Source organism: Alexandromys fortis, unplaced genomic scaffold, assembly GCF_014885135.2.
Source record: "Alexandromys fortis isolate MF-2015 unplaced genomic scaffold, M_Fortis_MF-2015_v1.1 scaffold_8_1_9099942, whole genome shotgun sequence".
In the NCBI taxonomy this organism is placed as follows: Eukaryota; Metazoa; Chordata; class Mammalia; order Rodentia; family Cricetidae; genus Alexandromys; species Alexandromys fortis.
The window spans coordinates 4473396-4545484 of NW_026067898.1; the positions used below are offsets into that span (position 1 = coordinate 4473396).

A 72089-nucleotide genomic window follows, 5' to 3' on the forward strand; every position below is an offset into this window, starting at 1 on the left:
CGCTTAACACTGGGAGCAAGATAGACCTAAATATGATATTAGTTCCCCTTTCTTTTCCCATGGGCCTGTGCGCAGCAAATTTGCTTTTGACTTTGAAACATGAAACTTTCCCCCTCCCCCAGCAGCACACATGTCTCGAGTTGCTGCAAATCTAAATAAAGACATAAAAAATGAGGGCCGGAGACAGGCCTGCTTCACAGGGGAATCTGAGGGGAGGAAATTTAGTAACTATATGTTAGACCTCCTATATTAATGATTTTAACACAGTAGACGCGCCATTTTCCCCTCCCTTTCTTTTATGGTATATATTCTACCGGGGAAAAAATATGGTATCCGTTTCTTTTTCAAAGGAAGAGAAAGAAAAGCCCTTGGGCTAGATGATGGGATGTAGGATCAACCTAACTTTTCATTCCCGATGTGCCCTTTATCCTATATATCAAAGATGAAAAGTCCAAGATCAAGTACAATCCTCAGCAATCCTCCCCTGGGCTGGATCCTCTGGCTTTGAGGCAGGTTTTACTCATGGTGGGTGATAAGAGGTGGCTGGCCAGAAGGCATCCTACAAACCTTTCCCTGAAAGAGCTATGCCAGCTACTGAGATCAACTAAACTACAGCCGCAAGCAAGAGAAAGGCAAATATCACCAGAAGCAAGCTGCCACGGGGTTAAAGCTGAAAAGCATGCACTTTAAACTAGAAGAAACTGGCTGGCACAGTGACGTCTTCCAGAATTTGCCCAGCAATGGGCCCATGGGGGAAAGTTCATTATCTCTTGGTCCAGGACCCAACTCACCCAGCTGGAGCTGCTCGCAGGTCTGGCCTGGATTCTTTCCGATCCTGCATCTGTAAATCGCCCCAGGATTGACCACCGAGGCATTGGAGGGCCAGCTGGCAGTGGGTGCCCCTGCGATGAGCCTAAAGCGAGAACCATGCAAGTTCGCTCAGATGTGAGCCAGCCTGCCCACCCACCCTGCCCCAAGTTGCCACAGCTGTGGAAGGGGCGCCCACGTCCCCTGCCCATCACCATCTCCCAGGACTCAGGACTCCCGGGACCAGGTACCTGGAGCACCCTGAGGGCTGCTATCCTAAGATAAGTTAGTTCCAAGGCTCTCCAGTGAGCCAACTGGCTGGAGCCAGGCTTTCCTCTGATCTCCCAGGAGGGCGGAAAGTTTGATTCTAACAAGGAATCCCAGAGGCGGAGACGCTGCCACATGCCTCTTGGGGAGGGCGCACTCACCAGCGCTTTTCCCCGTGGCTGTGTAGCACCACCGAGTAGCCAAACAGAGAGCCGGAGGGGCCCTGGTACAGCAGCGCGCTCTCTGGGTCCAGGTTGTAGGGGTACCCCGCAGGCACTCCCAGGTACAACAGCATCACGGCTTCCCAGAGGGCGACCCCTCGGGGCCCGGGTCTGCGCCTCGGTTCCGCAGCCATGCACTCTTGGTGGGGAACATTCAACACCAAACGGCCACTGACCAGAGTTGCACAGGATGCGACGGTTGGCCAAGGCGAAGAGCGCCCCAAGAGATGAAGTGCAGCAGCGTGTCCGGTACTGGCAGGCGACAGGGGCGGAGAGAGGGACGCCAGGGGAGGGGAATTGGTGGCCACAGGCGGAGCAATTGTGGTGGCCAGGGATGCCTCAGGCCCTGGCCCACGCCCCGTTTCTGTGGCCTGGGGGCTCCTGTGATCTGGGTGGGGTCTTGGGTGTGGTGCTGTGGCTCACAGCCTCAGCTCGCTCTCCCCAACCCGATCCCCACCCCCACCCCGCCGCAGCTGTAGGGGGCGCTAGGGGACCTAGGTTACCGGGACTCACATCCTGGCCAGGTTCTGGCAACCCTCAGAGCATTCGGATGGCTTTAGGTTTCTGGGGCTTAGCAAGAATGGCCCTGAGAAGGACAGAAACGGGGCAGGACTTTCCCTTTTCAAAGTTGACCGGGGCTCGATGGCCAGCCTTGAGGTACTTTATGCAGTGACTGACCTCCATGGCTAGCCTCTGTGACCAATAGCGGTCCCCCAATTTGGGGACTAGGACTGTGGCGAAACCTCCAGAACTTCCTTTGTCAATGGAGTGCCCTGTAAGCGAGAAATTACACAGTTGTCATGAACTAAAAACTACCCCTACATATACCCCGAGGAGCCTAGGGAGCATTTTGGTGACAAACGCATATTATGGCTAGTCTCTTCAAAGCTCCCAGGCCTGCACCCTCTTATGCTGGCTTCCTTCCTCTCCACACTTCCTCTTAAGTAGGGTCTGTATGCATGAGCAAGCCAGGCAATAGCCTGTCCCCAAACTCAGGCTGGCTAAGGAAATTCTGTGACTTGCCTCACTAAGCAATCTCCTCCCCCTCACCCCCTCTTCACTTCTTCATAAGCTGTCCCTATGTACAGGGAGCTGTTCCGTTGCCCCAGGACACACCCACCACCAGAAATGTAAACAGAGCAGGAAACAAGCTCAAACCGAGCCTCCAAAGCTCTACTGGAGGCCAAAGATACAGCACACCTGAGCCAGGTGATGGTCCTCGGCTGAGCACACGCCACGTGAGCCCGGTTTCGTGCTGGAGGAAGCAGCAAGTGCCAACAGCTGTTGGGAAGAGAGATGCGGGCCTCCTTGCCACTGCTGCGTGAAAAGACGATTGAAAAAAAAGAAGAGCGTGCCTGCCACTTAAACCAACGCACAGCCCGCGTTGTCGCTGTTCACTGAGTTGGATCCTTTTAGGCAGCAGACAGTATCCGGTCCCCGCAACACCACCACCAACCTGCAAGACTGAAGAAGCATCCAGTAAAAGATGGGCCAGGTGGTAGAAAACAAACGTTCTACAGAGTCTGTATATTTGGGGACACTTGACACGGGTTAAAAGACAAGGATAGTTGAGTCAGGCTACACACACTCATGAGACTGGCCCCTCAGCCAGGTGGAGAACTGAGGGAAAAAAAAAAGAGCAGGTACCTCCTGACACCCACAGGCACTGATGGAGGGGTTAAACTCTGGTCTGAGCTGATAGCTGCCTAGTGGGCAGAACCTGGCTTCTACCATTCTGATTATAATTTACTACGTTTCCAGAGGTATTATGCAACCCACTATGACACCCGTCCTTCCTTTCCTAAGCTTTGAAAACAGACCTCTTGCCAAAAATCCCTCCCGGTGGGAGACATAAGCAATGTTTACCCCTTCTTCTAATGTCCCAGTGACAAAGCCAGGTACGGTTCCAAAGGTTACCCTGGAGAACTGCCTTGGTTAGGACGCCCACTGCTGCGACAGAACACCGTGATCAAAAGCAACCTGGGGAGGGAAGGATTTATTTAGCTTACATATTCTGAATCATAGTCCATTGCAGGAAACCAAAACAGGAACTCAAACTGGGCAGGAACCTGGAGAAGACCACGTTACAGGGTTGCTCCTGACGGCGCGCAGACTGCTTTCCTACAGCACCCAAGAATACAGCCTGGAGTGGTACCCACCAAGACCTGGACCGCAGCAGAAATGAGGGGTTCCCCCTAGGCCTAGATGCAGTTCCATCCCTAGCGGAGACCCATCCGCAGTCTTCCCAGGCTCCTCTCACCCAGCCCCTCCTCCAGACCAAGTGCAATTAAAGCAAGCAGAGTTTCTTATAGCAGGTGGTAAGGAGCCCCTGCTTACCCAGGTGAGCATCTAGGACATGCCCCCTCCCCGTGCCTGTTTAAAGAGTCAACAAGTCCAGCTGGGATAATTGTTTTGCAAGCTGGCCAATCTGAATTTCCCAAGATGGTGGTTGCTGCGCTCAGAGGGTAGTCACATCGAAGCCTGTCCCCTAAGCAATAAAAGGTGCTTGACGTCGCTTTACAAAGTCCAAAATCAGTGCTCTCTCTCCTTAGTGTCACAATCCTTTGCTGGCTCCTTTTCTTCCAAGACAAAGACTGAAAGTCCCAGGGTTTATTTTAACTCGGGAGCATTTATCCCCCCCCCCATCCTTGTCCTGCCTTTAAAAGAAACCTAATATCACCAGTATTCAGTTCAAGTCTCCAGCCTGGACCTTAAGCCCGGTCTTGGTCTACAAACAGCTGTCCGACGCCTCAGCATGCTTCTCCAGCGTGCTTGCAACTAAACTGGAGCTCAGTCTCATCCTAACAGAACTGTTCCTCCAGCCAACCTCCCCCACGACAACAACAACAAAAAGCCAGTTTGATCAGAAATCATGGATTCCTTATCATCCCTAATGTGAATCCATTAATAACCAAATCCTATTAATTTGACGAATAACATGAATGTCTTCCCCATCTTTTTTCATTCTTCCCTCTTTTCCCCTACCTTCTCCCTCTTCCCCTCCCTGTTTCCCTAGTCTCCTCCTCCTTCCTTCCCTTCCCTGCTTTTCCCCCCCCCCCTCCAATTCCTCCTCTTGCTCTGGAGGCAGAGTGGATGCAGACTCAGTTGCCATGACACCTCTGCTGTATATTCATTACCCTTTCCTACAATGGCATAATCTTACCTGGGCTATTGTTTAATAATCTGCTACTTGGTCTCCTTTTAAAGTCCCCCAAGTCATCAGTTTTCTACAAAGAAGCTAAGATGAACTTGTAAAATTTTAAATCCATTTCCAACCATTTCTCTAGCTCCTTCAGCTTCCCATTGATCTATAGTTCCAACCCTTTGATCCTTGTGACACAGCCCCACACTATGCCAAGCCTGGCCCTGGACCCCTTTGCTTAGGCCATCTCAGCTTTACTTAATCCATTAAATCTCCCAAGGTTTTCCCACTATTCTCCAGGTCTTCAGTTGTCTTGTCCTTCTGCCTGGGTCATGGATCCTCTCTGAGTTTAGGTTATGTGGTTTTCCTTCCCTTTCTTCCCCCTTCCCTCCCGTCTTTCTTCTTACCCTTCTACTCCTTCTATGGAGATGTTTCCCCTTCTCTGTTGCCATCGGACAGATAACCCTGTTCATTTTCTACAGGAATCCCACATTTAATTTCCCTTGCATCTTTGCTAAAATGAGAACACACTGGAGCTATTGCTGCTGTCCTGGCCACCTAGATGTGGTTGGCAAACAGTACTCACCCAATGGGTATTTTTGAATGTCCCTTTCGGGAGCTTTGCTAACGTCCGGAGGGGGAGGGGTTGCAAACTGTGCAAAAGGCAGATCCTAATCTCAAACACTTACAGCTGAAAAAGAATATCTGTGCTTTAGGGAACGATGTCTGTGGCCAACTGTGACTGTCATTCATGGTGGGGAGGGAAGAGGCAGTAACCACAGGCAAGGAATGCAGACCTGAAGATCAGTTCTCAGCCCTACGGGCAGGGTGGGGGGACATGAATGAGCACGTGGAGCACGTGGGGAGGGGCGCAGAGAATACCACCACGGTGAGACACAGAAAAGCAGAGCAGGACTGGGATCCTTTAGTCTCAGGAGCTGAGCTAATGGTGGAACTGTGGAAATCAGGAACACGGCTAGCGGAGAAGAAGCGGGAAAGATCAGACTAGGGAGAAACCTGTACTTGGATGATGCTGGCCGGGGTCCACAGTTAATATACCCAGGTATTGTTGGAGCACCCAGCAAGATACAGCTGAGGAGTGGTGGTTTAAACTGCTTCTTATTATATGCTTAATATTACGTAAAATAAAAATTATATGCATGAAGGAAAATGTTTATCATCTCTCTGCCCTCTTTTAATCTTCCCTGTGAATGTGCCCCTCCCTGTAATGAACTGTGTGTCCAAGTATTGGTTCAAGGGCCGCTCTCATGGATTCATACTGTGAGACTTTGTTTCTCGTCATAGTGAAGGTCTCAACCGGAAACAAGAAGTGCTGTCCTTTTATCCTAACAGCACTGCTAGGCATTGTATCTGTGTGTACCTGTTTTTTTTTATTTTTTATTTTTCGGTTGTTCAGCTAATGTGTTGAGCGTTGGCTGTGTGTTACTGAGACATAGCAATGTAGTGTACCACGTCTGTCTGGGCTCTATGCGTTACCATACAGTCTGTGAACCGGGCAAGGGGCTGGAGATTGAAACTCACAAAGATTCACAGACAGAGACACAGGTCATCCTTGATGCCAGAATGCCCCCTTTATTATTTCCAGGGGCAGCTTCTATAGGGATCCTTAACTGATAGCCACGCCCCAGCCAAAGGCACCAGAAACCACTCCCCTGCCATCAGGAACTCCTGAGGGTCTCGTGAGCAGAGCAGCTGCAAGCATTACAAGTTGTTTACCAGAAATTCAGGATCTGGGGGTTCACAGCTCCCAACATAGCAAGCAATATGTAAAGCTAAAGGGCATATGTCCATATTTCATTGAGTGATGGATTTCAATAGGGCAGCCATAAATGATTAACAAATATATCCCATTTTTAACTTTTCACTTTTTGGTACACGGATATATATGTCAGTACATAGTTTCTCCTACACCACACTCTTCACCTCTGATGCTTCTAGTAGTTTCTCTCAACTCAACTCAAATCCTCATTAGGTTCTTGCCTGGAACTTAACACCCTCCAAGGGGTTCTCAAACTAGCTTTCTATGTACCTCAAACATAGCCATTTCCCCCTCTTGTATTGTTTTAGTTTGGTAGAGACCAAGTAATGACCCCAAACGAGGAGCTGTTGGATGCCAGGCGAGGAGGTGCAGACAAGTCACTCAAGAGTAGGAGAGTTTTCTACTCTGGGTGGTATATTCAGGGCAACTCGTCTATAGTAGATGGGTGACTTTAACAAATCGCATTTTTTATCACATTTTTTTTGAAACTTACACTCAAGAAATTGCTTGATACTCAATAACGTCTTAAACCAAGTCTATTTCATGCTTCAATTCAGACACAGAAACAATTGCTTCTCTTGTTACCGTGTCTAAAAGACCTTGTGGAAGGCCATTCTTGTCCCGGAGCACATGGCTATTATGTGACAGCCCTTTATCTCATAAGTAATCTGACCTGGAAAATTGGTTATATGCACTGGAATGATTTAACAACTGGTTCAAGTATGATGCCAACAGTTCATGAGACAGAGCTCATGACACCACCCTCTCCTGCTGTCAGAGGGTAGAGGCCATGCAAATGTGCTTCCTGAAACACTGTCTTTATCCCGAGCCTCTGCACATATGACCCCGGATGAAAGCAGAGTTTTATAGTCATTTCCAAGAGAGTGGTGGAAACGTGGAAGGAGAATAGTTTGCAGGAAAAAAAAAAAATGATATCATAGAAATTTATTTCCATGTATCCAAAAGACTTAGAGAACACGAAAGAAATTAAAGGCATAGTCAAACATTTGAGGGCCTAGAAAAACAAGATGTATAACCTTGAAACCATACTAGAATTTCAAAGCTTCCAACACAGCAGTTACGTGTGTAGCACCAGATATGATATAGTAATGTTGTCAGAAAGCATTCAGTTAAACCCTAAGTCAACAGTTTTCCTTTCCTCTTTCATTTTCTTTCTTTTTTGCCAGACTAAACTGAAGAAAGACACAGATTAGTCTTTGCAGACAAGATGAAAGAGGTAACGGAACACCAGGGACCAAAGTGTCATCAGAAGACAGAAGGGAGCAAGAATGTAAACAGGAACAGAGGCCTCTGCTTTCTAGGGACAGCGGTGGGAACCAAGAGCAACCATTGCTGTGCCAGTTTCCTGAGGAGCTTTGCGTCCAGCAGACTCTGAGAAAATCACGAGAGCTTGGGTTCCTAAAACATAGTGAGCATTGCTAGCTTCCATAATCTACATAAAAACCTACCGTTTTATAAGCAAAATAAGGCTCTGGGAAACCTTGAAAACAGAACCGCACAAACATCTTTGGAGTTTGCTTGTTGAGATACAAAAGTGAAGAGCTATCTATTTCTAAAATACTAGCTTTCATCTCTGCTAGCGGCAGGAGACTTCTATTCTTTCCCAGTCTGCGGCACAGCATGAAAGCAGCCAGGCAGGCAGGCGTGAGGGCCCCTCAGTTCAGTTGAGGACTGTGTGGAAGCAGGTGAGGTTATGCAGGTGCAGAAGATGAAGCTCATCTGCAACGCCAATGTCCAGATGTTTAGATAGCAACATCTATGTGTACACCTGCTGCCGTCTCTCTCTCTCTCTTCTGCCTATCTCCTGTGCTGGCTTAGGTATATGCAGGATAGACACGGTTAACCTCGCCCCGGGTTGTTGGATGGCACTATCCCTCAGTGTTTCTCAACTGCAGGTCCATTTCCCTTTGTATATGTGCATGCATGCCCTCTTGGGAATGATCAAACATTAAATGGGTATTACGTAAATTTTTATAATTTTAAGAGCATATGCTCCCAACTGCACCGAAGTAGCTATGAGGTTAAAAGTTGGAAAACTGGATTCCGTGGGGTTCTGGGTGGGACGGAGAGACAATGCAGAGGGCATTGTGCCAGTCAAGACTACCTGAGCTGTTTTTAAAGTGCAGGTGTGATTTTTCACTTAATGCTTAACCTGGGGGTTTCTCTTCTCATCAATAAGTGATTAATAAAATCAGTGTTGCAAAACTCAAAAACAGAAATGTCAAATAAAAAAAATCTATATAGATGATTTATCCCAGACTGATCTTAGGGGCAAGTATCACAAAATAACAATAACGGTACAATCAACAACATTTTTTAAAGTCCCAGGAAAATTATAGACTTGAATAAAGCTTATAGTTTGAAATCAGAGAACATAGAAACTTTGGCTAAAGAGCACTGAACTTCAAGTCATTATGCATACAAAAGACTGAGAAGTCTCAGTTTTGATGAACTCTCTTAAGAGGAAGTGTTGGAGCTGGGGAGGCGGCTGCCAGTAAAGCGCTCACCATGCAAGTGTATGACCTTAAGTTTGGCTCCCAAGAACCCATATAAAAGTCAAACATGGCTGTATGTCTGTAAGTCCATTGGGAGTGGGGTTAACAGACAGAAAACTCCCTAGAACACACTACCATCCAGTCTAGCTGAATCCACGAGCTCCAAGCTTAGAAAGAGACGTTGTCTCAGAGAAAGAGATAAACAGCAATTGAGGAAAACATCCATGGCTAAGCTTCGGCTGCCGCAGACAGATACAAACAGCTGTGCATGAATACATACATCCCACATGCACACAGCATCTCAGCTCCAGTTAGTGTAATGCAGACACAAGATGAGGACAAAGAAAGAAAAGAATGCAGAAGAGTCAGGGCAAGAGGGCAAGAAGCATCCATAGCCACGCAGGCAACACGATGGCTTCTGCCTGCAGCTCAGAGATGATCGATGCGTTTACAGGAAGCAGGAATGACACACGGATGCTAGAAGTCTGCAGTGCAAAAGAACTGCACATTGCCTTTATATTTCTCTGTGAATTTAGTCAGTCTTGATTAAATTTTTCCATACAGTATACTTTTCATATTCTTTTCTCTTTCTCAACTCCTCCCAGGACCTCCCGACCTCCTTACCCGCCCAACTGCATATTATCTCTTCCTTTCTCTCTGTCTCTCCCTCTCTCCAAAAAGAAAACACACCACAAAATGAAAAGTGAAGCAAACAATAATAACAACAAAACCTCTAATAAGATAAGAATTACCCAAACAAAACAACCCAGCCCTGAAAATGCAGTTATGAGATATGGAGATACTATTGATCATTATAAGTGGTTCTGGTCTAGATTCGTATGAACGGAGGTTGCCATCAGAACTCTGATACCCAGAACATATGCCTGAATAGCAGGAAATGCAGCCTATGAAAATGTATTCCCAATGGCTTATGTAACTTTTAGATTACAGTTTCAGCTGATACTCACTCTAAAACATTAAACACGATTCTTTACTTCATTCAGGTCAGGCAATGGCTTACACCATGTTAGATGACCTTCATATTCTTGCTCTTCACAGTACCTTTCATAAGAACTGCACTGACCTATCCAGAGATGCAGCCATCAGAATGGGTGGCAGGCTTCAAGCCTCAGGACAGAATGAGGCCAAACAGGAAGAACATACTGCAGTTTGTGACACCAAGATCAAGCCACTCAGTAAGGAGCAGAAGCAGAGGAGGAGTGGAGACAAAGCTGAGGTTCAGAAACCAGGTAGAAAGCAGTCAAGCAGAAGGCAAGTTGGACGACCTGGGTAGAGGCTCTGCAGGGGCAGAAGCTGCAGGGGGTTATCTCTGCTGGATTTGGAGTCTTAAAGGTACAGGGTTTTTCTGGGCCAGAAAATCACTGTGTTAATAACTGACCAAATGAGACTCCTGGCTGGCTGGTCTTTAGACTGTCTACTTTTTTTGTTGTTGTTTTCTCTGTTCAGGCTGGCCTTGAACTCAGAGATCTGCCTGCCTCTGCCTCCCAAGTGTGCTAGGATTGAAGGCGTGCACCACCACAGTCTGTCTGTCTGCCCGAGGTGACTGTCTGCTCTTTACTAACTATACTTTTCCATGTGCTTAGGGCCAATGCTATCCATGTGTCAGGGTTTGAAGTCACCAGAGAAAGACTTTGCTCTTAATCAATGACATGTTTATATGTTGATATAATCTATTTTAACTTCTGGCTTATCTGACTTCAGACTAAATTTTTCTCAATAATTAAGCACCCAGAAGCGATGGGAATTCTAGTTCTTCAGTCTTTCTCTCGCTCTCTCTCTAGCAAATATCAAAGGCCACTCTGCCTGGCTCAGTGCATGTCATGCCCATAAGTGTACAACTAAAACATGAGGCTAAAGAAATAAAATCAGAATGCCCCTCTAGATCCTTGTAAGTCATATTTGCAATAGTTAAAGGTTTTATTAAAAATAATTGATAGGCCCACTTATTCTATCCAGATTCAAGTATACATATCAGAACAGAAATCTATTTTAATTTTTTTCAGGACTCTCATTTTGCTCACATTTGAGACATAACATGTATTGATGATGATAATTATGAGTGGCCTCTAGCAAAACTGAATCGAATCTCCACAAATTAATAATATAATGGCTGCCATTTAAGGCTTCAATGGCTTGGAAGAATTCTTTAGGGGCAGAAGGACCAGCCAAATGGCAGAACCACCTGCCTTGCAGTAGACAGAGCAAAGCATGCTGGGAATGATGTGAAACTGATGACATCATTTTGTACGACTGCCACTTCCACAAGCCTCATGCTGTGTTCGAATGGATGAAGTGTAGCTGTCTACAAAGCTCTGAATTCCAGTCTCCTTTCCAGCTAATAGCAATAGTTCCAGGAATGGCTGAAGCACACTTTCACCAAGTCTAAGAAGATTCAATTGGCTCTACTGAAGTGAATCCTTCTCATGGGGCCCGTGTTGTTATTAATGATGAGAATTTCTGTAACTCTGAGTCCCATCACCTATTTATAATAACAGCCTGAAGGTAGGGGTGGGATTACATTTTACTATTTCATGGCAGACTCTCTTTCCAAACTAGACTATCCTCAGCACCAGGCTATTAAGACTAGAGAATGGTCTAGTAGAAAATTCTTCCAGATCTCAAAACGTCACTTGATAATCTTTTGCAGATGGAATTTCTAAATGAGCTTTGACTTCAAGTAGGGGAATTCCTTTTTCACAAGAGAAGTCAGCAAAGGGAGACATGGGGTTTACATAGGCTGAGGACAACGCTTTACGTTGAGATGAAGTCTGCCTTTTAAACAACAACATCAAAGGGCCTTCTGTGTGGGAATTAAGGACAAGAGAAGCATTTGTTGGAGGATAAGCCTGGTTCTTTAGTTCCTTATTAGTAGCTCTGATGTCTTCAGCAGATATAGTCTAGTCCCTGTCTCTTGGAGCCATCCTGACCACTCGCCAGTTCTGGAATCCTTAGGCCTGTGGTCTTCCTCCTTCACATCCCCCATCACAGCTAGAATGACAATGACGTCAGCCCATGAGCCTAGAGGTGAGCAATGGTTAGTCCATGAGAGGAATTTGCTTCAAGATGACTTTGTCCTGATAAATACATTTTAGACCTTGGAAACAAAACTGCAGATCAAGTTTGCAATCTTTGAATTTATCCCATATTTATGTGTCCACCTTTCGCTCCCTGAATTTTTAGTGATATCTGACGTATCCAGGCACTACACTTATTAGGATCAAGACACAGAAAGCATGTATAGGAGAGACATAAAAGTAAACAAAAGAAAATGCTTTTCTTTTTCAATGCAAATTACACCTAAGAATGAAGTGTGAAGAAAAACATCTTTCAAAGGAAAGGAAGGAAGCTACCTAGAATCTTCATTTCACGGTTGATAAATATGAATAGATGCTCATATACTCACTGAACATTGCTCTGTGGAAGTGAGACTCATCTCAGACTTACCATGTAGTACAAAAGCTAGACTTGGCCTCTGCTCCTTCTGCCTCCACCTCCTGAGTAGTGCAGGGCTTGCTAGGTACTAGGGATGAGTAGTGATTAGCCCATAGTTAGACATGCTAGAGCAGAGAACCAGGAAACATGAGGTCACACAGTCCATTTAGAATACTTTATACACATGGCATGGACCATGTGGTGGTCAGAAAATCTACAGAAGGAAGCAGAGGATGGGTAATGAAAATGAAGTATGAGCAGGATGGATTTTACTGCAATCTAAAAACCAAATCTTATGTAGTAGAATGATGTGTCTACAAAGACTAGCCTAAGAGGAATTAGAGAGTTTAGTTAAATAGCTGGTGCAGGAGAAAGATAGCCAGAACTCAAGGTACATGAGTGTGAGAGAACTGAAGAGAAAGGGAAGGGAGAGGGCAAGAGGACCACTTGGTACCCACAGGTCTGGGTGACTCTTCATTGTGACAAGGTATAGCTAGGTAAGTGGACTGAGACAGAAAGATACTTTGGTACCCTTTGATTATGTTCGGAGTGAACGTTCTGAGAGCTTGCAAGTGAAGTGTCACATATGCATGCACTTGTACACACACACACACACACACACACACAAATACACACACAGTATGGAATTCAGAAGAGACACCTGAGCTAACGGTACTCTTCTGACAGCATTATTAATCTTTTCAGACATAGTGAAGAGCATCTCTGAGGAGACCAGAAGAGAATCACAGAAAGACTCTTTGGGCATAACAAAGTTTAAGATCAGACAGAGGGGAAACAACCCATAATTAGGTATAAAAAGGATCATCAGGTTCAATCAGGGACATGTCTCAGAAAAGTAAGAGTAAAGGGCAGTAAGAAGTGGTTTACATGTGGAACATGAAGGCCAGGCAAAGTACCTACAGGGTTAGTGATACAAAATTTTTAGAGGACATGGCTGCAAATCATCCTGGTACCATCCTCACGGCACAGATCATTCTGGTACCATCCTCCCGGCACTACCATCCTCACAGCACAAATCGTCCTGGTACCATCCTCACGGCACAGATCATCCTGGTACCATCCTCCCGGCACAGATCATCCTGCTACCATGAGCAACCAGCATGGAATTATACTGCTGCCTTTTAGACAAGTGGGTCGAGGCCAGACAAGGAGACAAATGGAAGATTTTGGAATTTTAAGTGAGCTCCTATGACAGAAGCAATCCGGTGAGATATTTGAAGGCAGACTGCTGAGTTTTAGATACGCTGGAAGACTTTCTAAAACCTCAGCTGAGAGTCTGGGCATCAAGGGTGTCTATCAGAGTAGGGATCTTGTTCTCGGGAACACAGTGACGGAAAACTGGTGGCAGGACCCGTGATATTGAAACTCCTGAGACTGTCTCCTGAGGTGGCACTTCTCACAATGCCAGGTGAGCGTGGGTCAATGGGGACCTTGCCAAAATGCAAATCCTCACTTGGAAAGTCTGCCATGGGTCCTGAGATTCTTCCTGGTTCTGTGACGTCACAGCTGCTAACGATGGAGAATATTACTCTGAACAAAACACTTTCAAGACAATACTCCTGGTTGAGTTTCATTGCAAATTCATCCAATGAAGTATAAAACCTATTGTCAGAAATGCTGTCAAAAAATAAGAAAGAAGAAAAAAAGAGAGGAAGGAAGGAAGGAAGGAAGGGAGGGAGGGAGGGAGGCAGGAAGGAAGGAAGGAAGGAAGGAAGGAAGGAAGGAAAGAAAGAAAGGAAAAAAGAAAAGAAAGGGGGAAACTAGCTAGGACAAGTCTGCCAACATCACAGAGCTGAGAAATTGAATGATGTAATGAAATCTATTTTGACATTTAGTTATAAGCCATATTAATCCTTTTTATGATGAGATAAAATTTCACAGCTTTCTATTTTTTATTACCAGAATCAATGAATTGTGTTAAAAATTCTGTCTCTGGACATTGTCACAATACAATGTCTAAGATAGTTCCAATTTTTAAAGTCAATTAAAGGCTTTTTCTACCACAAACTAAACTACCTTTAGTGAAGGGCTTTACTCATTTCCTTCCCCTTCCTCCTTCCCTCTCTTTCTCCTTTTCTCCCTTAATTCCCCCCTCTCCATTTCTTTTTTTCTAAGAAGGAGAAGAAGGTGCATATGAGTTTCCATAGAAACTCAAGTTTATAATGAACTTAATTAATAAAAAAGGGGGGTCCAGGAAGAAACTTTCTACCTGCATCATTACTGGAACTTGGGTTTTAAAAACTCTTCCAATTCCTGGTGGAAAACAAGACTTCCGAGTATTCAGATCTCAACATCAAACATCTGCTTTAGTAGATCTTCCCAGTAGTTGATCTTTTTTTCATCTCAGGCTTACCACCTATGTCTTTAGATGTTTGCAGCCTGCTGTGGGCTTTCTGAGCACACCACTGATGTACCATGATTTTGAGGAATGCTATTTGATGCTATAAAATCCATTGCTTTTGAGGCAGGCTCGATTCCATAGGGGAAGAAGCAATTTCATGGTGTCTGGAGGTTGATTCCTAAGCTGAACATTTGTACTGCAGGACTTCCTGCCACAATGACACTCAGAACTTTCTAGAACCACCTAGGACAACATTCTAGACTTAGAAGATATGCTAACTGCCCTTTGCTTCATTATAATAACTCCCCCTGCCATTAACCTTTCACAATCAGTATTGCTAGCAAACACATGTAATCCACAGCACATGCCTGAAACCCACATAATGACAGAAAAGAGGAGCCAACTCTATTGCCTTGGATCAAGAATAAGATTTTACTCCAGTAAGCATTCCTAGAAAAGTGCTGATCCCCCAGCCCTGGTGACGTGACTGAAACCCCATAGAGTAGCTTACATTATTCTCTTGAGTGGATCCTTTTCTTGTGCATTCCGGACTCTCTACCAATCCTTTGCTTTAGCACACTTTTGCATTCTTTCTCCGACAGTGATAGGAACCTGGCTGGAAACACTGTAGAGGTCTCCCTGACAGCTCCGTGCTCTCCTCAGCCATGTTTTCCTTTACTTTTCCCATCATGGGATCCCGGGAACTAGCTCTACGACCCAGGTTATTTCCCAAATGGGGGTCCTGCTGTCGTACAAGTCAGGGGGATGTAGGTGCTGTCCTGTCCTACCCATGTAAATGCAGCACATTGGCGTTTAGAAAGTAAATCATCACAGAGATGCTCAGCTATGGATGCCCACCACTAACACACTGGACAGAGATCCTCTTCTATTTTACCATTTCCACCTGGTTTTGGTTGAGGACAGAGCTGGATAGAATCCCTTCCGTTCTATCAGGAATAAAGCTAGACACTTGGTTGACATATCCCAGCTGGCTTTCTGAGAAGCTTTGTGGACACCTGACATGTGCAGCGGTGTTGGATACCAGGCAGGAGAAGGGATAATAATAGGAATGGGATTTCAGAGTAGAGTTAGGCCAACCTTGACTTTCATACATCAGGAAACGTCAGAGTCTTTTCGGGAAGGACTGCAATGGGATGGGTGGCTTCCAGGAAGGCGGCTAACCAATGTCTGTAGGAAGCTCTCAAGGAGGAATTGCTTTCACTGCTCTTGCACTGGTTCAGGTGGCCACTTTTTAACTTTCAGTCTCATCCTTGTCCCCTTTGTCCCTAACACAGCTGTTGGGATGCACGTTTAGAAACATAATTCACATAATGGTGCTCTCCTCTCCAAGCTTTTTCAATGCTTTGCCCCTATGTTTAACTACATTCTACCACCTTGGTCGCTAGTAAAAGGGTCTGTGAATTTTCACGAATTCCTCTCAGGCTTTGTTTGCTTCATTCTAGTCCTAGCTTCTTTGTGCTTCTACACCACACACACACACACACACACACACACACACACACACAAGCTTGGAAAATGTGGTCTGCTTTCATGTTGAAATACAATTTCCTGTAACATACTTTTTGCTTTATCTTGTGCCACTTCTACTTAAATATCAAAGCGCAAACTGACCTTGTCTTTGAGTGTTCAGCACCCACAATAGAGTCTTACAATGCGGACTTGAAGATATTTTTGGAAGGAATGAATGGCAGCTACAAAGCTATTGATTAAAAATGTTTTACTTGTAACAAACATTAGTGTATATATAGATATATTCATATATATATGAAGACTTCTACTATGGAATCCTGAATAGTAAAAACTTTCTTGGGATTTTTTTCTCATCTAAACCTGAGAATGAGGCTGAGTTTATTGTTAACAAAACAAAAAGCACTTCCAACTCTTCTTTTCGAAATCCGGTGCCTCCAGTCTCGTTCAGGTCAGACTCCATCTGCAGCCCTTGCTCACACCTGTAGTGCTTACTGAGAACAAAAACATGTCAGGGTTGGAATCAGAGACTTTTTCTGCATCAGGACAAATAAGGAATGTCCTACATGGCCTTAGGAACAGGAGACTGGGCCTGGAGTTATCCTCCATATTGAGATGGGCAGACACCGAGTTATAAGCAGTAATGCCTTCCAACAACTGGATTTTGATTTCCAATATTACATTCCTCCAAAAATATTCCTTAGAAAACATCTTCTAAGACATTAAAATTCAAACCTAGATTATTCATTTACCAGACAATTGTCTGGGCTATGCATTGTTTTAAATATAAAGAACCCAAGCTAATTTTTCTTATGTGCATTGAAAGCAGGTGATATAGGCAGATCTTAACTCGTAGTTTGATTTCTCTACTGCTTTTAAGGCTTACTAATCCATCATCCCTTGTCTCTCGTTCTATATATCAAAATAAGGGGGCACGATTTACAGCAGAAGTTAGATTAGAAACCTGGAACAAAGGAAGACACCCACTTTTAACGTAAAGCCTTCTTTTCAAGCTGTTAAACATTGATTCAAATTAATACGTGAGCTTAGTTTTCAAAAGGTTTTGTAGTTGTTTCAGGAACCTGATGATAGATGTTCTAGTAAAATCTACACTATGAAGAATGCTACACGGGGCGGGGGAAATAGCTCAACTGGCAAAGCTCTAACTTTGCAAGCACAAGAGCCCAAATGGGCACGTTTACACACACACACACACACACACACACACGAATGCTTTACGCACAGTCCCCACCCAGCACACATCACTTTTCTTTTTGGACAGGAATTCTAGTCTCTTCTCTGCAGGCTTCCCCTTATTTACCTCCTCAGGGGGAAGTCACGAGAGTACCCGCTCAGCTCCAGTGTCTTCTCTGCTCCTTGACTTCCCCCTCTTGAGTTTGCTGCATTGACCTTTGGCATAAAAAGCTCAGTTTTTCAAATGCCTCTGACCTTTCTTCTTATCAGCACTTATTTTCCCCAGAGATAGAGTCTCAACCCAAATACAAGGACTTGGAGGAGCTCCCAGAACCTCTGGGGGCCTGACTAGAATATTCTACAATGCTAGCCTTTTCTCTTGTGCATGCAAATAAACTTACCTGCAGATTGTCAGGCTGGATCCCAGGACAGACCTCCTTTTTAAAATAGGAAGGGAGCAGAAAGGGGTCTGGGCTCCCCCAATAGCTTATGGAATCATTTCCAATTTAAACTGAAAAGCAGACTTAATTATTGTTCCAAATTCCTTGGACTAAATAAATAATTAACAATTGCTCTGTATAACTGAATTTATGGTAACCAAGGGGACTGACTTAGGAAAGGTCTCATGAGCTTGAGTGAGACCTTAGCCTGTCCCTCTCAGCTTAGCCAGTCTTTATGAGAACAGAAAGGATGTGTCTGCGCAGACACTGTCTTCCCAGCCTCCTCGCTCTCTGTACCCCACGTCTTGGTGCTCTTCCAGAACCGGAAACTATCCTTAAGTGAGAGATGAAATATTTCACTAGGTCATGGTCAGCTTATAAAGAAATAGGGTTCATGGTGTTGAATATATTAGTGTTTTGGTTATAATTCCAGTAGTACTGTTTTATGAAGTTTTAATTACACTTCTATAGAAATAAATGTAAGTGTGTGTGTGTGTGTGTTTATGCTGGGCTGTGATGTAAAATGTGTTACTATTTAAAATAAGATTTAAGAACCTTATTTTACTTTGGTCTCTCACCCCTTTGTGGAAACTTGACGGCTCCTCTTTATGGATGCCATCTACTACTTCACTGGCACAGAGTCTGCTAACTCAGCCTTTACAAAGCTCCAATGTCCAGAAGAGTGAGCTGTACATTTCTACATCTTTGCACATAATTATTGATTTCCTCCTGATTCTATAAAAACAAGTTCCCCAAGTTGCGCTGTTTCTACGGACCACGTAAGAACACTGCCATGGAAGAGTAAAGAGATCGCCCCATAGTATGAATTTGCCTAGGGTCACTAACCACATCATAGCAGATGGGTCAAACAAATGGCTTGCAGATTTTTAATCAGAGACAAATCTAGGCTGTTGTTTCTCAAAGTTCCTGCAGATCCTTTCCAGGAAGGCATCAAAGCTCACATCAGCATGCAAGAGGCAGGTTCTTTACTGTGTTAGAAGAAGCTTGGTTTGTCTGGAGCATGTCTGAATTTAGAAGGGGAAACAGGTTAGGAACAAAGTGTTCATTCTAAATTTTAAAATAATTGCATTTGGTAGTGTAAAATAATTAACACACTGCCTTTGTACTCTTGATATTCTACTACAGCATGGTGTTGTTAACACCCTAGAGGCAGAACCTGAGAGATAAGTGCATTATTGATTGTTTTATAGATAGTAAAATCTACAAAACATTCAACACACCCAAAAACATAGAACAAGGGAAACGAGATGCTCCTGACTGATTGCTGAGGTTCCAAAGCCTGACACAGTAGTTCATCTTGTGAATGAACATATCCAGATCTTGAACTAATGACCTGCACCGCTACCCATGATGCAATGTAGAGAAAAGCTGAATGCACACATGGTCAGAGAATGAGCAGGGGAAGACATTTGTATCTATGAAAAAAATGGTTTACTTTTCAAGTCTCACATATTCTCTTAAGAAATCAGTCCTCTGAGTGTAATCTTTGATCTCATTCATTTATTCAAAGTTATCAACCTTAATAAAGTGAGATGGAATACAGTGGATCGTAAGACTTGGTTATAATTTTACTATATCCAAGCCAAGGCTCTTAGTCCTTGGAGGAAGAGCGTACTGGTATATTGTTGAAAAGACAATCAAACAATTTTATCTCTTCCCTGTGTGACAAAATTGGGTAGTATTTTTCTGATGGCCTGTGGGCTGCAGGAATTCACACAAATATCACTGCGAAAGAGACTGATTTGTGCTAAGACATTTAGTGTCTGTAAACACAGAAAATATTTGAAAATAAGACAAAATATACCAAAACAGCCAAGGAAAAATGGAGCATATTTTTTTCAGGCTTCTCTTAATATAAAACTGATGATTATTCAAATTGATCCTAAAAAGCAGTTTGGCTTTACATAAAGGGTAGGGCTGGGTAGGGGGAGGAAAGCAGATTGTCACATGGATGGCATAGGCTTAGCTCTGACACTCAGTCCCTCACAAGCAAAGGTGGCCTGGTCTTCTCAACTAGCCCCCACAGGAAACTGTGTGCTCTCTTCTTCTAAGGACGTGACTCTCTAGACAGCAACCCTGGGTCCTGCTGGGTTATACAGTGGATTCTTCTAGTTTTTTAGAGAACAGTTTCCTTTGAACAAATTTGGATCATGTGCAGTTTTTAGTGTTTTACCACGTACTTTTTTTACAGTGCACCAAGGATTATTGCTTGTGCCTATAGATCATTAAATCGGTGGTTATTAATTGGCTGTGTGGAAGGGAAGGGATTGCCAAATGCTGGTTTTGATTTGGATTTGTTTTACTGAACTTACTTCTGCGAAAGTCTGTTCAGCTCCTCAGCCCAGTTTGTGATTACATCGTTTGTTTAGTGTTTTTGAGTTTTTTGTGTATTCTAGGTATCAAGCCTTTGTCAGGTATATAGCTGGCAAAGATGCTCCTCTAGTCTACTGGCTGCCTCTTCTCTTGCTTAACTGTTTCTTTCGCTGTAAATGTGCGTGAGTGTGTGTGTGTGTGTGTGTGTGTGAGAGAGAGAGAGAGAGAGACAGAGACAGAGAGACACAGAGAGAGACTTGTGGTTCAACCGAGGGCCTTGACTATGCTAGGCCAGTGCTCTACAGCTGAGCCACATCCCAGCCCTCAGGAAGCTCTTGTGTTTTACGGGGCCCTGTTTGTCAATATTGAGTCCTGAGCAATTGAGTCCTAAGCAGAAGGTCTGCGCATGTTCCTATATTTTGCAGCATCTTCCTTGTTTTTTCCTTCTGTCAGTTTCAGAGTTTTTATGCCAAGGTCTTTGATCCACGTGGTGTTGGATTTTGAGCAAGGTGAGAGATGATAACCCAGTTTTGTTCCCCTATGCGTGTATTGCTCCAGTACTGTGTGTGAGAGAGCTGCCCCTCCCCCCCCATGATTTTTGATACTTTTGTTGAAGTAACGCAGCTGCATTGGCTTATGTCTGGGCTTCTGGTGTGTTCCATTGATTGACATGCCTGCCCTGTGCTAGCACCAGGCTGTTTTTCTTTCCATGGCTCTGTAGTATCACTCAATATTTTGAACCGAGTGATGGCGATACTTCCCACATGGTTTCCAGTCAGGGTTGATTCAGCTCTCTGGTCTTTTTTGTGCTCCTCGGTGAATGAGTTTAAGATTGTGTTCTTTATTTCTGTGAAGAATGATATTAGTGTTTTGATAGGAATCGTATTACATCGAAGAATGCTTTTGGTGACATGGCTGAAGATACTTGTGATATGGTGACATTCTTTTTTTTTAATTAATTTATTTATTTATTAAAGATTTCTGTCTCTTCCCCACAGCCGCCTCCCCTTTCCCTCCCCCTCCCCCAATAAAGTCCCCCTCCCTCATCAGCCAAAAGAGCAATCAGGGTTCCCTGCCCTGTGGGAAGTCCAAGGACCACCCACCTCCATCCAGGTCTAGTAAGGTGAGCATCCATGAAACTGCCTAGGCTCCCACGAAAGCCCTCTTCAACACTTCCCTCTTCTCTCACTCACATGGTCACTGCTGAGAAGATGGCTCACGAGACTCACCGACCAAGCAAGGTCAGAGGTGGTTGTGTGCCTTTTCTGGGCCTACACACTGCTTCCTTAGCTCCAAGGGCATCTGCAGAGCAGGACTGAGTGGGGGTGGAGTCAAGAATAACCAGGACAGATATTCACACAGTGGACTTTGGAAGGCAATATCATCTTAACTGAAAACACAAATTCACACGTTAGTAAAGCAGTACCACATTGGAGGGCCATTCTGTCTTGGGTGCCCCGCACTTCTTGCTTAACACTGAAAAAAATCTGGTGATATGGATTGACCACACTCTAAGACGTTCAGTTTTATAAAGGGGAAAGCTGAGGTTATAAAGTTCCCAAGCTCAAGACTAATCACCATGCGGCTTTTCCAGCTCTACACACAGCACTGGCAGACAGAAATCCATTACTTCTTACTTTTATATTATTTCCTTTGCAGTCATACCCCTTATTATTTCTGAGTCACATTTACTTAGTATAATATAATAATTAATAATAATAATGAATTTAACAGTTTAATATGACCTAAATGGCTGAAAATGATTTTTATTAATGACTATTAACATTAGAAAATAATCAGAATCCATTACTTGCAAGTGACATATTTTTCCCTGTACAGAAAACTCATTTAAATAGTCATTTGCAGGAAAATGCGCCACGATAGTCTCCCAAGTAACCAAAGTCATTAGTTCCTAGAAGTGAAAAAACAAATACTTGAAAAGCTGGTAAATTATATTTTAGATTACTTGACTAAAGAAGAGAATCGCTTGCATAAACAATTTATCAGAGAAGGTTCTCACTGCATACCAAACTATGAGAAAATATTGTAAAAATGGGGTCTGCCACTGGCGTTAGCAAGATCTTGTAAGATTAAAAAGCAAAACTCACTGCTGAACTAGCAAATAAAAATCAATTATGGCATGGAACAAAACCTGAACCCATGTACCCCCACTTCTAGTACTTTTCACAGAGCTGTTGCTTTGAAGGTTTTTTAAACTAGGGCTCCACAAAATCTCCTTGCGAAATACTCATACCCCACCTAATTTTTAAAAACCAAGGCAGCTACACCATGTATTAGTGAAGTTTTGCTTGTAGCTTTTGGAATATGCCACCGAGCCTCAAATGGATTGATGTATTTGGCGTGGTTTTCCCTACAGAGATCCTGACAGGGATAATGCCTTGAAAGGTCTTCAAACGCCTCGGTGCAGGCTATAGATAGCAGAAAACCACTTATTTATCCTCTGGAGGGCCATTGTCTCTGGAATTTCTTTCATCTGACAAGATCCTGGCTTATGCAGTCAGATTGTCTTTGCAAAACATTGTGGCAAATATACCCGTGACATCTTTGTCTCCCTTTGGCTGTTACCGCAGTGAGGTAAATGTCATCCTTGATTACCTCTTTCTAAACCCTAAGTCTGCAAGGAACTCCACAGCTGATATTTCCTACCAGGATGGCCGAGTCTGGGTTTGAATTATCTCCATACTTCAAAGTTCGTTCGTGTTAAATGTATATTACAAAACGTTTATATTGTGAGTTATGTGATGATGGCTGAAGTCTGATTCTTTTAAGTTTTTCTATTGATCCAAAGGACTCCTTGGTTTAAAATGAAAGTATATATATAAAATTATTATAATTATATATATAATATGTTATATATTATAATTTTCAATGTATATTATTTTTATATATAAATTAATTCCCCTTTAAGAATACAATACAACATATAATCAATAGGCTCCTAGTGTGAGGTTATTAGTTAATATGTACATTTTTCAGTTAGAGTAATATGCAGACAGCTTAATTCTCACTGAGCTGAAGACCTATTGGGAGAGAATGTAGCAATCCAAGTTTATTTTTAAACCATGAAGATGTTTAGAGTTTGGACTGAATTATTTTTATATTGTATCAAAATGTCTGAAACTAAACAAGATTTTTTTCCCTATGACAAGGAAATTCACATCTGTACAAAATAATTGGCCAAGCAGACCTTTGACGCTGCTGAGAAATGAGTCTGTTTCCTTTCCTGACCGCTAAGGAGCTCTATTTGCCCAGTACCCAAGCCTGAGAGGGTGAGACCATCTGGTTAGCAGAGACAGCTGTGGAAGCCGTCCTAGCAGCACAGGCCTGGGGATGCTGCCAATTGGTTCAAGCAGCTTCCTCCAGGCAGGCCATGTCTTCATGCTTTCTTTCTTTTCGCTTTTTTCTCTCTGTTTGGCCTGCAACTCACTATGTAGATCATGCAGGCCTCAGCCTTCCGGTGGTTCTCTGTCTCAGCTTCCCAAGTGCTGGGGTTACAGGCACATAGGGAACCACACTGGGTTCCGACCGTGCATTTTCAAATGATTTTTTTTCTTCCTTCTTGTCTTAGTTTTCCAGGATTTCCCTAACAAAGCACTCAAAACTGGCATGTAAAACAACTGAAATTTATTCTTCCACAGCTTTGAAGGTAGAATTCATAAATTACGGTGTGAGTCTGGTCCTGTTCCCTCTTGGTCTCTGAACAAAATCCTTCTTTACGTCCTTGTTTCTGGAAGCAGCAGCTGGAACTCAGTATTCAGTGGCTGTGTCGACCATTCTCTGCCTTTCTCATTGTGTGGGGTCACACCCGGGTCAGTCTATGACTTTGTCTAATCTGACTAAGGATGCAAAGACCTTTTCTCAAATGAAGTCACACTCAGTGTAGGGAATAGGAAGTCAGCACACCTTGCAGGAGATGGCAGCTCACCTCCAATGAGATCTTTGGGAATTGTTAATTCCCTCCACCCTACTTTGAAGGTCTAAAGCCTTTCCTAAATCCTCAGATTTCTTGTTGAGGATGACACTGGGTTTTACAAAGTCAGGTATTGAGAGGGCAGTGCGGCACGGTGGCAAAGCGGTTGACTTCACTTTCACGGTTGCCATGTGGGTTTCACCTCTAACACTGCAAACGAAAAACAAGAGCTATGAGAAAACTAATTTCCAAGCCTGAGCAATTCCATGGAATGTATTTAATGCTCTGGTTCAACACGTGCAGTGATTTGACTTATCTCTTTCTCCTTCAGTTATGTTCTACAACATAGCTGCTTCATTCTGCTTTTGAAGTTGATACACAGTTTCTATGGGAACAGCACTGTAGATCTGGTTAGATGAAGTGTTTGTGTCCCACGAGCACAGCTTTGCCATTCCACATGCCATGGTTTTCCCCATGAGTCTTCTCTAGGAGTTACTGACCATGATTTGCAGAGCAGCCTAACAGTGAAGTGATGGTCTTGGCGGGTGTCTAAAGTGTATCTCTACTTTGTTGTAATGGGATGTTCAATGGTTGGCTCCTGTTGGGGTTTCAGCTATCCCTGCAAATGGGGAGCTGACTGACTTCAGCTGGGCGAGTGTCAGAACAAGTCTTTGTCACCCTTAGTTATCTGCAGGACTCTCTTTTATAAAGAAGTTCAGAGAACTCGAGACAGGAAAACACTACAGGAAGGTTCTCTGGAGAAAGAAGCTATAGAATAGTGGCTCAACCTTCCTAACGCTGCGGCCCTTTATCACAGTTGCTCGTTACTGTGGTGACTCCCAACCATAAAATTATTTTCTTGCTACTCTGTAACTGTAATTCTGCCACTGTTATGAAATATAATATAAATATCTGGTATGCAGGATATCTGATATGTGACCCCTGCGGGGGTGGCAACCCATAGGTTGAGAACCACTGTCACAGAGGATCTGAAAAGTTCATCTTTGCTGTTCCAGGTAACGTATGAGGATCTTCAAGGAAGCCATGCAGGCTTTCCTATGTGACTCCAGATCTTTCAAGCATGGTGGGCTACATTAGGAATAAGATGCTGAGGCAGGTGGCTGGCTGAAATGACTCATGATGACAGAGAAGGGTGTGCTCTTATAGTAACGCCATGGCCTGCTGGGTCTGGATGGAGATCCCAAGAGGGAAATGCAGGGACTCTGCCTGAGTCCTAGATGAGAAGGCTGCTGTGCATGTTGGGGTGCGGGGGAGTCAGAAAGGTCTCTGCAAAAAGTCCACATATATCTATCTGCCTAGATATACAGGGGCTAAAGGACAAGAGAGCCAGCTAGAGACACTGAGACATACAGAAGTCTTTGGTGGGATGGAGTCTCCAAGGTACCTCCAGGAAGTGCCCACAAGGGAAAGAGCCACTTCAACTTAAAAGGACATTGACCCTCCGGCAGGAGGTCCCACAAGACAGCTTCAAATTGCCGAGAAGGATGCATACCTCATTATTACCTGATCTTTAAATGTCTTTGCTGGACTTTTTACATGTAGCGGGCGTTCTTGTGTCAGGTCATGATTAAGTTCTGACCATGAAGGTAGAGTCTGAAGAAGTCATAATGCCGTATCATGGATGTATACACAAGCCATCAACTCTTAGACAAGAGGAAGATTTTGTTGAGCATTTAAAGCAACCTATCAATTAATAAATGCCAACTCAATGATGCCACCCCTAGACAGGTGGCCCTGACTTATATGAGAATACAAACTGAGCAATACATGAGGAGCAAGCCATTAAGAAGCAATCTCCTATGGTCTCTACTTCAGTTCTTGTCCCAAGTTCCTGTCCTGACTTCCCCTCCTGATGGACTGTGATGTAGAACTTGAAGCAGAAATAAACCCTTTCCTCTCCAGGGAGCTTGGGGCTATGGTATTTCACTGCAGAAACAAACTGTAACTAGGAAGTCAACAATCTCAAAAGAATATGAATTTCAAAATTCAGGGGCCATCAGGCAGAAGTGTAACCTTCTCTATTGTGAAATAAAGCTCTGAAATTCACGGACCAAAAGAAAAATTAAAAGTAGTAGGGATTTGGATTTGTCTGACTTGTTGTTTATTGAACCATCTCACCAGGAAGGGGTTATATGTACCTGATGTAGCTTATGCCTCAGTCTGTCCAATACCAGTATCAGTCTTTCCTAGGACCCAGCATTTATGCATTGGCTCACACTAAGAATCCAGGTCCTTGAGCGCTGCTCTCAGAATTGAAGCCAGGCCACATGCTTTGGGATTACCAAGAATTACTGCTTCTTGAGTAGCCATGGTGATACTTCTGTCCTGTCCCCCATTCCATGCTTTAGAAGAGCGTTTGTTCTGAGATGCTATGACCTCACAGTAGCCTTTCAATTTCTTTATAATTTTTCCTCTAAATGATTTCCTCTTTCCAACTTCCCTATTCTAGTAAATGGCAGTGGTGTTTCCCTTGGTTACCAAGGACCACAACCACAGCCATTTTTCCCATTTCCCCTTCTAGGGCACCTTTCCAGCCGATGCTCTGCTTGTTGTACTTCCCGACAGCCCCGGTTCCCTAGGCCTCTTTTTTTTTTTTTTTTTTTTTTTTGGTTTTTCGAGACAGGGTTTCTCTGTGGCTTTGGAGCCTGTCCTGGAACTAGCTCTTGTAGACCAGGCTGGTCTCGAACTCACAGAGATCCACCTGCCTCTGCCTCCCAAGTGCTGGGATTAAAGGCGTGCGCCACCACCGCCCGGCTCTTTTACAGTCTTGAAAATTCTACTCGTTGCCTGAGCTTGTTATTTTCCCAACCTCAAGTCCTTTTCTCTTTCCGTTTTCCTCGCACACAGAAGGCAAACTGCTCTCTCTAAAACAACTTCTGCCCATCACTTTGCTGTTTATGGACATTTTGCTGCTCACCGCTACCCCCAGAATAAGTGTAAAACTCCAGGCAGCGTTGCGGCAGGATTAGTACATGACGCAGGCAGAAGCCCCAGCCTCGCCTGTTGTGCACTTTTCTCCTACTCTGTAAAGTGCCTTCCGATTCTCAGAGGTGATTTCACTTACTCATTTGAAAAGGCTTGCAGCGTTGTGAGATGTCAGGGACACAACCATGAAAGTGAAAAATACCATCCTTGAGCACACAACGCTTAAGAGCCCAGAAAGGCTTATGAACAAACATGTTTTACGGTAAGGAATGGAAACCACAACAGGACAGGAATAAGACCAAGGCTGGAATTATGAAAAGAAACTCCTCAAAGGAAATGACGTTCCTCCTGAGACCTGAAGGCAAAGCGAAGAAGAAGGGGCCGGCCAAACGCCAAGTCGTGAGTGAAGAAGACGGGCCAGTGGGTGATAATGAGACCGTGGAATCTGGGCTCTAAAGATCTCCATCACTTTCCCAAGGCTTAGGAAACATATTAGAGAAGGAAGACAAAAGCCAGAAGTTGGAGAGAGGTGTGCAAAAGAGTATTTTCTGGGCAGGTCACAGCCATCACGCTCATGAGCTCACTGTTGCTACGGTAACCTGCAGGAGACCTGAGTAAGACCAGGCCCAGGACTCTTTCATCATGGACAGAGGAGGAGCCCATGAAAAATCTGCCTCTTACTCTGGGACTGTGGGCAACGAGTGGGTACAGGGGGGGGGGGGATTGTTGTTTTCTTTAGTGCTATAATCTTTAATAAGCTGCCCATGTTCCAGTAAACAACCCCCTCGTCACACTTGCACAAGCAACTATAATTAAATGCAGGTTAGAAAAAAACAGGTAGGAGGGGACTTGATAGGGAGAGGAGGATTGTTAGCAGGGGATACAGGGAAATATTAATGAGGTAGGAGGGGCGTACAAGGACCTAACGTCGGCGTATGAACGAACACTCATGTCTCTCACAAGAATCTTTTCTGTTGTGTGGCAGGAGCTCGGCTAAATCACAGATAGTTTCCCGACCGTGTGAAACTGATGGCAAGAATGTAAAGGTCGTCGGACATGAGACTCATCACGTGGGATGGTTGCTGTCGTTCAGGCGATGTCTTCTGTGTAAACTCAGAATGCAACTGTTTCTCAATGCGCATTGTTTATAATTGATACCTCATAGGACATATAACCTGAGGTATATCCTGAGTACATTGTCCTCTTCGCTCACAAAAGGGTACTCTTTTGTCTAATACTGAACCACATGGCTTTGACTCCTTCCTCTATTTAGACATATTAACCAGAATTTTTTTTTTTCTAAAGGGGAAAACAGGTGGGGTTTCTTGAACTAGCCAGGCTGCCCAGGGAAGTTCCCCACTGGGTTTTCTAATTATACATCACAGAAGGAAGGCCTGGACTGCAGTTTTAGTTTCTCACGGCTACAAGAGTTTGGTTTTTTTTTTCCTATGTGCAAGCCAATATTTGACAATTGCTAAGTATTTTCTTTCCCCAGGAATTTATTTTGAGTACAACACAATTGCATCCACTATCTTTGCTTGGATTTTGAGGAATTGGCGTGCACTCATAACATTGAACTAGAACAATACATGATTTCAAAACAGAAGATGCATTTAAAAACAGAAAATGCACAAAGTACTCCCTTGGGAGCACTTAAGCTCTGACAGAGAGTGTAATAGAAGGGGTTGTTATGTAAAGAGCTTTAACGTAATTTTTACAACTTTCATTTTTATTACCTTTAAGTATATTTAGCTCTTTGGTAGGCTATCCTCAGAGCACAGTTTCAGAATCCAATATTGTGTCTCAAGCTCTTAAGTTCTCTTTCTTTTTAATGCAAATATAATAGTTTATTGCACAAATAATATTATCATATTAAAATGTTATAGGCATATGATATTAATATATATGTTCTGCAAGTATGTGTACATACGTAGTAGGTATGGGTATTGGTGGGAAAGCCATGATGGAGTCTATTAGTCTGAATGCATTTTCTTGCTCAGTTCCTCTAAGACTAGTGAGCGACCAGGGAGGAAGCAACATTACACATTACAGACTAGGTTTTTGGCTAGCATTACAGATGGAGTGCATTCTGCTGGCAAAGATATTGAGATGAATTAACAGGAACTTGGCCTTATTAATTCATGATATGAATGGACTGGAATGAGTATTCAGTAATTCGCAAAGTATTTATAGAAAGCCCACTACGTGTCAATCACTGAACTGCAAAAGCCAAAGGTCTGCGTAGATTAGTCTTCTAAATGATTAGTTGCAATTAGTGTGCTCATGCTACCTGTAGAGGTGATTTATATCTTGTTGGAAATAATTTTTATAGACTAATCTGTGCTATTCTCAAGTACTTTCGAAAGTCCCAATAGTTTATAGTTTATGCTAATTCATATACATTATTTCTGTTTATGAAATGTGTATCTCAAATATTGGTCCTTTATGAGCTGGAGTATATATTTATATGTGTTTTACAGATTGTTACTGTATTGCTTAATGTGCCTTCTGACTTTAGGAGAAAAAGTGATCATCATCATTATAACTGTAAGAACTCCTGTACTTGTTTATGAGAAATTATAAATAATAGAAGTGTCAGAAGAAAACACTGCTATTCCTACTGTGCAAGTTTTATTTATTTCCTTGTTTCTCTCTAAACACTGAGATTTAAACAACAAAACTACAGGTATTTGCTTTCTTCCCTTTCACAGGCTGTAGCACTCACTACCATGTAAATAATCTATGGCAGGTTTCCAGCCATATGTAGGTAAAATTAGAAGAGGCATAAATAAATTTATTATCTTGCATTAATAAAATTTATCAAAAATCTAATTTAAAATGTGGGTATTTAATACTTGAACTACATATGGATTTCTCATGCTAATTGGTTTTGAAAATTGCTACTTTTAAAATACACTTATAAAATACTTATCTGGTTAAAATGCCAAGCCATGCTTATACTATACAGTTATTCTTTCATTTATATACTAATTAAAGCATTTATTAAAGACACAACCTCAAATGGAATCATGGTGTATGAAACTGGAAGGAAAATAGAGTTCAAATTTTAACACAATGCTATATAATTCAGACTTTATGGACAAAGGGAAATTGTTTCTCCTTTTCTTTCTTTTTTTCTTTCTTTCTTTCTTTCTTCTTTCTTCTTCCTTCCTTCCTTCCTTTTTTCTTTCTTTCTCTCTTTTTTCTCTCTTTTTTTCTCTCTTTCTTTCTTTCTTTCTTTCTTTCTTTCTTTTGTTTTTGTTTTTTGTTTTTTCAAGGCAGGGTGTCTCTGTGTAGCTCTGGCTATACTGGTACTTGTTTTGTAGACCAGCCTGGCCTGGAACTCAGAGAGCTGCCTTCCTCTGCCTCCTGAGGGCTGGGATTAAAGGTGTGCACCACCACACCCACCTCTCCTGTTATACTTTCTAAAGCACAGATTTCAAGTCATAGTTCAGAAGATCTATAAACCAGATTAGGAAATAGTGTTTGAAATAAGTTGTCCCAAACACCTCTGAAACATGTGCTCACATCTCAACTTGACAGCCCAGTGATTTGTGTGTGTGTGTGTGTGTGTGTGTATGTGTTTCTCGTAATAATTTTTATCTTAGGATGGTCTATGGATGCCTTGGCAGAGAAAAACTCCACACAAGTATGGAAGCTCCCAGCTTCTTCTTGAGCTCCTCTGACCAGCAGTTGCCTCGCTCAAGGCTGTGGTTGTCCTTCCTCCTCACAGTCACTGACCGTCCAGCTTACTTTACTCTGGTAGTTCCCATGCATGGACCCTCATCCTTTGTAGTTCATCACACCTCCTCTGTGAGATTTTCCGGCCACCCCACTCTTCCTAGCATTCTCCATCAAATGCTTCGTAGAATCACTTACAACAGGATTTCTCTTTGCCCATGCCTAGCTTTGATATCAGAACAATATTATAAAAATGAGTTCAGAAGCCTCCTACCCTCTTAGGTATTTTGGAAGAAAAGTTTATGTATTTATTCTTTAACTGATGGAGGAATTCATCAGAGAAGCAACTCTACCCTTGGCTTTTGTTTCTTTCTCTGTTTGTTTCACTCTGGTTTTTTTGAAAATAGATTCTTCTCTCATAGACTACCTCCCGACCACAGGTTCCCCTCTCTCTACTCCCTGCCAACACCTTCCCTCTCCCGTAGATCCACTTCTCTGTTTCCCTTCAGAAAAGACCAGGCCTCCAAGAGACAACAACCAAACACAACAAAATGCGATACAATACAACAAAGTAAACGCTCTCCTAGTGAGGCTAGACAAGGCAGGAAGAAAAGAGTCCCAGGAACAGAGGAATGCATCAGAGACACACAGTCCTCTCAGGATTCACACCAAGCCAGCAAGCTAACAATCATAATCACAGAGGGCCCGGTGCAGACCCATGCAGGGCCCGGGATCATCACTTTGGTCTTTGTGAGCCCAAATGAGCCCTGGTTAGTTGATTCAGGGAACCATATTCTCCTAGTGTCCTCCGTGCCTGGCTCCTACAGTCTGTCCTCCCCCACTTCCACTGGTCCCTGGATCTCTGAGGGGAGGGGCCTGATTGAGGCTTCCATGATGTCTCACTGGGGGTCTCTGCACCTATTTCTCTTCTGCTGTGAGAGGAAGCCTCTCTGATGATGCCTGGACAAGGCACTGATCTATGAGTATCCCAGAATATCACTAGGTATCCTTTTATTGATTTTTTTTGTTTTTGTTTTTGTTTTTAGTTGTGTTTGGTTCTGCCCTAAGTCTCTTGGCTAGCCAGTCTCTAGTTCCTGGCCCTCCTGGTAGCATAGGGCATGAGTTCCTTCTGTGGGCCTCGGATTAAACTGGACACTGGTTAGACACCCCCACAGTTCTAGGCCACCATTTCTCCAGCACATCTGCCAGGCAGGACAGATTGTAGGTCATGGGTTTTGTGGCTGGGTTGGTGTACAGGTTTGTACGTCAATCAGGTAGGAAAGATTGTAGGTCATGGGTTTTGTGGCTGGGTTGGTGTCCAGGTTCCTCTTTCCATATCCTGAAAAGTACCTGCCCACACCAAAGACTAGAACATAGGGGTTAAGGCCCTATGTAGGCACCAGCTCTATCTCTCTACATATAATGGATGTTGGTCTCAGCAGTGGGGTTTACTGTCAGTTTGTGGAGAGTGACCTCTTCCCTTGCATCATCCTGGGTTGTTTAGGGACCTCTATGGGACCCCCTTGGCCAATAATTCAATTGAATGAAACCTAGTCCCATCCCTGGAAGCCTTGCTTGGCTACAAAAGATGGACTGTTCAAACTCCATTGCTAGGAGAGTTAGTAGTGTCACCCTCATGGATTCTGGGAAGTTTCTACAGCACTAGACTTCCTGACTGCCCACCAAATGCCACTCAGAAGTTGTCCCTCTTCTACCTGGTCCCTTCTGTTCTCGTTCCCCTTTGCCCCACAGCCCTCCTGAAACATCTCTGTCCTCTACCCAGGGGGATCCATGAAGCCCCACTAGCGTCCTCCTCTTTACCTAGGCTCTCAGAGTCTGTGGATTGTAGCTTGATTATCATTTATTTAACAGCTAATATCCACTTGTAAGTAAGTACATACCATATTTGTATTTCTTCGTCTGGGTTACCTAACTCAAGATGGTTTTTTCTAGTTGTACCCATTTGCCTGCAAATTTTGGGATGTCATTTTTTTTTAAAAAAAGCAGCTAATTAATAATTCTTGATTCAATTTTCTTTCTGGCTATTGCTCTGTTTATATTTTCCACTCATTCATGACTCTGTATTTGTAGGAGGAATGTTTTTATTAGGAGTCTAATTGCTTTTAATAGACTCTGAACAGCCTTCTTGATTTCTGTGGTGTTGATTGACTTTATCTATTTATGTCTTTTGTTCTAATCTAACTAGAGACTAACAATCATTTCAATAATAACATCATTTATGATTACTTTAATCTTTTCAAAAATCAACCCTCACACTGTTATTTTACATTTCATTTCTGTTCTAATGTGTGGATTTGCTTTCTTTTGCCAATTTTGAGCTTAACACATTCTTCTTGGAGGTAGCAAGTCTGATATTTTCTTTTTTAGTCATTAAAATACTTATAGGACACCTGGCAGCAAGGCAAAGCCTGTGTGTACACTGTACTGATCAAATCAGGGTTCTCTTTTGTAATCCAGATCTTCACCCTTATGTTAGCATCCCCTTTGGTCCTGGTCCTCCTGCACCCTCTCACTGCGGTGTGTTTTGTCTCCATGTTTTTCTAGCTTCCCTTTTGATGGCATCTTGAATGACATTGAAGTCTAACTTCAAATGTATTTGTGGTTTTGTTTCGATTTTCCTGTGTCTAGTTTTATTCCGTTGTCAGTTGAGTCGATATTCGATATGCTTTCTGTCTTCTTAAAATTAAAGTCGTCATCTCTCCTGAAGATGAACATTCAGTGCCTACTTGAGAAGAATATGGATTCTGCCCTTTTTGACAGAAAGCCCTATATATGTCTCCTAAAACATTTGGTATATACTGCCAGTCAAGCCATTATTTCCCTGTGGATTTTTCTACACAGATGATCTAGATGAAAGTGGAGTCTTGAAATCTCCTGTCGCATTATTATACTGATTTATATCTCTTCTGTTCTCTCATGGCTTGCTTTATATATTTAGGTGGTATTTTCTTCATCTGGTGCCTATATAGTTAAAATTGTGATGCTTTCTGGTGAACTAGTTTTTTCTCACAGTTTAATGTTTCTCTTTGTTTCTTGTGACAATTTCTGACATGCAGTCTATCTTGTTTGATACATGTATAGCCACCTCTGCTCTCTTGGCTAACACTGGCACAAACTATCTCTTCAAATACCTTTAACTTCAGTCTATATGTGTTTTAATTATAAAATGATTCTCTTATACACAACATACAATTGTGTTTTGCTTTTCCTTTTTCAAAATATATTCAACGACCACAGATCTTTTGATTAGGGTATTTATTTATACTAAAAGTAATTACTGCTAGGAATAACCTAACAAAATAATTGTTAGATAATTTTTCTCAGTCTTATAGTTTAGTTGCATCTTTTTCCTATTGAAATCTTAAATCTAAGCCGGGTGGTGGTGGCGCACGCCTTTAATCCCAGCACTTGGGAGGCAGAGGCAGGTGGATCTCTGTGAGTTCGAGACCAGCCTGGTCTACAAGAGCTAGTTCCAGGACAGGCTCCAAAACCACAGAGAAACCCTATTTCAAAAAACAAAAAAAAATTGAAATCTGAAATCTAAACTATTATTTAAACTATCAATATTCTACAAATACTCTAGCTTCATGTTGAGAAAGTAGTATATAATTCTTATAAGTTGAAATATATAAATATATACTTATATACTAGCCTCATTTGTTATATATGAAATGTATATTTATACACATGAATACAAATTGAAGTCAATTCTATGAGTACTAAGTAAATGTTTACATTAAGTTCATTACAATTGAAATTATTTTTGCTAAGATTTGACATTTTACTTTTGCTCTAAAATGTCACAACGTTTGGATTATATTCTGTAATCTTATGATGTTATAAACTCTTATTTTCCAGTATCACATTGTCTAAACTTATGTATTTGATATTTATGATTTTGGTCCAGGGATAGGCATGATGGCAGGGCTTTAATCGCAGCCCTTGGGGGAAGAGGCCAGTGCATCCTTGCGAGTTGAGAGGCAGTTTACGATTTCCTGGTCTTTATCTATTTCAATCAAGCAATCAATAGCTATTAATTATTCATTCATAACTATACTAATGACATTCCAAGGTTCTTACTCTTTCTTGTCAAATTTATTTTCTAATCGTAAGTGACGGGCATTATGAAAGCAGGGCAGTGAACAAACGGAGAAATCGAATCAGTGATGCAATCACTGCATGGATTCTGCAGCTTTGCCTACCTTCTTCTGTGTGAAGGCATGCGCTTCCTCTTCCAGCTGCCGGGAATCCAGTAACCCAGGTCTTTGCAAGTTCTCCCTTGTTCACAGTGGCTCTTATTGACGGGATTTTAAAGAGTGTTCAGTTGGCATTCTCTCGGTGATCATTATCTGTTCCAAAAAGGAGTGGGTATGTGTGTGTCTCTGTGTGTGTGTCCTTAGTTCTGATCAATGCTGGAAATCATCCCGTGCCCTCTTTGCCACTCAGAGTAACTCACCTCTCACCTGTAGACAATTGTAATCCCCAGCCTACTATGGATGTAAGTCAAGGTCATGGAGTTTTACTCAGTGATCTCCAGCAGGCAAACCAGAGGACGATGACTCCCACACTCACACCTTCTCCATCAGTGTGTTTGTCTGTGAGGAGAGACCCATAACACGCCGTCAGTCCTCTCTGAAACAGCCACTGCTAATGTCCAGTGTTTGTCACGATTCTGCCAGTTCACTGTTTAGGCTGCAGTTTGATGTGCAGCTGGGAGTTGGAAAAACCAGTTGGCCTGCACCTTTTAAATGTCCTGAAGGTGGTCTGACACCTCGTTCTACAATGTGGAAACCTCTTCTGCCTACTGTCTTGTGAACTCATTTGAAACTCGAGTCATGATTGTAAATTTAAGACCTTACAACTGCACAGAAAGTTAAAATGAGGTGTAATGACAGAGGCACTGAATCGAGCCTTTGAAGTGTGTCCTCTGAAAGCTTCTGTGAGTCAGAGACAAGACCATCCCCCAAAGAGGAAAAGCTAGCGAGGTCTTGAGGTAGAAAAAGTAACATGACCCAGAACAGAAAGGTCGGTGTAAGTAGTGTGTGGATAAGGAGGAGAGATGATAGAAAAGAATATAGCAAGCATAAGCCTAGGTTGCCTCTTAGGAAAATATATCTTAAAACTTATAGATTGGAAGACAGAAGGAAATAAACAGAAGAATGAAGATCAAGGACTCAAAAATCAGCAGGGTCCATGTTAGCCATTGTAAGAAGAAATCAAAAGTAGCAAAGAAGTGTGAGACCCTTTCTTGGGAAGCAGAGGGTTACAATGGTCCTCTGTGCTACAAAATGACGTCAACCGTGCAATGGCCAACACATGACCTAAAGAGGGAAATAGGATCGGGAGCACGTGGCGCTCAGATGAGGGCTGTGGGTATCCGAGGGGGAGCCATGCTCTCACCGGGCTGCTCTTCTTGACACAGGAAACGTCTGCAAAGGACTGCGAGAGTTCATCTATATTTGGTAAAATGAGTCATGAGCAAGGCTCTGAAGGCATGTCATCAAAAGGAAGGAACTGCTTGATTTGCCAAAGAAATAGAAGTTTGGTGAATAAAGAGGAAGTCGTACGATTTCTTGAGTTCAAGAAGGACTCTTCTTTCTCTGTTTATTTAGATTGTGGCCAAATAAAGGATTTGCGTCTCTAGAAGTACTTAAAGGAACTGAGAGAAGAGATGGAACCCAGGAGTATAGATATTAAAAATGCTGTGGACGCTGGCAATAAAGAGCATGGGATCTGAAGGCAAATTTCCTTGGCCAAATCTGGTTACTAATAAGGACTTGCGTAACAAGGAAGTCACAAACTCCTCTGTGCTGAAGATCTTACCTTGAATACAGCTGGTGATGTTCCATACCCCAGCTTTAAGGAGAATTCAGTGAGAGCACACATAAAGACTACATAAAATGGGGGCCATACTGGATATGTGACAAAATCAATCCAGCTATTAAGGACCCTTGGGATCTCATTGGAATGGTTTACCAGAGTACATCTGTTGGGATTAGAACCCAAGTCTCCTTTGCTTTGACAGTGTAGTGTGCACAAGTGTAGAGAACCAGCGTCTCGGAGATCTGCTTCAGTCAGAAGTGAGGCTCCTACATAATGGTGTCATAAGAAGCTAAAGAAGTAAATAGGACAGTGTTCCTTGGATCCCAAGGGAATTCTCAAGTGGAAAGTACAGTAAAGCAAAGAAACAGTAGATGGCCAGTGAGAGCCAGCAGGGTGAGAGCCAGAAGCTAGAAGAAGAGACAAAGGAGCAATGAGTAGATATGAGGGTGGCCAACCCGTCAGTACACAGCTGGCCAAAAACGAAGGCTGTGAGGACACAGAATAAATACACAACAGGGCAGGTGGGCAGGAAGAGGAAAGAAAGGAACAAATCCCATTATTCTGAGAGCTGGGAGGAAATCAGAAGCAGTTTGAGCTCCAGATGCAAATTTGGGAGGAAAAGAGAAACAACATGTTGAACCGCTGACCACTTCCAACAAAAGGATGAAATCTGACATGACAACCCCTGGAGGGGGAGAAGGCAGGCTGTGGGGAAGTTGACTTTATTTATTTTTCTCCAGGAATTAATGGGATACAAAAGGATTAATGTGGGGAAGGTGCTATCATCAAAGGGGGTGTTTGCCTGAAACCTGAGGCACAGAGCAAACAGGGGACTCTGAGTGTAAGGATAAAGTGGGAAGTTGGAACACAACGATGAGAAAATACCGCTAGTAATGTTTGCCACGTCTGTAGGCACTCGGGTTTGAACCAACTCAGGTGAAAATCCATGGCTGAGCAAATTCCACAGCTGCTTTACTACAGAAAGCCCTGCTGCTGGTGAAAGTGCAGTGCTCACACCCAGGCCAATGCTGGTGAGAGTGCAATAGTCACACCCAGGCCAATGCTGGTGAAAGTGCAGTGGTCACACCCAGGCCAATGCTGGTGAGAGTGCAATAGTCACACCCAGGCCAATGCTGGTGAGAAGGCAGTAGTCACACCCAGGCCAATGCTGGTGAGCAGGCAATAGTCACACTCTTGCCCATGGGGGAGTGTGGGTCAGGGCAGGATGTGGGGAGAGCAGACTCAGCATGGGATGCACTGAGAACCCTGGAGAAGGGTGCTTTGCTTCAGAATTGGAAGCCCTTTGGAGATTGGAGAGTAGCTAAGCAGAGATGACAGAAGCACACTGTCACAGACCCTTCTGGGTCACCCACGTCTTCCTGTTTCTGCTGGGACATGAGTCACCAGCATTGGTTACCTTAAATTGTTACACATAGGTGATGTAATTAATGTAAGAACATTCAACAGAACTATACTAATATAATATATTTAAAATTGATAGATAGTAAGTGTATATAACAATAAAATTTCAATACATACCTACGGTTTGTAATGATCAAGATGATGGACAAGTATGTATGTATGTATGTATGTATGTATGTATGTATGTATAAGTTGGGAGCATGAAAACCCTTCTCTAACAGCTATTTTGAACTACGCAATTAATTGTTGCCAGCCATAGCTTCCATATTGTGCTGTAGAATATAAGATGCCATTCCTCCAATTCAGCTGCACACGGGAATCCACTAACCGTCTTCTCTCTACCCTTCCTCCGTACTTTTTCTAGACTCTATAATCACTGTTCTTCTTTCTACTTCGGAAAGATCAGCTTTTGGGCCTCCGCATTTAAGTGAGGATACATACCTTAACAGAAAACAAGAGAGGCTATGGGAAGAAGCCAGGGGAAGGTTGGCCACTGCTAAAATCACCTCAATCTTGCTCTTTGTCCTATGGTCCAGGAGACTAATCCTATTTCCAGGTCTCTGGAGGCACTTGGAGCCATAACTGAATTTCTGAGTGGAGATGAATGGAGAGACAAGAATTCACTAAGTGACAGTGGACAGGGAACCAGCTATATGTTCAGGTGGGCAAACTTCTCAGCGAAGACAGGGAGGAAGACAGGAGACCTTTAAACAGGCAGGAGAGCAAAGAAAAGTCAAGATCAGAATGGAAAGATTTGTCATCAAGATGGAGGCAGAGGATTGGGACCGACAGGGCTATGAGAGGACCACCTGATGCACCTGGGAACCTCAGAAATATCCTAGGTCAAGAGCCTCGTGACAACAACAGAGCAACCTTGGCGAGAGTCACAATGAAGAAAACATGACAAGGACAAAGGATGGCTTGGGATGGGACACTTAAATAAAATTAGACTCTGTGCACTCCAGGCGAGGGCCAGTAAGGACGCACAAGTAGCAAGGCAAAGAAAAGGCACAATCCAGACAACAATCGTCCTCAACAAGAAGCTGCCTGGTTCTCTCTTAAGTTTCCATCTTCTTGGAGTCAGCTCTATGCTTAATGCTTAGTGACTCTGAATCAATGATCCCTCAACCCCAAATTTACAAAAAGCTTCACAAACGCGACACTTTAGAATCCCTGTGGATATGGGTGTTTGTTTGCTTTAAACTTCCCCATGCCTATGTGAAAAGTTTATCTCAGTGATCGAGGAAAATGTGGTGTTCTGACAATACGGCTGCACTATACCTACCCTAAATGTCCTTCTGGCTCCCACTTAAAAAGTATTCCATTAAAACCGTGGCTAAATTGTCAAAACAGCACACAGTTGCTAGAGTTTCATTGTATTTTAAAGAGGAAGAGAGTCAAATTTAAAGATGACCAGGCAAATGGCAGAAATAATAAACAGATGAACAGATGTTTTCTCTAAGCAAACCAACCCCCAATTCACTTATAGGAGAGATTGCTAGTTTCTCCTGAAGTTATAAAATCTAGATTCATTTACTGACAAGGGAAATCTGTATAGACCATTTCTAAAGATGCACAAAGGATTTCAGGAGATTGGTATGGGCAGCAGAGATTGCTTAGGCAGTAAAGGGCTTCCCTTGTAAGTGCAAGGATCTGGCTCTCACATTTAGGACCGAGATTAAAAAGGCAGTGTGGTGGTGCGTGCTTGTAATCCCAGCTCTGAGGAGATAGACAGATGGATCTCCAGGGCTCATTGGTCATCCAGTTTAGCCTACTTGGAGAGTTCAAAGCCAAGTAAGAGACTAGTTCTCAAGAGAGAGAGAGAGAGAGAGAGAGAGAGAGAGAGAGAGAGAGAGAGAGAGAGAGAGAAATAGATAAAAAGATGGACCATGAGAAATGAAACTGGTATTGACATTTCAGGTTGTCCTGGGAGCCTCCATAACACACCAACACACACATGAGCATGAACATACATAAATACACACATGGGGGGGGCTGTACTAAATGCATGCCATAAACTAGACCTGCCACGTTTCAGATATGTTATTTTCTCTGCCAACCCATCTATTATTCTTTTGTACCAACTTTGAGAGTACTGGTATTGTGCCATGCCCCTTTGCCTACCCTGCACTCCAAGGGGAGAACAGGTGTATCTTCCCTTCTAGACAGAATTATTTGGAAGAGTGTCTCTCAATGTATCTGCACTAAACGATCAGTTTCATTTTACTTGATTTCCTGTTTTATTTGCAATCTATTGTGAAGTGTTAATATCTAGTATAATGGAACCATATTGCTGGCACCTGAAATTAATAAGACAAGAAGAAATAGACATGAGCCACATTTTTAAAATCCACTCTTCACTCTGTGCAACCGCCCTAACAGTTTTCAAGCGCTGGCTTCCATTGTTACGGAATTGAAAGTTCAAATCAATGTCAACTACCATGATCCCCTACACTACAGAAAGGCCCTGGGGTAATTCCATCCTGTGGCTGAAGCAATCGATAGCCACATTTATTAGTCACATGTTTTCACTTCCCAAAGAGCTCCCACATTTGTGCTCTCACACTAGCTTAGGACAGACGAGAGTGCGGAGGGCTGCAGTGCCATCCCTTGACCAACAAGAAGCCAAAATAAGTTCACGACAAAAATGCAGCCTTTCAAGTATGGATGCTTTTGCCTGCCACTCCCTACTCTTAACATGTGAATTCCAGAGAGTAAGCTGACTTATTGACTTTTATATTTAATTCAAGAAATGTATTTGAATGTTTACACTTGTTATGCAGAACTTCACCTGAGGGGACTCTGAGACGTACATCAGACACTCTCTTCCTGTCAATACCTAATTAATGCAGGGTATACTCTGACAGCCATATCACGGTTCCGAAATGAAAGGCCGGAGGCAGGGGGAGGTTAGTCTGGGTAGGCTTCTAGCTGGGTCTTGGTTTAAGGTAGCTCTCAGAACTGCAGAAATGAGGTCCTGAAAAGGAGGCAGAAAGATGATGTAGTAATAATAAAAGAGAGAACACAGAAACCAGTTCATCCTAGCAAGATTTTGGGCTTTGGGGATTACTTAAAAATAAAGCTTGAACATTCGATACATGGTAAATTTACGGGAGCCTTTTGTCAGGGAATGAAGGAGAAGTTCCACGGGTCTGACTCCCTTGCTGAATGGAGCCTCTTGCTCTTCAGCCTGTGTTCCCTTTGACTTCACACTCGGGCACAGTCCACTGAAGACAGTTCTGACCAGGCAGAGGTTGGGCATCTAAAAGCTGTATTACAGATTTGATAGGGGGCCAGTAAGAAAAATCAGTGCATACAGAAACTTAATAAAAGGACTCAATAAAAAAAAAAAAACTCTGCCCCTTATCAGCAGCACAAGTCTCTTGATGGTTGACACAAGTTGTCTTTTAACTTTTTTTTTTTCTCTTAGAAAAACTCAAATTTTTCTTTCCTGGTTGTCTTATTCAGTGTTCTGTTGCTGTGAAGAGACACCATGACCAAGGCAATTCTTATAAAAGCAAACATTTAATTTGTGGCTTGCTTCCAGTGTTAGAGGTTTAGTTCCATCATTATCATGGTGGGGAGCATGGTAAGCAGGCATGGTGCTGGGCACGTAGTTGAGAGAGAGACAGAGACAGAGACGACAGAGACTTTGGGCTTAGTATGGGCTTTGGGAACCTCAAAGCCCAGCTGTAGTGACACACTTCCTCCAATAAGGCCACGCCACCTAGTTCTTTTTATATAGTTCCACTCCCTGGTGACTAAGCGTTTACATGGATGAGCCTATGGGGGCCATTTTTATTCAAATCACTACACTTCCATAACCTCCCATTTAGATGTTTTCTATCCCATCCAGAAACAAGAAGCCATTCCTCCTAGAATACACATTGAAAGGCATACATAACTGGAACTCTGTTTCTTCTTTCTCTAATTTGAATGGAGATAGATACTTTTTAGCTGATGGTTGGCTTTGAAATCCTCATGCCATGTAGCGATTGGGGCCCAAGGCCAAGCAGACAAGGCCTTTTGAGAAAGGAGGAGAGAGAGAGAAGAAACAATAGTTACAGAAAACACATGGTGTTTAAGAAATTAAAACAAAACAAAACAAAAAACAAAACAAAAAAACCTCTTAACCTTGACTTCCAGATCTACTTTTAACTCCAGTCCCATGAATACCTGCTTCATTATCTTTTATAGCCTTACAAAATACTTAAAAAAAAAAAAAAAGCTAGCCTCAAGGAGCTCTTTATCCTGAAGATATGCTATACTTCTAAACTGGCTGTTAAAAAAAAAGAGGAAAATTAAAAATTGCATAAATCACCTTCGGATGTCTAAGTCACAAGTCACATAATGAGAGCAGGCTAACATTTCTTCCCACCGCTTTCCTGGCCAAGGGGCTAGACATACTCAGTTTTAAGCTGAAAAAAAAAAATTATTGGAAATTAAGTTTCCCCATGAAAGGAAACAGATGTGCCATGACAACTCCAGCACGGCGGATACATGTACTGCTTGAGGGTCTCTACACTGTCCTCAGTTTTTGAAGACACAATAGTGAAGAGAACCTATTTAACCATAAAATACGTTTATTAACTCTGATATTAATTTAGAAGAACATCGAGATTTCATTTTCTTCTCAAATGAAGTAAATAAGCAGTGATTAAATCTGAGAGGTGTATGATGACTTTGCAGACGGCCACAGGCTGCAGGGTGAATCATGGGTGACACCCTATGACCAGCACAGACCGTCACCTCATGACTGTCTTGTTGCGTTTGGCCATGAAGTTCTCCAGTAAACACAGCACCCTCAGGAAGGTTTCATGAGGGCTCATGAATGGAGCGCCCAAAGACTCGAGAAAGTCACCAATCGGGGACAGGATAAGCGGTAGATTTCAGAACACTGCATTTTACGATGAAAAGGGGCCGGGTGCTAATCCAATCCAATGGTCATGACGTGATTTCCCCAACCAACCTTAAACACCAAGGTTATCCAAACTGAATATTTCCCATGAATTCTGACCCCAGAAGGCATTTCGAGATGTACCAGCAACTGAAATTCTGAGATGTAACTTTTATAGCCAGCTCAACCAAATAAATGGAAAAGAAAAGGGCACTTATCTCTGGTGACAACCCAGGGAACAGTTACATTTGCTTTATGGCCTTCCATTATGAGAGTGGGCAGTAGAGTACCAATACGTAATAAGGTGAGTTTAGCTTTATGTCCTGGGAACAATCTGCTTTAGCCTTATGGTTCAAGTCTTTAAACTGTTCCCGCTTTATGTAATTGCCAATGAGAGCTGGCAAGGGTCAGTAAAAAGTAGAGCGGCCAATGGGCTTTGCTGTAAAGCTCTCATCTCCCTACTACTGCCCAGCGACTTCAGCGAAGTGAGGTGCCCGTGAAATAAATGATTCCTCACTTACAATCATCTTAGCCGGATTGCTTTCCAGCAAGACTAGCCTGTGATCAGTGTTGCTTCCTAACTGGTAGCACAGGGAACAGCATTAAGGTTTAAGTGGCTCTTGAGACAAGACATTTTGTGCTTTAACAGTCCTGTTTCTATTTCAAAATTAACATATTGTAATAGCTGTATAGAATGGATAGAGTCCCTGAATTCTTGGGTATTACTCAAGACCTTTTTTAAATATATGTATATGTATATGTATATATATATATATAAATTAAAACATTAAATAATAGTGTAAGCGCGAGGTAGAAAAGGCAGCCATGACTCCAGGGGTGCCACCGCTGGTATGCTTGTGTTTCTTTACACTGAATTTGACCAACATTCCTTCTTGCTATCTTGACCATTTGTTCTGCTGAATCTCATGACTGTACCAAAAAAAAAAAAAAAAAAAAAAACTTGTACAACAGAGAGGCTGGTGTCATGAGGAACTGGGCCTTCTATTTAGTAGCACCCCCTCCCCACAAGTCTGCTTGCATCCATCCAAGTGAGGGAGCTGGTACGCGCTTAATTACAACTACACAAGTTTCCCTGGGTCACAGGCACTCATTGAACTACATGTAAAGCTTAGGAAATTCTAGCCCATCACATTTTATACCATCGCAGAGGTAGTACTCCATTGTGTAAATGTACCACATTTTCCTTATCCATTCTTTGGTGGAGGGACATTCAGGTTGTTTCCAGGTTGTGGCTATGACAAGCAATGAACATAGTTGAGCATGTGTCCTTGTGGCACGATTGAGCATCCTTTGGATATAAGGACGCTCAATCGTGCAGCTCTTTGATGAGCTGATTCCTTGTTCCGTATCTTTCCAGGACTAGAACTTCCCAACCACGTGCTCCTTTCTACATTTCAGTCTTGAGGACCTTCTCTATTTTCTTGCAGAGTGGCCATAGTAGTTTCTATTCTCCCCGTCATCTCTGGGTTTTCCTTCTCCTGCATCCCCACTCTCACTTGATATCTTCGTCTTCTTACCATGGGTGGTTCTAACTGGAGTAAGGTGATAACTCATTGCAGTTTGCCTTTGCATTTCCCTCGGGCACTTTTGTATACCGCCTATCGGGGTTTTGTATGTCTTCTTTTAAGAAATGTCTAGTAGGTCATTTGCCCACTTGGAATCACATTTTCATTTTTGCTATTGTGTTCATCACCTCACATATTTGTAATATTGACCCCTTTCCAGATGAGTATCTTTCAAATATTTCCCCAAATTATATCTCTTCACCCTGTTTAGTGCGTCCTTAGCTTTTTGGAAGCTTTTTCAGTCTCCTGCAATCTCAGTATCAGCTTTTTCTCAAAATCTGTTTTCTTGTTAGTTAATTTTCTCCCAAAGTATACGTCCCTCAATCATGGTAGCACCACCGTGATTCTTGCTTGCACTCAGATTTCTTGGGGGTGTTGCCGTTGTGCTTCCTGCCTCTCAGGAAGGAAGGAGCACCTTGGAGGAGCACAGTAAATGGGTGAGCAGAATTCGCTCCGTTATGTACAGTAAATGGCATAGGCTCACCCACTTCCCATTCCTTCTTCATCAACGGAAATTTCTTATTCGGCTTTTATATGTGACTGCTGAGAACAGAGTCTCTCCTTTGCCAGAACTTCCATAATTACCCCTATACCGGCTGCCCCAGATCAATGTTAAAATTACATGTCCAGAAACCTAACTACAGGCCATCCCGCAGAGCTTTTTAATTTTCTCTAAAATTCCTTTCAAATAAGTAAGGAGATAATCATCACAGTCCTATTAATTTCCTTCCTTGGTTGGGGACTTCGCAAACACTCCCTTCTCACCAGAACAGGGACTTCTTTATCTAGTCAGTTCCCAGACTGCTTGACATCCTGGGAAACAGCAACTCGTACCTTCTCACCTCCATCACAAGACGCTCGAATCATCCCCACCCGCAACGGAGGGGATGCTCCTCCCCACTGATCATTCTTTGCTGCAGCATGAATGTAGTAGCTGCCTAGTTTTGTGGGCACATAAATTGGCATGCTATTGCTTGTTTATTCTTAGTTGCGAAACATACAGATGTATGGCTAGAACACACACAACATGGCTGACGGCAATTCTTGGTAGAGAAAGGGAGTAAAATATACCAGAAATTGACTCTCAATTCTAAATCCCTAAACACCACTAGGGAATCTTCTCATCAGCAGGTAGTTGAGGAAGGGGTTTGGACTAAATCACACAGGCCACTTTAGCTCTCTAAGACGCTGGAATAGCCACGGGTCCTTAGACTGCCCTGTGTTTCTGCAAGCTCTTTTTATTCTGAGCTCACTTTTGGCTCTGTATTCCCTCTTTCTGCCTATTTTGTTCATGGTCTTGGCAGTGCCTATTTCTTTACTATGTGTTGTCTTTGCAGGCCTCATCTTTTCCCTTCAAACCTTGAAATATCTATCTGGAAAAAAAAGGGGGTATGATAAAGATTAGCTACTTCATGGTGAGAAAAATGCCTTCCTCCCATACTCGGAAAACAGATGACAAGAAATGTCCTTTAAAGAAAGCAGATGACCACATGCTCCTCATTTATGTCCCTGATTTTCATGTGGAATGCTCTGTCATTTGGACTTGTGATCGCCATTGTTATTTTATCGCCTTAACTGTCTCCCATGACATGTAATCCCAGGAGAACGCCCACCCCCACGCTCCGTGGCCATTCACAGCGCCAGCCATCCCTGCGGGGCTAAAACAGTAATCGTGGATGTTTATAAAATCCTATATGCCTAATACGCTAAATTAATTGTGTCAAAGTCTCAAGGAAACTTGCTTTTGAGGAAATCATTCCTGAAAGACGTTGGGACTGTTTAAGAACAAACGTAGTTTCAAAAACACTTGATTTACTCATACTAAATTGTCTCCAACGTGTTGCAAAGCAGAAAATCCGGAAGAAAAAGTTCCTAGTCAGGAGTGTCTATCAGCCCTCTCAATAGTTCCCAGCTGTGCCGCACACCGATGACTGGATAGACACACTTGGCAAGAACTGGACTGCAGAATTCTTCGGGGTATAATCATGCTTCTCATTTGTGGTCAGGGACAAGGTCAAAAATTTAAGGGGCTCTTGTCCTAATGACTGTGCCTTGTTTCCTTACAGAAATGTTTTTATTAATTGGGGTTCTATAAATACACACTTTATGTATATAAAGTTGAGTTTTAATAGGAGTTCTTTCTAAATGAAATGTTAAGAGAAAAAGAGGGAATATNTTAAAATTCATGATTTGAGGGCTGTTTCTACTTTGTAATTTGGTTTAAACGGAAGAATCGACTCTTTAATTGCAGCAATTGAATTATCCTTCTATATTTAACTGGTATTTTTAAAACTATTGCCTTTTCATTAACCAAAGCATTTTCCAAGGCCTTGTGAGGAATGAGAATTCAGAAGACTAAAAGGATTTATAAAATATCGGTTATTGCACCCTCTCACATAAATACAAGCTTCCAAAGTACGGGGGACAGAGAGAGCTGGGCACTTGTCACACAACCACGAACACCAGAGTTCAGATCTCAACATTCACGTAGCCATCCAGGTCTGTAACCCCAACCCTCGGGGATATGGAGACAGGGTCACCAGGGCTGGCTGGCTTCCAGTGTGGCCAAGGAAAAGTAGATCCCTGGTTCAGAGAGAGATAACTTTATTGAAGGAATAGGTAGGGTAGTAGAGGAGGACACTCAATGCCTTCTTGGGCCTCATAGTACGTCTGCAGATAATCACAGCCCACATATATGTGAACCTACATGTGCTTGTGCGCACAAGCACACACATACACACATCTATATAAATCTTTAAATATTTAAAATATGATTCACTGGAGAAAAACTATGTATATGGGAAATTTTTGTATTTCCACATAAAATTATCCTAAAATAGTGTATAAAATGGCGTGTAAGGCATTCTTTCGTGATCAGGATTTGAAAATGTGAGAATGTAAATCACGGATGCTATTAGTAGCACAGTGACACCAGTCAATCAATGACGTCATTGTTGTAGCTAAAGCTCTAGCTTGGAAATAGTTACAAGCAAAGGTTTAGGAATGTGATAAAGTCTTTGAGAAGTTATTTAGCGAATTGGTCATTTTAAATCGATCAATAAAACTCATGCTAAATGCAAATGATGCCTGAGGTGAAGTATATATTATTAGAGAAGCTTAGAAGCTTAGTAATTTAATTTCTATGTAACACTTTAATATGGTAGATAACTATAACTTTGTGTTTCAAAATATATATACCACTCACCATAAAACTTAGGGTGTTCTTAATTATAAAGATCATTTATACTTAAAACACGAGTAATGCAACAGACAAAGGAAAGAAAGACAAGCCTCAAGCGAACCTGTGGAGAACAATCTTAATAGGGTGTTTGGGGCTGGGGAGACAGCTTCACTCTATAAAGGACTTGTCAAGCAGACATGAGATCCTGAGTTGAACCCCCGGAAGCACTGTAAAAAGCAAGGTGGTGGCACACAACACCAACAGAAATGCTAACATGGAGGGGCCTCCAACCGCTGATAAAAATCCACAGGCAGCTAAGGAAGGACGAGAGCAGGAGAAACCATCTTTCCTACCCAACACCAAGTGGCCAGCCCTGAAATCATAAACCATATGCATAAAGGTAATATATGGACTGATAATGTTGTGTTTATATATTTAACTATGTATATGTATGTATACATCCATATATTTGGGAGTTCATATACATATATATATATATATATTTAAAAAGCTAAGATGTGGGGCACACACTGCCATCCCAGTATTCCTACCCTGAGAGGAAAGGCAGAGGGAGAAGATTAGTATTAATCTTGCTGGTGCCCTCTAATCCTCCAAACTGTGCATTTGATATTTCCTTCTGCCCAACTTGCTCTTTATTCACCGTAGATCTCCATAAGCGTGACTACTAGAAACCACAGAAAAGAGCCATCGTTAGACTGTCCTGATAGAAACCAGTCCACTACTTTCTAATTTATCCTCAGGAAAGTTCTCAGGGCAAGGACGGAAAACAGGCACATTCTTTGCCAAAATATCACAAGAAATGTTTCTTTCCCAATTGTAAATGTTAGCCCACTCTAAAACTTTGGGGGCTAGGCCTCCGTGGGCCAGTAGCTCTCAGCATTTCTGTCTTCCAAACTTCCCCCCGGGCTGACTCATTAATCTCTGGTTACAATGTCTACTTGTATTCCAGAGTTTAAACGCCAGCATGGTTTAGGTCCATCACAGCAATACTTCCTCCCTCATACCAATTTCTGTACTGGTTACTTTTCTATTGCTATGATAAATCATCATAATTAAGCCAATGAATTTGGAAGGAAGATCTTATTTGAGGCATATGGTTCCAGAGGGACAAGAGTCCATCACTATCATGGTAAGGAAGTGTAGCATCAGGTACACATGGTGTCTCGAAATGGAAGCTAAGAGCTGAGGGTTCATATCTTGAACATCAAACAGGAAGTAGTGTGTGCTAGAAATAATACATGGAATTTGAGTCCTTAAAGCCAACCCACAGTTCATATTTCCTCCAGCCCACAACACCTACACAAACAATGTCATCAACTGTGGACCAAGTATTCAGATACCCAAGAATATGGGAGATATTTCATTACACCATCACATAGTGATTTTTATCACTTTCATTTATATATTATTCAATATTATATTATGTTGCTTAATCACTGAGCTGTTTTATAAGTTTTCTAGTAATATTATTACAAAAATATTTCAAACTTACCATAGATAATATAGAGCTATGATGCTAATTAAGACAATGGTTGAGAAGTCTATGGTGGTGGCTCATATTCCATGAGAGAAGGAAACTCAGAGAATACAATTACCAAAGATCCAAAGCTGAAAAGCAAGCAAGTCAGATTTAAGAACAGATTTCCTAAATCCCAGTCTATGTCTTTCTTTCCCCGGCTGTGTTCCACTGTGCGGCCATGACACAACTCCTGGATGGACACAGACAGAAGAGACTACTTTTTGTCCTCCGCACTGGTGGGATGCTCAGCACACAATTGCTTCTAGGTTCTTTCTAATTAACAAGACAGTTGTAAACGCAGACCGAGGCTGTGCCGTGCCTCTATAGATTGCATCCAAAGCCGCTTAAGTAATTGAGTGGTTATGGCAATCTTCCTGAATCACTGCAAATTATTGGGCAGCATGTGGTACAGTTGGAACCGAAAGGGCTCAGGTGTAATAAATGATTGTCCTTTGAGAGAGTCATTTCTTCATAATAGGCCAGAGATTCATTAGGGAAATCCAAGGAGCTCCAACCGTCGTAATTAAGCATACTGAAATATATTACAGACGCAGAACCATTTGATTCTTATACGGATTAAATATGGACATAAAGTTGCCTAGGAAACTGCCAAAATAGTGCAAAATATCGGAACTGTTCATCTAGGCCTTATCTGTATTTTTATGAAAGTAGCAGTTGTTTTCGCACGCAGCATTTCCAATTTCCATTTTAAATGGATTTGTCTAAGGTTTTCTTGTTTGAATTAAATATTTTTAAGTTGGAAAGCCTAAAAAAAAATCCCAAAGGAATACTGAGGAGATAGAGTATTGTTAACATTGTAGAGAAATACGGCACAAAAAATGTAGAAATTCCAGGAACTTCATTTAAAAACAAACACTAGATGAAGAATAATTCTGTAATTGTCATACTGAAGATAGTGAATCAAAGCTAAGACTGTCTTGACTATAAGTCGACTTTTCTGTAGCGCTCCCCTGAAGCCTCCTGCATGTGTCTCCCCACACACGGTGTCGTTTCTTCTGCTTTTCTTAAACACACGTACATTAAGTCAGTGTCCTCTCAGTGGATATACCCGACGCTCCGAGCCTTCCTCCCTTCTTACTGCGTAATTAATCCATGACAATCACCGATTCCCGGGAAACTATTATACATTAATCCATTAAAAACTCAAACTATAGACTTTTTCTATCATTTCATAGTTTTCACTATTGGCGAGTGAGTTAATTACATTTTAAATTATTTTTGCTAACATTTCCTGGGTATGAAGCCAAAATACAATTTTAGTGAATTGCAAAATGGATACTTTTTACTTCCAAATGTTAAGATCAAGACTTTTCTATCTTATAGATCCATATTAAGAAAACACTAACTTTAAAATTCTAAAGGATCATGATTAAAATATTCAATTGGTGTAAACAAGTAAATATTTTTTGTATAGAACTGATTACTCTGACTTGCTCTTGAATCAGTAACACTAAGGTCCTGGAGTTCTGTATTCCTTCTCCTCCCCATCCTCTCCTTCCCCTTCCCCTCCCCACTTCTTCTTTTTTCCTTAGTTTGTTTGAAACAGGGTTTCACTACACCGCCCTGGCTGGCTTGCCCCTCACTTTGTAGATCAGGCCAGTCTTGAATTCACAGAGATGCACCTGTCTCTGTCTCCTCGGTGCTCAGATTAAAAGGCCTGCACTACCATGTCCAGCTTATTTCCTCACTCCATCAATAATGCCTCATCCAGGATTGGTGTGGGAAATCCTTTTGTATATGTGTTGCTTCTATTGGTTAATAAAGAAGCTGCTTTTGGCCAATGGCTTAACAGAATATAGCCAGGTTAAAAAAGATATATATAGAGAGAGTAGGCAGAGTCAGAGAAAAGCCATACAGCCACTGCCAGGGACAGATTTGCTGGAACCTTGCCAGTAAGCCACAGCCACGTGACGATACACAGATGAATAGAAATGGGTTAATTTAAGATATAAGAGTAAGCCAGAAATACACTTAAGCTATTGGCCAATCAATATTACAAATAATATAGTTTCTATGTGGTTATTTCATGGTCTGGGCAGCCAGGAACAAACAAGCAGCTCTGCCAACCCAGGGTGTCTATAGGAAAAGACAGGATACTATTTAAACTTCTCTGGAAAAAAAGATGCCAGGAAAAGGGCATGAGCCAAGTGCATCCCAGTTTGTAGCCCACCCTTAGTGAACTGGGCCAGGACAAAGTACATTTTCTCTCCTTTTTCAATATATATTATTTTTCTGAAAATTATTTTGGTTAATTATGAATGACAAAATGCTTGAAAATTTTTGAAAATTGGATAAATCAGTTTAGTATTTAATGTAAAATAGTTACATGAAAAATGGAATACCAAGTTTTGTGTGTATATCAATCGTGAAAATATTAAAAATATTTTCAGGATTGATGAACTTATGAATGAGGGAACCAGTATGATTATGAAATGGCATCAAAGACAGCTTGAGTTTCTACTTACAGGAACTGACAAAGTCAAAATAAGACTTCCAGGTTAGATCCAAAAGAAAACAGAACTTTATGTCAATAAAACCAGAACAGTTTTTTTCACTATATCTTTCTTCCAGAAAGAATTTACTGCCAATTTAAAAACAAAGAAATTTACAGATTAATATGAAAGGTTGGAGTCTGGTCGTTAATTTGTGACTAACAATCACGAGAGAGCTTAGTAATGGCAAGTCCTTGGGTGGTCCTGTCAACAATTCTCTTGCTGCTTTTGCTTTAAATCTACGTTCTGGAACATTGTTCAGAATGCTCATCAGTAAATGGAATGATGGTGATGTCTGCCCGATGGTGTGTACAAAGATTATGTTCAGCACACGCAGTAGACCAACAATCCATTGGGTCCACTATGTGACAACCACCAAGCGTTTCATTTGCCTTTTGTTAAAAATCACTCACAGGCAAACCCAGCAAAGGCATCCTGCTTTTGAGTGAAAGGCAAGTCACAGGCTATGGAACATGAAGGGTCCTAATTTTCTCATGCAAGGGTGAGGGGTTCAATGCACCTAGAATCTGCAGTGCATCGATGCTCTGGGAGCTGTGCTAGGCTTGCAGAGGTCTTTAGGGCCATGGTAAGGATGTGGATGCCCCTTAAGGTGCAACGAATGCATGGAGCCTCTCGAGACAGGAGTGAGAGCATCAGCCTGGCTTGCAGGATCAGTCTTAGTTCTTTCTACACACAACAATTTGTTTTTCCCTTTTAAAACGTAGTTTCTCCTCGCTGACCTACAGGACTGATCGATGGTTTTAGTTGTATAAAATGGCGGCACGCTGAGGAAAGAGTGTGTGACTGGGTTAGCCTCTGCCTGTGGACTGTCTGAAAGGGAGATGTGAATGAAACAAACTTGAAAACAAAATGTGACATCAATTCTTGCCGTTATCCATGACAGCGGACTTTAGGATAGGAGGTGTGGGAAGAGTTTGTAAGAGTATTTATCAGCATATAATTCATAGCTAATAAAATTCTCCCTAATAAAGTATAACATTTAGTTATTTTTTCACAAGATTATGCAGTCTAGGGCGTTTTCATCAACCCCAAAAGTAACCCTAATCCTCTTACCAGCAATTTTCCCCTTCTCTTCTAGGCTTTGAGGATTAACAATCTTCTACGCTCATAGGCTTTACAAATACGATAGTCCATATGAATGGGATAATATAGTATGCATATTTTATGTTTAGTTTCTCTTTCAGTGTTTAAATTTTACATGAATCAGCACTTCATTCATTTTTTTGTCATAATTTATAAGGAGAGATCACATTTTGTGTGGATTCCTTCTGCTCTTTGACAAGTCTTTTCAACTCTGTTGCAATGGACTGCTTGCTGAAATGGTAATTCTATCATAACAGCCAAGCTGTTTTCCACAATAGCAGCATCATTTGCATTTTCCCTAGCCACATATGAGGGCTTCAGTACCTCCACCACCTTGGTATCGCCTACTAGTTTCCAATATTTTTTTAACTATCATGCTATGAATTGGTATGGCATATACCATGACCTGCTCAGCTGGGCGCTGGAAACCTGATGGTAACAGAGATTGAGGAGAGCCATAGGTAACACAGCTGGGATCAGGTATGCTGGGTGCTGGGATGGAGACACACCAGGGTGCTGTATTCCTTGTTACCCTCAGAGTGCTTAGTACACACATGGGAAACAAAGGGTTGGCTAGCCCGCCTTAGTCGGGGATCTGAGCAGGGGCTGCACGGTGGTTCAGTCTCCTTGAGCGAGGAAACTGTGGTCAGAGTCTGTGCATTGCTGTTCTCCTGCTAAAGGTCAGCTGTTACACAAACATCCTGCTGCAGCAAACATCCCAGGCTCAGATCTGGGGAGGTCGTGCCATTCTCTTAGCCTTGAGACGTCTTGCTTTGCACAAATCTAGAATGCACAGTCTCACAGGACGGCACTCTTTCCCTACAAGCACAGTACTGACTTCGGCTTCTCTGAAAGCCAATGGCATTATCTTCCAATGTGCTTGTTAGCCATGTGTAGGTATCGTCCGTAGAGAAATTTCCTTCTTCCCTTTAACTATGCTACTTTAAAAATCATTTTACATTATAGACATTAAACTCTTAGATAATTTGAAAATTTTTGTCAGATTCTGTTTTGTCGATTTATTTTTCTGATAGTTCCTTTGAAGAACAAATATTTTTAATATTAATGAAATCTAGCTTATCTATTTGTGCTTCCATCCTGTGTTTTTGCTGGCACACACACACACACACACACACACACACACACACACACATATATATATATATATATATATTGTTGCTTAATCCAAGATCATGGAGAGATACACTTGTGTTTGACTCTAAAGCTCTTACGGTATTAGTTTTTATATTTAGATATATGACTGAAGTTAGTTTTGAATATGATATGAAACAGTCTAATACTTACATCTTTTATCATTGCACATGCAGTTGCCCCCCTGTCTTGTACCCATACCTGTGCCATAGTTTATAGCTACAGTCTGACACACTCTATGGAGACTGCCCCTCTGTGCTGGGAACACACTCCTGTTCTCTGGAAGAGCAGTAAGTGCTCTTACTCACTGAGCCATCTCGCCAGCCTGAGATCAGTCCCTCTTAGTAAAGGAGATATTCCAAATGCTTCCCCTGACAATGAAGACAGATCATGTCTCAAGCTATGGTTCCCATGGCGCAGGGCTTGCAGGGAGACCATTTGGCCACGCTCTCTGTACTCACCCTCTAGCCACGCACCGGTCGCTTCTGCTCGGCACTGAAATGCTTAGGACAGCACATGTTGTTGCTGGTTATGCTCACAACAGAGTTGTTCTTCCTCTGAAGGCTGAGCAAGCGTTGACCTGATGTTGGTCAGGAAGTACCTCTGATTCCACTCCAGGCCTAAGGGCTCATTTACACACCTCCCTTCTAAGAACTACTAACTCCTCATTCATTTCTTAATAAAAGGATTATAAAAAATAATGATTTCCTGAAAAATAACATTTAAGATGAAAATGAATAGAAATATATTTTGCACCTAAACTTCTATGCAAAAATTCATTTCTAAGGAAATATGAAATACTCCATTATCAGTGAAAATGAACTATATAATAAAGTCCTAATAAACAGTGTTTAGTAAGAAGCTAAAATCTAGGAACTTCTAAAGGCAATAGAATAAAATGACTGTGTAAAGAAGTCTATGTAGTTTCACATGGTATTAGCTTCAGTGTTCTTTATACGACACAAAATATTCCAAAATACACTTTATCTTCTCCCTTGAAAAAGAGAAAGCATTGGAGGCAACATGGTAACTTCACTGTGCTTCATCTTGTGTCTGATTAATCTTGCATAGTCAAAAAAGATAACATTTGAAATTACTTTCTATGCTAAGTCGATAATAACTTTAAGGAAATTATTGCTATTACTTGGATATGAATTTTAATTTCCTGCTTGAAAAAGACATTAAAACACATCTTGAACAGTCTAATGACATAGGAAACCAAATGCCAAATGTAATCACAGCACTTTACTTTCTTGGGAAATGTTAGTGAAAAAATAAAGTAGAATGTTTACTTTGGAGGAAGTTTTTCGGAAGTATTAGGACTTGTTCTTCTATATTCAGAACTTTAAGTAGCTCTTGTGTGTAAATCTGATGTGGTCCATCAATTTCATACAAATGCAAACAAATTTATCCTGAACTAAAATGGTTATTTTTCTGAGCTTTTGAAAAATTCCACAAATGAGTAGAAAAACGATACTATCAGTTAAAGTATCAAGATTCTTAAATTATTGTCTATAGAAAAATATTTTCCCCACTCTTCCTCCAATTTTTTTGTGACATAGTCAAGCTAAGCGGGAAGAGGAACGTTCCCTCATTAGTCCCAAACCCGTAAAATTTTGGCCGTGTGGCACCCCAGTGGCAATTCTGAGTCCAGTGCACAGCTGCTTGTGGAGATCACAAAAAGGCCAGATGTTGCTGCTAGAACGTTCCAGGGCTTGGCATTTGGGGTCTTGGCAAGCCTAGGAGCTAGCTCTGGGTTTTGTCCCTATTTTAAACTAGGAAATGAAAGAAAAGGCCGTAGTAGTGATTCCAAGTGGTTTGCGAACACAGAAGAATGGCAGGTAGTTCCGAGCAGCACTAGATTGTTGGTGAGTTATTAGGTATCTCTATCGGCAAAATAAAACACTAAGAGTTTCAAGTTTGGAATGATCATGTTTCATGCTCCAAAAGCATATCCCAATGTAACTGCAGTGATCAAATGTCTTCCCAGATCAGGAGAATTTGCTTTCTGCTGTGACTGACAGAGGTGAAGGTACTACCTTCCTATCCTCAATCTTACAGTTTTAAAGAACTTTGAACTATGCTTGCCCCATTCCTAGAAAATTAAGACTTGGAACATGGAATTCATCACAGAGTATTTGGAATATGAAAATGGACTGTATCTGGTTTTATCGATACATTGTTTTCCTTGGGATTATAAGTCATAGATTTAGAGCAGGTCCTGAAAAGTAGCAGAGTTGTAACCAAAACCTTGACACGGCCACTTTCATCTAGTGACGCCACCTAGAAATATTTTCAGAAATCAATCACCTATCAAGCCAGGCTGGTTTATAAGAATTGAAGGTTTCATTGTTGACCTAAAATGCTACCAATTGAGGGTGCTACATTTTCCCTCAGTATTGAAGTCACTTTATAAATATTTAATGAAACAGAATATGTTTATGATATTTAAAGGAGAGGAGATGCTATAATTTATAGGGCCCCAAATTGAGAAAAAATAGGTAACTGTCAACACAACGGAAGTCATGACAGCAATTTCTTTGTCTAAATATTTGAATCATTTATAAGTATCATATAATAAGTTTCATAAAATGTTTTGCCAATTGAATTAAAACAAAGTGCTTCGTGATGACATGGAATGGCTTGGAAAATGGAGACAAAGCGTAGCTAAATTCTTCAGACAGGGAGACAAGAATTTAATGATGAGAATGACCTCTCATTGTCAGACTGGCAAATCCCAAGTATCCTTAGCTAGAAGTCACATCACTTGTTTATTGCATATTTGCGATTTTTTTGCTCTTTTTGACTCTTTAGGATATTTGTCACCTTATCAATATATTAAATTGCAAAACATACCTGAGATTTCAATCCTTTAAGCATTTGATGCTCACATGAACTTCATGTTTAGGTACGCGTATACGACTTCTGAAACATGCTTCAGCAGCTGGATGAGGCATTGCACTTACTTGGGGTTTAATTGTTATAAATCAGATTTTTAAAAATCCCAACCAGTTTTACTATCAACTATGCTAGCTGCCCTCTAGAAACAGCCCTAAGAAGTGAGGTGGAGAGAGGAGTGTACTAAATTCCGTCCTCTCTCATCGTATGTCAGTGTGAGCTCAGCTGGGCTGCAGGTCCACAGCCCAGCCCTGGGCAGAAGCAGCGAATTCAGCCATGACTACAGCACAGACTGATCATTCTCCTGATGAAATTACACTGATCTAATTTGCACGCTGTGAAGACATTTGGCACTGGCTGGATCGGAGCCTTGACATCTTCATTGGAACTAAAAGAACACTAAGAACTGACATTACGTTTCGCATTCTTTTCTGCCAGGCTGCGGCGTTCCACCCTCTTTAAAGGCATTATTTCAAGAACATTTAATTTGGCTTTGGTGCGCCTACCATTTCACTGAGTGGAGTGCAGTATGCCAGAGAAGCTCAGCTGTAATAAAGTTTGGCACCAACAGCCCACCATATACCTGCACCACCCTGTGCAATTTAATTGGCATTCAGCGGGTTGATAAATGGATTGGCTTAATGAGACAATATACTTGACATATGCAAGACTCTCCTGAGGAATAGGATTCATTTTTTTTTTCACTTTACACATCAACATGTTACAGATACCAACACAGTCACCCCCAGCAATTGTGTGGTTGCCAACGAATGCCTTCCACTGGCTGACCAATAACACAGACTTCCCGCAGGCTACTTCCATCCTCCCTCTGCAACAGCAGGAGCATGGGCTTAAAAATCTCACTGTCTTTTGTATTTTTCCAGATACAAGGGGCGGCATGGCCTCCGTGCTTCATTTACATACATCTGTATTTTCCTAGAAGCGGCAAACCTCTCGTGTTCAAAACAAGACCCCCTTTACCTGCTGCGAAACGACAACAATAAAATCTCAAGTAGCCTGACGTCCAAGTTCGGCGACTGGCGTGCGACATCCATCAAAGGAGTGAGCGCCATTCCGTCTTCAGAAACGCAGGTTTCAGCAACGAATTAATTAAGACAACAAAGAGACACCGTTTTTCACGACTCAGATTAGCAAAGATGAAAAAGAAACAGAATGCTGAGTGCTGGCCAGGGACGGAGGGAACCAGGACTGTGAACTCTGCTGGGGGATCCTAAATTAATACAAGTTTTCTGGAAGGCAACTGGCAATATGTATCAAAAGCCCGAAAATGGGCACAGCCTTCCGCTGGTACTCTGGCTGCTGAAATAGTTCCCAAGGTTATAATGATGCATCTAATATATATAGTCCAGGCTGAGCATACATCGACAACAGGAGAATATTTTGAACAATCCAAATGCCTAACAAAAAAATGATGCCTAAAAAATACCGAATCTGTAAATTCTAGACTACCATACAGCAATTAAAAATAATAGTGTAGAATACCTGTCATGAAAAATTGTTATCTGTGTCTTTTGTGTTGAAAAATTATAGAACGCTAGGTTTACTGTAATTTTCTGAGAAAACTACATATAGAAAGCCAAAGGACAAATATTAAAATTGAATTAACATTAATTTAATGTTTAACATTAATTTAAATATCAAAGTTAATATAACAATAGTGTGCCTATTAACAATGTTTATTTTCTTGTTTTGTCTTTTTTCTTATTTGTGTTTTTAATTGAAGGTGTTAAAAGATTTCATTAGATTCCATTTTAAAATTCTAAAGGCAATTCTTTCTGCCCACATTGTAATTTCTGGAAATTCTTTACTATTTTGCAAGTCAAGTCTTGTCTTGCAATTCAATTCTTTGCATGGTTCTAGGCCATTTAAGTGTTCCGTTGAACAGCTGTCCAGAGAGAAAATACAATTCAGACGAGAGAAGTGTCTTTCTGCTTCCAGAGTCCTGGGATTTGTTAGTCATGTTTTAACACTGGAAGGGTGTTTTTAGATTCCCTCAGGCTTCATAGGAAGCCTGAGCCCCCTTCCCACCCCCAGGAGCCCTGGTTCAAGTTTGGTTTTACTAATCGTCAAGGGTATATGTTGAGGACGAAGGAGAGTGCTTTAAAGGACAGCCCAGGCTGGGGGTGCCAAAGTGCCTCTTAAGGACCTACAGGGGGATTCTGGGACTCCGTCAGCCTCCCCTCCCCCCAGCTCCGGGCAGGAGGCTGCGCCAGGTGATTCTCTGCCAGGGCAGCTGTGTTCCCTGCTTTCCTCACTGCTCCGATGCACATGTGCCTTGACGTCCCTGCCGCTGGCACCCGTCCTTAGTGCCTAGGGGTTGGGAGGACTCCCATCAGCCACCACTCCACCTTTCTAATGGGTGCCAGTTTGATGTTCTCCTTTTGGCTCCAAAGGAAACTCCAGCACACAAATAAGCCCAAGGAAATGAAAAAATGAAACCGTGTGTGGCAGTTTCTAATTACTGCATAAAAACAACATATGGAAACTTCATTGTCCATTTCATCCCTCGATGTGCACCATCAAGGCAGATTGCCTCTAGTCCATCGTTCTCTTGAGCATTTGGGCCTGTTTTACTTCAAATAGGGGACTTTGTTTTGTACATTTTAATGGGAAAAAGGCATTTTTTTTGCAAATATAATTTGGCCATCTTGATCATTAGGAGGATTTTATAATCCTGCTATAGAGTTTTCCACTTGTATTTTCATTATATTCTAGTCATCTAATTGTAATCCCTAGAGTTGGTTACAACCTGGATTGAAACTGTCCATTTTTCAAAAGTTTAAATTAGCTATCACTATCTCCTAGAATGCTACAGTGGGTCCCTAATCACTTATTAGAGGAGAATTAGGAAGCCTACTGGAGTTTGAGCAGCTCAAAGTGTCCTACAGGCGCGCGCGCGCGCGCGCGCGCGAGAGAGAGAGAGAGGCTGTTTTAATAACCTAAAAGAAAACAGCAGAATAAGAAAACAAGTTAATTCAAGCCATGTGTTGAGGTGAAAAGACTGCCTTAAAGGTCAGGAAGCAGGGAGACTGGTCCCTGCTTTGCTTTGGCCCTACCTGTGTGCTGAGAGCAACCTCTTTGTTGTCTTCCTTCTGTGTATTTAAATGCCATCAAGGCAGTTTCCCTTCTAAGCCACCCTTTCTCTTCCTGCTCCCTCACACCGCATAGAATGACCTAAGCATCCTTTGTTTTCCCTATGGGACTAGACTGCTGCTTTCCAAAGGTTGCTGAGATTTTAAATGCTAACCTTGGAGGAAAGTTAAAAAGTGCAGGCAACACCAAAGAAACCAGACATCCATCAAACACCCATTTGCCAAAAGCAAAACCTTCCAGTTTCTCCTCTCCTCCCCGCTGGCCACAGAAGCAGTCAGTTAATGGATCAGAAAAAAGCTGGTTACCAGATGTCCCGGCTTATTAACACGCACATTGCATTCTGTGATGGCATTCTCCAAGCAAGCTGTGTGGAAAACTAGGCTGAAGCGAAATTCTCTCAGATGGGCTCCAAAGCGCGCGCGCGCACGTGTGTGTGTGTGTGTGTGTGTGTGTGTGTGTGTGTGTGTGTGTGTGTGTGTTGGTCAATTTCAAGAAGAGGGCCTTCACTGGTCCATTCAAGCCTCTGTGGACACATTTTCTGGGAGGGGCATATAAATCTTGACTTGGTCGCAGAGACCCTCTCCAAGGTCACCCTGCCCCTCTCAACCCTTCCTTGGCCAGAATGACTGACACCGGCTCCTGAATGCTGAAAAGGAAGACTGCTGATAAACCTGGGGACCATGCAAAGGAGGAGCCCATCCAGTGTGATTGGTTTTCGCCATGGCTAATTGTAAAGCCACCCATTGTTCAACTCTGCAGTCTAATTTTATGTTAATATCCTGAAAGTTGTCAAATCTTGGCAAAACCTCTGCATAAATTACATAGAAAGTGACTCACAGGAGGGGGAAACGTAATGACTTGCGTGGTTAGCCAAACCCATTAATAGTCTGACAAGCAATAACCTAGGCGCTCTGGTCAACTGCTGCAGACATCTGGAAAACTTTTGCAATTAATATCATTTCTTTCTCTGTTTTTTTTATTTGGTTGGGGGGTACTGGGGGTAGAAGAGGATTCCTCTGTGAAAATAAAATTGACTGATCTTTATCAGCCTGGCAGGGCTGGGCTTGTCCTCTTTCTTGGCTGATCACTGTCCTGCTTTTCATAAAACCATTGTTTTGTTTTGTTTTGTTTTTTAAGAATGTCACATTTGTGTTGATGGGCATCGATAGTCTTCAGAAAATGGCATGTAGCTCCCCAAACAATTAAAAAGTGAGATGTTTTCATCTCTAACTCAGGTCTGAGTTGCGGTCCCCTCTGAGCTTGGTGGGTATAGAAGAGGCTTAAAACCTCGCTTCAAAGCCGCACACTCGGTCTTTAGATCAGTTTCTTCTCCTGCCCTTCCCTACCCCTGCCTCGCCACTCTAGTGCCTCTCTGCTCATCCTCCTGATCCCCTCTTCTCCTCCTCCATCCTCCTCTCTCTCTCTCTCTCTCTCTCTCTCTCTCTCTCTCTCTCTCTCTCTCTCTGTGATAAGGAATTCAGGATAAAATAAATGGCTCAATCTTATTAATCAGTTCCTGTGCCCCATGGATAAAATATTTTGAGCCTCACCGCTATGTATATGTTTACATAGAACAGACACCCATGCACAGCCTACTGCCCCTTTTCCCTGGGAATACTGCGAGTATTACTGGGTATTTCCCCACAGTTGTTACAGCTAATTTAGCAAGCACAGCGGCGGATGTGAGTGGATGCTCAAAAACTGTTCTCTACAGAAGATGGTGGGTGGATGGATAGTTGAATAGCAGCAGGACACATTCCTATTTTGGCATTGCTATTATAGCCTCATTATGAGGGTCTTTTTTTTCTGCTGTAAATCATTGCCTGGGTGTAGGGTTTCACCCAGAATATTAACAGGATATTTGGTGATGTTTGGTTGGTCAGTGGCTAGAAGCAGAGGGAACAGGAAGAGGCGGGAGACTGGAGGGACAAGCAGAGCTGTGATAAAAAAAAAAAAAAAAATGGCCCCGGAGTCAGGCTGGTGACTGAAGGCGTAATATCTCCTGCTGGTAACAGGACAAGTGGACGACTTTAAGCAGAGAGATGGCTGTTGATGTTGTTAAGATGGATATTTGTGTGTGTGTGGTGGGGTGTCAGGAGGTGGGAGGACAATCCTGACAGCAAAACCAGTAAGGATGGTCTTTCACCAGTGGAGACAGTAAGACAAAAACCAACAAACTTAGAGCAAAAAGGTACCAGTTTGGAGACAGACCATGAGTGTCAAACAGATATGGTTCAGCATGACTTCTAGCTTTGTGTGAACCTTGAAACCCTTAATAAAGACAACAAATGGACAAATGGCTGGGATAAGAGCCCCAAAGTCACCAACAGTTATGTTTTCCAGAAGTTGGTTCTTGGGAAATAATGAAGCCCTAAATCAAACTATTTCCAACTGTCAATGGTGAATCTAACAAATATAATTAGACAAACAAAATCTAACAGATGCTTATTGATTGTAAATGACCAAAAAAAAAAAAAAAAAGTGCCTTATCTGGAAGGGATCATCATGAAGGAATTTAAGTAAGCTATACAAATAATAAAATCATCTTGTAAACTTAAGTAATGAGAGTTCTTTATAGACTCAGAATTCTGGTGTTTCTTAACGGAAACCTGAAATGAAAATGCTCAACCTGGCCTTGCTCTTCTCCCTTCGCTAAATCTTATAGTAATGAACCCCAGGAGAAAATCATATCCATGAACTCCAACACCCTTATCCAGCCATGCCACAGTCATCAGCTCATGCGGATGACACCCCCGTCTTGCTCAAACAAGTCAAGAAGGAAGAAAGCGCTGGCACAGGAGCCAAATAAACACCAGTTGTCTGGAAAGCAGGTTTACTGTCATCTTGGAACATGACATTTTTAGAAACAATGGCCCATTTGGCAGCCTCACACATGTTCTCCTCACTGAGAGCTTTTTAATGTTGCATGCCTTACTTTATTTAGGTTTGGGACTTTTGTGGGTAGAAATTGTGAGCCAAGCTAGAACAGGATCCTAGTCCCATTTGGTGATACTCATTTTATTTACTTACCCCCCACCCCCTATGTCTTCTGTTACCATCCTTGATTCCCTGCCTGGAGTCCGTGTCTGGGCCCCTCATATCAAATGGCAGCAGAGTAGAATGCCTCATTATTTTACCGTTGAACCGGAACAGCTGTCCTCGGCGGTCTATTTAACAGTGCTGGTGCTCCGGCTGTTGAAAACAGCCTTTGTTGCATAAAGAGTGGGATTTTTCACTCTAGAAAATGCTTCCTTTTCAGCCTGGGCAATCTCTGAAGGGTCATGAGTCAGATTTGTCCAAAATATCAATATCTGAAGGGTCATGTGTTAGGTTTGTCCAAAACATCAGGTTCTATCTTTGGACTTTCAACTGAATTTGTACTGCATATTTCAATGTTTTAAAGAATAATTACCCAAGAACCTGGAACTTGTTCTCCTGATCCCCAAGCATGTGGTAGCACAGCTCTTGACTACACTGAGTGTACAGTGAGATTTTTCTAGAATGTGTCAATTCTTTAAGCCACACGTATGGTGCTATAGAATATATAGGCTATATAATCTGGGACAGGTTGAAGGTGAATTTGCAGAATTAAACACTTGTCCTTTGGAAAGGAAGTACAGACCGAGTCTTGGGAGCAGGAAGAAGTTTCATAGAAGAGGCTTCCCAAGAACAGCTCTTTGTAAGAGGGTATGGGGAGGGCAGTGATGCCCCCGGGAGCAAAGGGGCCTTGTGTCCAGTGGAGAGCTTTGACTTCTGAATTCTGGGTTTCTTCCGTCTCTTCCTTCTTAGGGATTTTCTCCACTGTCGCTTGTTTTCTGTTTGAATTTCCCTGGTAACATGATTTCATTTGTACAGTGGTGATTCACTTCTTCTCCATTTTTAGATCTTTCAAGGCGCCTGGAGAGCTTACTTTATTTTGTGTTTTTTACAGTTACCATTTTATTTCTAACTTGACAGGAAGCAAATTGTAGAATTTCCTAGCATTACACGATGACGTAACTGGATGTAACCGGACACTCTGCTGTTCTTGGCCTTTTGTTTCCCTTTCGCCATGCATCCTTTGTTAATACACAATCTTTAAATAATTGCTTGCCTAAGATCACAAGAAATGGCAATTCTGAACAAAATTAATCAATTATTTCCTCCAGATAACTTGCAGAGATTCACACAGGCCTACTACAATGATAAAGACTTCAAAGTGGTTCTGAATGGCTCTCATGTGTGCATTGCTTCTTCTGGGTCCCAAACATATTTCAAGAAAATTCTACAGTGTATTTACAAATTTCAGGGATATGTTTAAATAAAATGAAAGAATATTTGCTTAGGCTTATTTTTACCTGTCAAAATTAAGCTTAATCTTTAGTACTGGTAAAGATTTAGGCAAACAAATATCACAGAAGGTTGTTTTACAGCATTTAATTAATGTGTATTGTTAAAACTGTGGATACTTTGAATAGCCGGCAAGTGAATTACATGCATAAAAACATCCTTTTGAAAATTCACTGCATTTGAAATAAAATGCATGGGGAGTTTACTGTAAGAAAATGGATAATACTTTTTCTCCTTAAGATGAATGATTCAATTTATAACTTGTCAAGGGTCAACAAGGGTCAACTTTGCCAGGCCAAATGCTCTGAGATGTCTAGAGAAAAACCCTATTATGGAATGGCTTGTGGACACAAAGGGGCTGTTGATTTCTAAAGCACACAGTCTCCTGCTTCCCTTTACATTATGAAAAATCCTCCGTAATTGTTTTATTCTGAAATAATTAAGCCAGCGAAAGTGGTTGGCACATAGTGGAAGTGAAAGGCTTCCATGTGGACCCAGGATCAGTACTTGAGAAGTTCAAGGTTATTTATCTGTGCCCGGCTGTAACTCCTTTCCCTTTCTTTGGGTGTGACAAAGGGCTAGAAGCTGCTGAGGCCTTTTCCTTTTCTATGCTTTTCTCAGAAACAAAATTCTATCAAGAATAAACAAGTCAACAACCAAGAGGTTGCATTTCTCTTTTGTCCCTTGAACCCAGGTAAGACAAAGTAACTAAGTTCTGTGAAATGAAGTAGATTTCTGCCTAGCCTATTTGAAGTCGGGGTATTTAACTTTCTGATTTTTCTTCCTGGGGTTTGGGCTGCAGATGTGACCAGTGAAGCTCTGGTTGCCATCTGGAACTATGATGTAAGCTTGAAGATGCAACTCAAGCCAAAAGGGGAGAAGCATGTGTGGAGGGCTGGTGCCCATGGTGCCGTCATTCCTTCCTGCACTGCTCAACCCCAGAACTTTCTCTTTTTTGCAGTCACTTTTGTTATGGGTTTTCTCCTCAATGAACATGACTCAAGATGCTTACAGGGAAACTTCTATCTCAGTCTTGCTATCCCTGGGAATGGCAGCATGACCATCAGCGTGTTTCTTTGCCAACTATGAGTAGTTGACCTTGGCCAGCTTGATCACACATGGCAGGACACAATATATTACCTTGGGAAAAAAATGTTGTCAGCCACCATACAAGTTATTCTTACACAATTTTAAGTTTAGTTATGTTTCCTACAACACACTGCTGTGTGTGTATTAGAGGTAGGGAGAAGAGGAGAAGGGAAAGAGAAAGAGAGTATATGTGTACTACTAGTGTTATTAGTACATGAATAAGAAAATTTAAAAAAACTGAACCAGTTTTTTTTGAATCTTAAATGAAAGAGATAGAAATTGAACTAAAGTCACCAGTCTCTGCTACTTCTAAATGAAGGACGTAGAAATTTCCTATGCATTTTCTCTCATTACAATAGAAGATTTTAAATTTTTTCTATCATTGATATTTTTAATTAAGATGGAACAAGATTGTGTTTGTAATGGTGCTTTGTCCTGTTTGAACAGATTTAACCAGAGAGCCCTAGGGAATTGAATGATTCCTCAGATTAAATTAATATTCCTGTCTTCCCATGCTGTGGGACAATGGTCTTGTACTTTGTAAAGATTTGCCACTTGTATTGTTTTAATAAAATGCTAATTGGCCAGTAACCAAGCAGGAAGTATAGGTGGAGCAACCAGGCAGGAAGTAGAAGTGGAACAACAAGAACAGGAGAATTCTAGAAAGAGAAAAGTTTCAATCTACAGTTGTCACCCAGACACAGAGGAATCCAGATGAGAATGCCTCTCTGATAAAAGGTATCAAGCCATGTGGCTGATACAGACAAGAATTATGGCTTAATGTATGATGTAAGAGATAGTTAATAAGAAGCCTGAGCTAATAGGCTTACCAGTTTATGATTAATATAGACCTCTGTGTGTTTTTTGGGACTGAATGCCTGTGGGACCAGGCAGGACAGAAACCTCTGTCGACATTCCTGGGCACTGGGGAGGAGATAAAATGAGCCAGACGAAAAGTGTTCAGCAAACATAAAATGCCATGCCACTGTTCGAAACCAACCAATTGTGTGAGCATTGCTCTCCTGGACCCCTCTTCAGGGTTTTACCTAGTAAAACTCTGAGAGTATTGTTGAAATAGGAGCGGCGGCAGGGCTGCATCCCCGGCACCTGCCCGTTATCTGTAGCCTCTTATTGGCTAGCTCTTACATATTGTTCTAACCCATTTCTAATATTCTGTGTAGCCCACGAGCTGGCTTACCAGGGAGGATCTTAACCTGCGTCTGCCTGGAGCGGGAGAATCATGGCGACTCCTCACTAAGCTTCTTTTTCCCAGCATTCTCTTCTGTTCTCCACCCACCTAAGCGTGGGCCTTATTAAGGGGCCTAGGCAGTTTCTTTATTAATAAGAAATCACTCCCACATCAGAGTATGTACTGAGCTGATAAAGAAAACAACTTAGAACATTATGCAAAGACTCCTGAAAGACAATCTTAGCAGTTCTGTTTTGCCCTGCAATTAAAAAGATGCAAAAGAAAGCTCTTTTATAATCTTAGGTAAAATAATATTTCTCTGAAAACTCACAGCTTCTCCTCCATGCTTCTTTTCTTTTCTTGATATTGTCATCTAGCTTGCCATCACCCTCTCCTCTCCTCCTGGTCTCTCCTCTGCTCTTCTTCCCCCTCTCTTTTTTTTTTTGCTCCCCCCTTTAAGAGCAGTACACAGAAAATGCAAAACCTGGCACATAGTAAGTAGCCAATTAATGTCATTAAATGAACACCATTTAAAGCTTGATACAGTCTATTGCTGTTGCATTGTAAGGAGCTATGAGGAAGGGAAGACTGCTAAGAATGCTTTGATAGCCATCTACGTCTGCCCTTTTGAACATCTAACAAGTTAAGAATGCTGCTGATGGCTAGGCCGCATGACATCTGATGGCCATGTTATGAGGAATTCTCAAGGGAGGGTGTGGGAAAGAGCTGAAACAGATGGGAATTTGGGAAGTGTGATAGGTTACTCTGAGTTGGCTGAAAAATGCTACTTATAAACAACCAAGTGCTTTTGAGGCTAGACATGATTACTGGGCTCACAGACTGATAAATTACAATTATTATTTTTAATAATAGCAATTATAATTATTGCTTCTCTCATCTGTGTATTGCTTGCTTACTCCCATTAGCATAATGATTAAATGAAATATATATGCTTATTTTGGCTAGAGTATACCCACACATCTGTTAAAAATCCTTGTGTGTCTGCATTCATTTACTCATCTTTGGACTAGAACTGGATAAGAGTTTGAACAGTGCCTCCCTGTGTACAAATTAACACATCTTGAAGATCAATACAGCCAACCAAAGATCAAAGGACAGACGGAGAAAGACATGGGGATCATTCTTAGCAGGAAGCTAGCACAAAACCCTCAGGATGGAACAGAAGAGATCCTGCTGCCAGCCCGTGTTGAGCCCTTCTTCTCAGCCTAGCATGGGCTTCCGTACTCTAGTTCCACACCGGGCTCACTTGAGAGACCTTTAAAACACTCTTCTCCCCTTCTCTCTCCCTTTTGTCTCTCTTTCCCCTCGGTCCCTATTTCTCCCTCATTCTAAAAGGCCTTGTCATTCTAGGCATGTGCCCTACCATTGAGATACGTGCCCAACCCTAGCAATGAGATTTGAGAAGGTAAAGTGGGCACTACAAGGAAATCACGTGGGTAAGAGTGCAGAAGGGACCATGCTGGGGGAAATCGCAAGGCATCACTTCAAGACTGGTCACACAGAGAGGACAGCCATTGAGATCCTGAGAGCATGTGTGTGCTTTAGGAGGATTTAGGGGACATAAATACTGAACAATGAATGGCAAAGCCTGCCTTTAGTGACAGCATTAGGAAATAAACATGTTTTGTGAGGGGATCTCCTTCCTTCTCTTTCCAATACACAATTCGATATAAAACATATGGGGGAAGCATTTACCCTCAATGCTTATCTTTGCTCAAACAACTTGCCTCTCTCAACAATCCTGTGTACGCCATTGCATCACCATGCTTAGCATTCCAATGACTTAAAATGCTCAGGCGCCTCATCAAAGTGTCCACATAATCTCTTTTATATAGGTACTTGCAAGAAGCAATGTAAGCAAATAACACTGATACTTTAAATATCACCAACAATGCAATTACTACGCAGTCACAATTTCAAAAATTATTCTGTGCTTTCCACACTTTGAATGGTGGGGAGAGACACACAGGTGCTGTTTGAACCAGCTAGCTGCTCTGGAACCACATGACGCTGCTGATGGCCAAGGCCTGTGGCTGACATCTGCTTTCAATGTCAGGGTCATTGGTGCTATCCGAGGCCCACTTTCAAGATAACACCACGTGAAGGTTTGCCTGCCCCTCTTGAAGGCCATGGTTATGGCTAAGTTGGTAAACGCTATAAAGTTCTGAAAGGAACCAAGTTGACTTCGCAGTATCTCTGTAAACTTCAAACAAGTTCTGAACCTCTGCTTCACACCACTCAGAATCATGGGTCAGGGCCACAACTGAAAAGTTCTGTCTTTATACAGACTTCCCCTGAATCCTCTCATTATTGAAAGTAACATTTTGCTTGAATTTCTTTTTCTATGTCATTTTTGAAGCTGTAGTTGTTTGCACTCATTAGGAAACTTGCTCTGTGGTAGGTTCGCTTGAGTATCGTATGTTGTGATAACACCTCAGAGTTCTCTGGTGCTGTGTAACTGTTCCCTCTGAGAGCAGAAGCGTCCACTCAAGCAAAACTTGTTGAGTCACAGGATGTTACAGAGGTGAGAGAAACGGACGTGTCTAAGGAGGCTTTGAAATGCTCTAACTAAACTCTCTCCTCTGGGAGAGTTTTGTTAGATCTGAGGAAAGGTTTAATAGAATCTAGAGTGCAGCACACAGCATCTGTCTGCATACAGTTCCTGAGCTTCAGGCAAGGGGCTGGAGGTTAAAACACACAAAGACACACAGAGAAACAGAGAAACGGACTGGTAAGAAGCCCCTTATTCAATAGCACCAGGGAGGCTTATAGACCCAACAGTCAAGTGGGCCAACAGGTGAAAACCTTATCTTCTGATCCTCAAGGCCAAGGCAACACGTGCTCGTGAAGCAGAGCTGGTAAACAACTTTGACACAGCCTTTAGTAACTCAAATCAGAAAGAAAGCAAAGATCTCTAGCAGGGAAGAGCAGCTGGAGGCCAGGACTCCAAAAGGTCCCAACACTAGAGGAAGAAATAAAAAGGAGGTACCTTGCACAATCACTCACCCGGGAGAACTGCACACAAGAGGGGAGACACTAAGTCCTACGGAAACTGAGTCCTGTTACAGAGAATAGATGCTCAATGGCCAAAAGCTAATAATGTCCACCTCCCTAGTTGCACTGTTGTGGGACAGATGCTCAATGCTGGTGTTTGTTGGCAGGACTTTACTATGAAAGAAAAGTTTTTCAAAATAAAATATCCCCCGAGAAAGTTGACATTTATCTAAAACAGGGAAAACTACAAAACCTTGGGTTCCTCTGGTAGACTGTTCTACTTTTGGATCATGAACATTTTTGTTCTTTCCTGCATGCGGCTCTGGAAATAGCATGGGTCGGAAGCATCCACGGGCACGTCTGGTGTTGCCGACTCTGCTGGCTTGGGTATTGCTGTGTTGCACCGTCTTCCACTGCTACTTATTTACTTGTTTCATTAGGAAATCATTTTGAAGGCTGACATGATGGGGTAGAAGTGAGATTTGAAAGAATGTCCAGCTACAGAAAGTCTGTTGGTGGGTTGAGGAGTGATTCCTACATGATGCTTGGTTTCAAAGTGAGAAGCAACCCCAAGTGGGGCAAAGAGTCAGTCAAGACGATGCACAAAAAACCACATGCTCTTAATGGTCCCCACAATCCCACTGTTTTGAGATGGCAAACATACAGTTCATTAAATCAGCTGACCACATCCTACCTTCATTCAGTTAAGACACTGCAAGCAATGCCCTGAAGAGGAATTTACATATTTCCCGCCGCTCACCCATCCCTTCCTAGCCATCTTTTAGTATGCTGTTCTCATCTTTCTAAAGCCGGGTCCCAGACTCCTGCGGTGTCCCTCCGCAAGTCTTTGCCCTCAACGTTGTCCGCTCCCTCGGGATATGGTGATGTTCCTCTCATTTCCTGCAATCCCATCATAGGATGTGATCATCCTGAGTTTATGCCTGCTGCTTCCTTCTCCTCCAGGGCTCTTTATTTTCATGCCCCCTGGCAACCTCTTACCCTTTAGAAAAGCACTTTGTCCCTCAAGCCCTTTTCAAAGACTTTTTTTTTCTGAATTTTTCAAATTAGTATATCACTTGGCCATCCCTAGACTTTTGTAGAGCACACAGCCTTTCTGTGTTTAATAATTTTCATTGAACTTTAGTATTTCTTGTCTCTGACTCTTGCCTCACACAAAGGCAGTGTGTGTGTGTGTGTGTGTGTGTGTGTGTGTTACATGCACTGGAGTGTGTGGGCTGATGTGCCTATGGATACATAGGTGGAGGCCAGAACAGTCATGGGCTGTCCTCCCCGTCTCCCTCTGTTTTATTACATAGAGCTAGGTTGCTAATTGAACCTGAAGCTTGTCATTTATGCGAGGCTGTCTGGCCAACGGGTTCTCAGAATCTGCCTGACTGTGCTCTGAGGGGTCTTAGGCACACAACTTTGCCCAGCTTCTTAAAAGAACGGTGAGGACTCAAAGACAGGTCCTCCTGTGTGCAGGGCAAGCACTGGCCATCTCCCCAGGGCCCTTTTCCTTCTTGTTATCCACTCTAGCTTGACCACAGTTACACCCTTTGTAGAAGATCGAAAATTATTACTGATTGAAAAGTGGTGAAGGCTTTTTTGGGCATCCTGCCCTAAGTTTGTGAAAGAAGTCTTTTGACATGTAACACATTCATTTTAAAGAAAAGGTTTGTGATTTAGGATTCATATGTATAGACCACGACCCACTTTCACTAGAAATAGTAAGTTGAAGTTATAGTTTTGCTTGGTTCATCTTACTTTATCCTCATTTGTATATTGGTATTTATAAATGTAAATTGATGTCTTATGTTATCTAGGGAAGCTTAGACAAATCAAAACCCCTGTGTTCTAAAAATCCATATTTATTATTTGAATTACATATAATTCTGTTTATTTTTGACAACGTTTATCTGCACGCGACTCGGAATCTCATTGACTACATGTCCGTTTTCAACCCCAGCTCATCATATAGCATTCACAAGAGTGTTTTGTTTAAAGATGCACAAAGGTATCTTATTAAATAATGTCACAAACATGAAGTTCATTATTATGCAAATGCCATCCTTGGAACAGATTTGTTAATTGCAACTCATTTGCATAATTAATGAACTCCCAAATGAATTATGCCCTAGCAGATTTGTGTGGCATTGTTTTAAAATAAATTATAAAATACATGTCAAAGGAAGAGTGCTTTCTGGGTTCCCGTACATTGTTTGAAATTTAATTACCAAATGCTTGTCAAATTAAAATGAGTTTGTAGTTTTTACAATGTTATTTTAAAATTAATCACAAAATAAAATGTCACTGCATTAAAGTAAACAACTTGTTATTTTCTCTCAAAGAACGCAGAAAACAGCTTTTTAACTCTGATGACATTGTTTGGTATAGTGAGTCTACTGTTTTATTCATTGCCTCCCTACGCTGTGACTTCACAAAGTTGATAGTTGTTAGCATGTTAATGTTTTGGTAAATTGAGATTTAATTTAATTTTATTGTGTAGCTTACTTTATACGGCAGATGATTAATGCGTTGCCTGTGAGCTCAGTATGGATTTGTTCACGATAAATTGGAGTTCCAGAAAACATTCAAGGTCACTTAAATCTGAGGTATAAACAGTATTCCTAAGATTTATTTAATTGGCATTTTGA

The 72089-nt window shown here is 42.1% G+C and overlaps 1 protein-coding gene and 1 long non-coding RNA gene across 2 annotated transcripts in view; both read right to left on the reverse strand.

The window, feature by feature from the left end:
• Itga4 (integrin subunit alpha 4) overlaps positions 1-1713 on the reverse strand; it is a 68347-nt gene extending 66634 nt beyond the window's left edge. The window contains exons 1-2 of the mRNA XM_050120612.1: positions 1236-1713; positions 792-913 (exon numbers count right to left, since the gene is read on the reverse strand). Of these exons, the coding sequence (XP_049976569.1) occupies positions 792-913; positions 1236-1429 (316 nt within the window). The 5' untranslated portion in view covers positions 1430-1713. The remainder of the gene's footprint in view (positions 1-791; positions 914-1235) is intronic.
• A 749-nt stretch (positions 1714-2462) lies between these two features.
• On the reverse strand, positions 2463-35138 carry LOC126487807 (uncharacterized). Its single transcript, XR_007588505.1, has 4 exons — positions 35040-35138; positions 34786-34932; positions 3162-3275; positions 2463-2759 (listed from the first exon to the last, which is right to left on the reverse strand). It is a non-coding gene; the product is annotated as an uncharacterized lncRNA (long non-coding RNA).
• Positions 35139-72089: the final 36951 nt, after the last annotated feature.